This window comes from Helianthus annuus, chromosome 11 (genome assembly GCF_002127325.2).
Source record: "Helianthus annuus cultivar XRQ/B chromosome 11, HanXRQr2.0-SUNRISE, whole genome shotgun sequence".
NCBI classification, from domain to species: domain Eukaryota; kingdom Viridiplantae; phylum Streptophyta; class Magnoliopsida; order Asterales; family Asteraceae; genus Helianthus; species Helianthus annuus.
Genome location: NC_035443.2, coordinates 172,606,393 through 172,678,481, shown reverse-complemented (window position 1 = coordinate 172,678,481; position 72,089 = coordinate 172,606,393). Strand labels below are relative to the sequence as shown.

Here is a 72,089-nt window from a genome sequence, read left to right as displayed (position 1 = left end):
CCAACTAATAAAATAATTATCTACTAGATAGGTACTTTTTGTTTGTACATCAAGTTGAGGTGAATAATGTCATCATTTGAAGTGTTCAATACTTTTACTTATAAATTATAGTTTTTAAGGTAATAAATTAATAGGTGTAAAATAGGATTGATAATTACTTGTATCATAGTTTAATATACGTGAAGAAGCAATGCTCGATTATGCTTGATTCAAATGTTTATTTTCACAGGAAAATGTTGCTACATGAGTTGAGAAGATAATCTTATCACGTCTCGTCTTCTTTGTCTCGATTTAGATATGCAAAATCATGAAGGACTCGAGAGACCCACTCTCTAACAATAATTTTTAACGGGTAACGGGCTATCAATATTGTTTGACATGTTCGCACCAAATCTTGCAATAAACTATTTCTATGAGTCATTGTGAAACCCATTTTAAGTTATCACCAAACTCGTAACCTATCACGGTCTAATAAACAAAGTTGAAAAAGGAATATTATTTAAAGAAAACAACTAAAGTCATAAATAAGATAATCAATATGAAATTAACTTCTAGGTAGATGATGTGGTGTTAAAGAAAGCGGTGAGTGACAAAGTCGAAAGAAAAACAAATGATGGAATAATGACACATTTGATATTCTAATAATATAAATTTAACTTTACCATTTTTACTTATTGTTATTGCTAAAAGAGATTATCAAAGCGAAAGTTAAAAGCGGAATCTAAAAAGGTGGATAAACACGCTAAAGCATGTGCTGATAACCAACATCCATTTGTCCCCTTCGCCTTCGACACCTTTGGCTCCCTAGCTCCAGAAGCTATACGTTTGTTGACTAGGGTCCAAAAGGTTGTCCACAGCAGCTGCTCATCAACAGGGAGGCAGGGGTTTGTCTTTAATAGGCTAGGGTTTGCTATTCAGAAAGGGGTAGCGGCGCAGCTTGTTGCTCGCTTACCTGCTATATTGATGTAACTCGGCCAGTATTTCAATAATTATAAATTTATATTCAATAAAAAAATAAATAAACTATAACCCACACTTTGCAGCGGGACCGTTAAGCCAAACAAAAAGTAAATGTAAAAATAATGAATCACGCACATACGTTACGATGTGTTAACTCATGAAAATTAGACCGAAAAAGTAAAATATAGAAAAAACAACTAAGTCGGCTTAGAACCCCCGAGTTTCGAGAGAGCCGTTAAACCATAAAAAATATACATAAAAACGTTGAACCATACACGCGCATTTCAGCGTGTTAACTCATAAAATCTAGAGCGGATCGTAAAACGACATATTGTAAAAGATGTAAAGCACATGAGACCAAATTTGAAAGTGAAAAAGTGTTGGGTTAAAAAAAGAAAACGTTTGTAACAAATATGTAAAAGATGAAAACTATAAAATTAAAAGTGTAAAAGATGAAAAACTATAACAATTATGTAAAAGATGAAAAAAGATTAAAATTTTAAAAGATAAAAAGTAAAAGGATTAAAAGAAAAGAAAAAAAAGGAATAATATTTGTAGAGAAATTTGTAAATTAATTAGAGTAAATTTATTTAGACAAAAGATCAAATACAAATATCATTATCATACAAAATGTATAAATATGGTCAAGGGTGGGGTTTAGCTATAAAATCCAAATTTCCTAAAAAGTGTAAAAAGTCATAAAAATTATCGTTTCAGCCATAAAACACACCTAAAGCCCACATATAATAGAGTGAAGATTACTAAAAGACCAGTGGCGAAGCTTGAGATTTCCGACAGGGGGTCGAAAACGTGTATACCTAAAAGTTTCTATAGAACCTGAGGGTCGAAAACGTATATACCCAAAAATTTCTATATGAAAGCTACATATTTAAGACCACTTAGCGAAAAGTTCGGGGGTTCGGCCGCCCCTCGGCCCCTTGTAACCTGCGTTACTGTAAAAGACCATATTCAAACCCTAAAAGTCTATAAAAAATTTCAAACACACCATCGTAGAACTATGAATATAAAACACAACATGCTAATTAACATAAAACATAATAACGTTTATCATTCCATAATCCTAGCCTTATCATCCAAAATACAACACAAAACCTACATATATAATGTTTTCGTAATCTTCATTATGTTATTTGTGGGTTTTTGATGTGTTTTACGGTTGGCATTATTGCGTTTTATAATTTTTTACACTTTTTAGAAAGTTTGGACTTTTTAGCCAACTCCTAGCCTAGGGTCCAAAGGTAAAAAAAAAACGCGGTGACTTTTTTGCAATTATTTACCTGTAGAGTAATCGTCAAAATTACCCTACAAATGATCTTGTAGGGTAATTTTGATCTTGTAGGGTAATTTTGATATTGTAGAGTAATTTTATAGAGTATCATAATTACTCTACAAATGAACTTGTTGGGTAATTTTGATATTATAAGGTAATTATGTGTCACACCCCAACCGATGGCGGAATCATTGGGGCATTGCACTGAGCGAAACAGATTGTCCAGAAATTTCCACAACAACTATCATTACTATTCAATTTATATAATACGTCCCATACCGTACCTCAAATAGTAAAACAAATTATTACAGATAACAACTAGTCAAATATTATGTTCCGACAACTCAGATTTAAATATAAATATTGTTTAACTATGTCTAGAGACTCATCCTGCAAGATCTACAGACAACTATGCTCTAGACTCTTATTCTAGCTTCCTCTCCCTAGCAGATAAGCATCTTAAACACCTGTCACATACGTATGACGAGGGGAGATAAGAGCGCTTACGACTTCGACTGACGAGGGGAGTTCAAGAGTACAATCACGGAGTACAGAGTTAACAGCGACATTTCTTCCAGTAGCGACTTCGACTTCGAATGACGAGGGGAGATAAGAGCGCTTACGACTAAGGAGCTTCTCGAATTCAAACGACACAAAGCAGTTATCGGCTCCAGTATCAAACAAACACGATGCATAAATACCATTCACAAGGAACGTACCATTAACCACGTTGTTGTCAGCCTGGGCTTGACGAGCGTTGATGTTGAAGGTTCTGGTGCGTGCTGCTTGTTGCTGCTGCTGAGGCTGTTGCTGCTGCTGCTGGGGCTCTTGCTTCACAACCCTATTCGGGAACATGTTTGCAAAATGGTTAGGATCACCACATGCAAAGCAGACTCGAGCATTGACCGCGGGTGCTTGAGCTGCGTGTTGGCCTTGTGGGGCTGGGAGTATAGCTTGATGAGCAGTGGCAGGAGCTGTGGTGTTACGGGGACCATAGCGACAATTCGCAGTGAAATGACCGTACAGATTGCAATGGGCGCAGAAACGACAGGCGGGACCCACCGGATGATGATACGAGCATGTCGGGCAGAGCGGGTGGGGACCTGTGTACGCACGCTTTGCTGGCGGTGCTTGAATAGTTGGTGCTAGGCGATGATACGACTGCTGCTGAGCCGGTACGGCTTGTAGAGGGGCAGCAGTGGTAGTGACAGCACAGTTCTTGTTGTTGGAGCTGCTGTTGTTGTGCTTCTTCTTTCGGTGTGATGACTTGGATGGTTGAGCAGTGGCGGTGTCGACGGTTGGTGCAGTAGTAGCTTGATGCAAAGACTTGGAGAGCTTATCCCAGAAACCAAATTTCACCCACTTGTCGTTGATCTAGACGGCAAGCAAGTAAGTCTCCTCAATTGATGATGTCTTGGCGGCGTGAACAAAGTCGGCAACACAGTCGGGTAGAGCTCGAATGTACTTCTTGATGGCCATGTCTGGCGTCTTGACTTGGTCGGGGCAGATAATGCTGAGCTGCTTAAAGCGAGCAGTCAAGGCAGCGTTGCCTCCATCCTTCTGCTTGATGTTCCAAAACTCGTCCTCTATCTTTTGGCGTTCATGGGGAGGGCATAATTCGTCCATCATGATGGCTTTCAGCTCTTCCCAAGTCAGCTCATAAGCTGCATCATTCCCGCGTTTGTTTCGTTCGGCCATCCACCAGTCTAGAGCTCGAGACTGGAAGACACCGGTCGCATTTAGGGTACGGAGATTTTCCGGACAGCCGCTTTGGCGCAGAGTGACTTCGACCAAATCAAACCATTGGAACATAGCGGTAGGGCCATCTTCCCCGATAAATTCTTTTGGTCCGCATGCCTTGAACTGTTTGAAGCTTAAAACAGTCTTGGTGGCATCTTTAGGAGCTTCGGTTCTCGACTCCTCAGTCGATTTGCTGACGTTTTCATAAACATCGCTCAAAGCTTTTGCTACTTGTTTGGCGATGATAGCAGCAAGACATCGGTCTCTCTTTTCTTGGCGAGTAAGAGGGGTTCGGTGTCCAGATGACGACATGGTCAGCAACAGACATCGTCGTAGGTCTCAGACACAACAAATCGAATCTCACCTCACACGTCTACTACTTACTAAAGCTCAGGAACACGATAAGGCATGAATCACATAAACACATAGGCACGAAAATCTCATAATCACGTAATCACAGAAGCACATAAGCACGTAGGGCACAGAATCACAGAAGCACATAAGCACATACACATTTAAGCACACATGCAGTCAGAATATAGAAACCTATCCTTCCAAGCTCGCGTATCGTTCGAATATAGCGATCGCGGATAGCATATCGAGTAGCATAGTATAGTCGTATGGCATGTCGAGTATAGTATAAGCGTATATCGTAGCATAATATCGTCTAGATTTGCAGCGACTTGTTATCGTCTTGAGATAGAATAGCAATGCGGGTTGTGTGTGTCGATCGAAGTGATAGCAAAATCGAAAAATTTTCCAAAAATTTAACACATAAGCAGATCAATACACATAAAACACATAAAATCAGTGAATTATCAGAGTTGGCAGTTGCGGGCTCAGAATTGAAACACACAAAATCGAGAAATAGATTGTCTGCGGCTATTAGACATCGACTACTCAAGGCGATTCGACTATTCTCAAAGACTTGTCGTCACATTTTGACTTTCGGGGTCGTGTTTCTGCCTCGATTCTTGGGCATTCCGCACACATTCCCTAGGTCATACTCGTGAGTTCAGGTCGTTGGAGTCCGTCGAGGCTTTGGTGAGATAAATAAAGGTCGGAACAAGTTGTCAAGGTTAGGGTTTCACCCCTGGCTTAGAAACTTCTTCCTTGTTTTTAGTAGAATAGAGGAGATTATTCATCAAAATATGGATTTCACTCCTGATTTGGTATAATTCTCCTTGTTAAACAAGCGTTCGTCATTGAAAAATAATAAAGGAATCATTGATAAGTTGATAGAAACAGTATTGATCAAGCAACTTAGTTGAGAGTTTGCGGCTTTCACACCTAATCTCGACCAAATCGCTTGACTCTATTTGAAAATTCGAGTGCAGTGATAGCGAAGAACAGTAGGATATAGCACATAAGCTTGGTCTGTTGGTTCCTAACTATAGTATAGGTCTCTAAGACATCGATCCGGACTAGGTCGAGTCCAGCCTAATTCCCTATAATTATGGCTCTGATACCAATCTGTCACACCCCAACCGATGGCGGAATCATCGGGGCATGGCACTGAGCGAAACAGATTGTCCAGAAGTTTCCACAACAACTATCATTACTATTCAATTTATATAATACGTCCCATACCGTACCTCAAATAGTAAAACAAATTATTACAGATAACAACTAGTCAAATATTTTGTTCCGACAACTCAGATTTAAATATAAATATTGTTTAACTATGTCTAGAGACTCGTCCTGCAAGATCTACAGACGACTATGCTCTAGACTCTTATTCTAGCTTCCTCGCCCTTGCAGATAAGCATGTTAAACACCTGTCACATACATTAAAATAAAGTCAATACATATAATGTAAAGGTGAGCATACAAGTTTGATAATAGCATATAGAGTTCGAAATAGTTTACGCATAACCAGCACGTACACAGAGGAAAACGAAACATGTTAATTATTGACATGGATCTATCGATACCAATGACTGCGGGTTGACTGTCCGGGACAGTTCGCAATACATGATTACCACCGTAATCCATGCAAGTAATTGTCCTTAACAACCCCTATGTGAACGGGTGCTAAGTCCAAACTATAGTACTATCGTCGTTAAGGCAGGTAGACAGCATTCCACGTGTAAACATAACAATAAGCATTCATTTAGTCACGTAATACATGCAGAACAGTTAGCGTTTAAAGTAATTGAGTAGTGTGTTCGATTGTGATTTAGATAGGTAACGTATATAACATCCAAGAGTGCTAAAGCAAAATGGGTTCGAGTATACTCACAGCGGTTGATGGATTGAAGGGAGCGCTTGAGAGTAAGGTTAGCCTGAATAGTTCGATAGTATAACGATGAGTAACGCATAAAATGGAAACAAGTGTGGAAGATCGGGCGGCCTGGTCGATCGGACGGTAGGTCCGATCGGACAGCTTGTCCGTTCGATTATTAATCCATTCGGACAGCCTGTCTGGTCGGTCGGTAGGTCCGATCGGATGGGTTGTTCGAGTGGATTGTTTCTTCCTTTAAGTAGGATGTGTTTGTGTATGATGGTTTGACCTTTTGAGGTTTTTGTTACAGTATTTGAAAACATTGAAGTATCCTTACCTTTCAGGTCGATTGATCGAACGGACCGTTCGATCGGCCAACTTAACCAATCGGTTAGGTACTTCAGTAAACAAGTTCTTAGCAGGGTGTCACCTGATCGGATGGCATGTTCGATCGGGTGGCAATCCAAATGCATCGAACAAGTTGAAAATCGATTAAGTGTTGAATCATAGTATCTCATGATCCGAAGAGTAATTCAATCAGACAGTAGCCCGATCGAACAACATTTCGTTCAATACTAGGCTTCATGAAATTGCTAAAGTGTGGGGCCATGTGCTAGCCGATCGGCTGGCTTGTCCGATCGGCTGGGCTGTCCGTTCGGACAGTCAGTCCGATCGGTCAGCTTCCTGACCTGGTCATCCTGTTCGTCTAACACTTGGCTGTTCTGAATTGTTTGTCGTTATATCGAGGAAATTTGACAACGAGTCTAACCATAGAACCCTCGTTCTTACTTGTTTCTCCTGATCGGACAGGAATCACCCAAGTCCGGCCGGTGAACGGTTCAGAACGGAGTTTAACGTGTAACCCAAAATCGGTGAACCTCGTGGATAGAATCCGAATCTTGAACCGCACAACCACTAGAATGATCAGTGAGTCGGCACAAGCTTCGTTTCCATCGGTTTGAAGGCATTGAGTGTAAAAGAGTTGAAAGAAAGTTGGAAAATCCATCTTTTAATCCTTTACACCGTGTTGTTGTTTAGATCTATTACAGATCTTTGTTTGTTTATGTGGAAATCAGCTAGATCCAAGTTATTCTTGGTGGATTGAGGCCAAAACATGAAGTTCTTCAAGAACACCATGATAACATCATCCTAGAACACTTGAATCTTGATGATTTCACTGTTAAAAGTTGAGATTCGAAAGATAGAAAAGTGTAGGAGTGTGTATAGATCAAGAAAGTACAAGATTTAGGATGAAATCTTACTGGAATTGAGAGAAATCTGAGAAAAAGGATGAGAGCACGAGCTGGTCGGTCAGAGCTTTCCAAAAGTGGTAAAGATGACAATGACAGGGGTATTTATAGGCTGCCAAAAGAGGAAAGAGCTGGCCGATCGGACAGTCAGTCCGATCGGCTGGGCTGTTCGATCGGCTAAGAGCCTGATCGTTCAGCTGCCTGTTTCGAGCGTTCGGTGCGACGATTTCTGATATTTCGATTTTGATTGAGGACGATACGAATACGATAGAGTTTCCTATTCAAATTACTTTTAATCCCAACCACTATATCTAGCATACAAGCATCTATATCTCGCACTATCTTTTCTCCACCAATTATCATAATTCGATTTCGATTGAGTTCGTTTGAGTTTTGGGTTCGATTCGATTCGATTGATCACCACACACATAACATAAGGTAAACACGCACAAGTAACACATAAGGCACACATACACGTATAATAACACCAAAGTCGCATAATTCGAGTTTCGAGTTCAATGATGATTTGATTAGCTTGATTATTGATTAATTGACTTTATCGCATTGTTACTTCCTACTATTCAGAGTCGCATAGCATTTCGCATTGATGAACATTCGATTACTTGATTATATAACACTTACTCCACATAATACAACTAAAGAAAACACAAATTAGGCTAATTACAGTCAAAGAAGTCAATCTTGACTTTGACTTTTGAAAACATGGGGTGTTACATTTTGATCTTGTATGATAATTTTATAGAGTATCATAATTACTCTACAAATGATCTTGTAAGGTAATTTTGAGCTTGTCGGGTAATTTTGAATTGTATGTTGTTTGATAAACTTGTAGAGTAATTTTGATAATTACCCTAGAAGATCATTTTACAAAATTACTCTACAAAACTAAAATTATTCTACGAGATCATTTGTATAGTAATTTTGATAATTATCCTACGAGTAAATGATTACGAAAATATCGCTGCTTTTTTTTCATGTCTTTCATACAATTTATACGAAAAGACTCTTTATACGTGAACTTAACTCAATTTATCTAAGCTTGTATTTAACCATATATTTAAAATACTCATATATCATTAATTATATATATATATATATATGGAACCCATTAAGTCTAACCAACTCTCAAATCAATCTCCACCATTAGATTTGGCTGAGATTAAATCCCAGCCACATAAACTCACAAAAATAACTGCTATTATAGCAGTTTAGAGCGGTTCTTTACAGGTTCCTTCAGTGGTGGTTACCTCCCCCATTATCTCCACAATTCCCCAGTTCAGGCAGTTTCTCACTGGTGGTTTTTCCCACATTATTATGGATTCACGCGTAACTTCGCCCCACTTCCCTATTTACTCGGCTCCTCTTCTCTCCTCCCGTTCTTCAAGTATTATCAATGCTGCAATCCTGAGTTCAGTTCAGGGTTCAACTCTCTCATCTTCTCTACTACAAAAAACCTTAGCTTCATATCTAAACAGACATTTCTCCCTCTGCATTCCAGGTATCAGTTTTATCCCACATCAATTTGTGACATCGCCCTTTCATTATCTTATTCAACATCGTTTATTCATCATCATCTTCACCGTTTCATCAAGAACTACCATTTCATCAAGAACTACCATTTCTTGCACTCGGAACATCCTTAAGGTATAATTTCATCACATTTTATTTCATTTCCGAATTTGATTATAAAATTTCAATTCCGAATTTGATTATAATCGTTTGTATCTTAGTGGTTTATACTGTTAAATTATTGGTTCCATTTAGGGTTATCTCTACTTGCTTATGGGGGACATTCAACCAGTTCAAGGTATGTAGGTTCATTATTTATATTTTTTTTTGTCAAAATTTAATATTTTTTCATGTAACCCAATGAAATCAAAAGGCAAAATGAAAATAGAACTTCACTAAAACTGTTAAGTGAAGATCACGATTTAAAAAGAAAGCTAAATCTCACACAAATGAGAAAAGGGTACCGTTTAAAACTGTTGTTCATATGCAGTGGCTATCAAGATAGTTAGACTATTTTATCTATAAAATAGTTATAACTTAACCTGATATAGCATATTGTTAATAAAAAATAAAAACTATAAAAGTTGCTTTTAATGATGTTTGTTTGGTTAATTCAGTTGTTTATAAGCATCTAACTATAACAACTGAAGCATAAAAAATCTGTTTTTATAAAAAAAAAGCATAACCAAACCATGAGTTACAAGTGGCTTCAGTTTTTATGGGTTACGGTTTGGCCTCAAACTCAATGATTGAAATTTGGTATTATCTAAAGTGTGATCCAGAAGAACCAGAATCATGTGACTCCGGGTGCAATGGAGGGCTTATGAACAGTGCCTTCGAGTACACTCTCAAAGCCGGTGGGCTTATGAGGGAAGAAGACTATCCATACACAGGAACCGACGATGGGAGCTGCAAGTTTGATAAAAATAAGGTTGTAGCATCCGTCCGTAATTTCAGTGTCGTGTCCCTTGACGAAGACTAGATTGCCGCTAATCTCTTCAAACATGGTCCTCTTGCTGGTACGCATAATTTCCTTTAATATCTACTGATTTCATGTCAGTATCCTGCTAACCAACGGGATCAAGTAAAATATAAATTGTGTTGTTCATCTGCAGTGGCTATCAATGCGGTTTACAAAATCAATAGTGAAGAAAGGGACATCCACGTGCAAGCAACCAGAGATAGATAGCAAGCAAGTGCCTTAAAAACCCACCAAACTAATTATTGATTACATAAATGGTTGATTCAAAGCATGTAACTGAACTTTCATTACTTATTGATCCTTATTTTTTAAAAATTTCTTATCTTTTGGTAAAATAACATGATTAAACGTTAACCATTTTCGTGTTTGGTATCTTGCAGTTTACACTCTTTTAACAAAAGGGAGATAAGTAAACGAGATAAGCAAGAGGAACAAGTTCACCCGACATTTACAAAGAACCTACTCACCTAGTGTTTGTTGTATGATGGGGTACTCATTTTTGGTCTGCTTTATTGGTCTTTTTGTATCGGTTCCACTCAAAAAGGTATATCATCTTATAGGCTTTCTGATTTATTATGTTTTAATCATAATAATTAGTAAAATCTTAAATGGATAATCTGTGGAGTCAGGAGATGCTTTATGTCAGGTTGGGTTATCCGGAGGAGTTTAATGCGGAGGTAGTTGAGTTCCTTATAAAGATGAAGAATCTTTAAATATTTGAGGATCATTGCTATCTTTCTTCCATATTCTCCTGTTAATACATAGGTATGTCATCTCTAACATCTTCCTTTAAGTTTTGTTAATTGGTTGATTTGGGTAAAAGGAAATTTGTATATCCGCAGATCGGACCATTTGAGTCAACTCTAACATACAACGGGTTAAATCAGGAACTTAATAACATCTGCTATTTAAAACGAGGTAAAATGAGTCAGCACCACACATGGTTTTTGTATGTGGCCGCTAGACCAACGACCAACGCCTGAACCAAATTGATATGTTTTTTTTTTCAAAATGGTCTATTTGACCCGTTACATGACCAACCTACAACTGATCATGGTTTTGTTCCATTTTATAAACACAAATATATGAATATAAGAGAGATTATGAAGATTGTACAGTGATGTAAAGTTTGAATTTATCAGGTTGAATCGTTTGATACTCTGCTCTTCCACTTGTCGACTTTATCTGCCCTAATTTACTGCTCGGTGTTCTCTGCCAATTCGTCTGTCGACATTTCTATGTGCAATTCTACAGCTTTTATTGCTCGATTCTTTCCAACGATTTTGGCACCTGAATATTAATGTACGATTTTGTTTCAGCAAATTTGTTAAATTTTGATTACTACCACCCATATAATCATATTGTATCAGTTGATTTGATAGTTCGATTAACAGTAGGTTGTTTTAGCATTTTCGGTATGAATTCTTGTCATGAGATTTTGGAGTTAACTTGCTTTGATTATTCACACTAGCTTGCTTTGAGTTTTATCTAAAGTATATTACATATGAAAGAGGTATTGTTGTTTATGTTGCAGCAGGAAGGCGTCTGTTTCTAGCGTTAACATCGCTCTCGGATACATAAATAGTTGTGCATTCCTTCTCCATGTTGCTTTTGTTGGGTATGATTTGTCTCTGCAACTATGATTTTAGTGTTTATTGATTTCGTTTTTTCACAGATAGTGGATCGGAAGCTAAAGACACTCAAATTTGCTTATTGTTTAGGTTAATTCATAGTATTCTGCACAATAATTTTAATTCATAGTATTGATACAACTATTTATCTAATTCATCCGTGATGGTGAATCTGATGATTTTGATTGCTGTAGTGATGTTTTTAATAACAATCTTTGTGGTATGAATGCATGATACCCTTTGATGTCCCTTTCACGTTTCCACAAGCTTCCAAATCGAACGGTATTATCCCACACTATACTCTATGAAAGTTTGTTGCTTTTTAATCTTTGGTTCATTGGTTTTTATCACGTTTAAACTATAATGGAGGATCATAGTTTTCTTTTTGTTTCTGTCAGTTTTGAAAACGGTAGACTAAACAAGCCAGAGCTACAAGGGCATGCCTCATATTTTTTGATTTTAGATGCTAAATTACTATAATGATGTGCATGGTTTGTCATGGCATCCAATTTTGATCAAGTATTTACCAGATTACGAAACGGAAGCATGTCGGTGGCCTGGGCATAGGGGATTTACAAAGCTTGAATTGGGCTTTGATCACTAAGTGGTTGCGGAGGTTCAGTACAAACCAAGATGCGCTATGGGCAAAAGTCATCTCCTCTATTCACGGGTCAGGTAATAAAGACAATTTGGCTCCTGTTAACAACCAGACTTCGGGGTTCTAGAAGAATATTACTTCATTGCAAAAGCTTCTCGATAGGTGTGGGGGTTAAGCTGAAAGATCTGATGGAAAAAAAGAACGAGGAATGGTACTGGAGAGACGACAAGGATGGCACCTACTCAGTCACTGAAGTGAGAAATCTGGTTGAAATAAAAAGAAATACTAAACCAGAGGATAAATGTTCAGATGGAACAAATGGTTGCCACCTAAAATAAATATTTTCTGCTGGCGGGCCATGATGGGGAAAATCCCTCGGGATTGATTCGGAGAGCCATTAACATCCAAGACGGGCTCTGTAGTAGCCGTGGTTTGGTGGACGAAGGTCCAAACCACATCCTGTTTGAATGCATGTGGGTTGCTGCCATCTGGTGGAATGTTTGTGCCTAGATAAAGCTCCATTTCCCGTTGAAGCGATTGACAAGACAAAAGGCTCTTAAGGCTTGGAAAAGAGTGGTGGCGATTGTGATTTTCTCAACAATGTGGAGAATCTGGAAGTTTAGAAATGAAAAGATTTTTGAGAACAAGCAGTACTCGGTCTTGGACATGGTGGAAAGCATAAAAGAAGACTCCTTCGCCTGGATAAAACATCGGTCGAACTCACGGATCTCGACTGGATTAGATGGAGATACTTCAATATTAGAGACATTATTTTGTAATTCTATGCTTCCACTGTACTTGGGACCTCCGACCTCTAGCTGGCCCCGTTTTTGGATTTTATTAAAGGTGCATGTTTGTTCAATAAAAGAATATTACATTTTTTCCTTTTTGTCCTCCAAGCCTTTAAATTTGAGTGTGGTGTTAAAAACTTAAAATGCAAGTTTTTTTTATTGGTACAATTTTGAGACAAATTTATTCAAGTTAGAAGTACGGGATCATAAGGCCCAAGAAAGAGCTTGAATTATATCTCTTAACACTTGGCTCAGTTATTCATGTACTTATAAGATTAGATCTATAGTTGAGATAGGAATGAGTGCACCTTTGTGTGTGTGTGTGTGTGTATATATATATACACATATCTAACTGTGATCAATGTCTCTATAACCAAAACTATCATACCATGTATTTAGTAATCGAGGATGTATACACTTATCGGTTCTCAGAATGAGGTAGTGCTTCTACAAGACAGTTTAGCTCCTGCCTAAATAGTCATATTTCCGGTCTAAATTTGTTTCAAGTAAGGATGAATTATAGAGTTAATGATTTTCCACACAACCATGCACGTTTCAACCTCATGGTTCAACATCGATTTATGATGCATTTGGTTAGTATTTTAAACATCATTCTATACTCGGTTTATTATACTTCATGTCTAAGCTTTTGGCTTGATCATTGTTGTCTACATTAATGTGTTAAGTGGGAAGAAGATTTAGCTTGGACTATATGTGAGCACTTGGTTGAAGTAATTAAAGCCCCTACTTTATTTGCTACTCATTTTCGAGCTTGAAAATAGTTAAAATTTAAGTGGGATAATGTCACAATAGCAACTAAATTGAAGTACATGCATCTTTATTATCCACGAGTACACATATTTAAAAGCTTAGTGTACAAGAAGATAAGGGCATGGTACAACCTGAAGAGGATGCCCCTTCGTTGGTAATTCCAAATCATCTACAAGTCCACATTGCAGCTTACTCACACTTAGACCATGTGTAGTGGTAATGTGTTATAATGCCCCCACCATGGGGTATTATCCGACACGTGGCGTCCTAGTCAGCGTTGGGGCATTATAGCAAAAGTGGCGTAGTGGGGCATTATGCCAATAACCCCCATTCAATCATTTCACAATTATTTTTTTAACTTAAAATAATCTTTCATCAAACGATCGTGTGCCGCACGTCGGTCTCTTTCAATATAACCTCTTTTATTTTTTTTCTGCTTGGGGGCGACGAGAATGCTTGACATATCTCACCGCTAGTTGACAAGCACTCGTAACCGCCTCTTGCTCAAGCTCCTCATCGGTCGAACCATCGCCATCCGCAAAATACTCGTTGTAGTAAAAATTTACCATGGATGAAGAACTAGGAGAATCCATCAAGTTTTTTTAAAAATGGTTGGGTTTTTTAGAGAGTTTTTTAGATTGTTTTTGTTGAAAATGAATGAGTTTTGGTTGTGTGTATATATATATATAGAGTGAATTTCAAGGATTGTCCTTTATCTTTATAGTGAATTTCAGGCGCTGTCCTTTATGTTTAAAATTGACTAGTTTTGTCCTTTATGTTTTCATATCTATCACGTGCTGTCCTTTTGGCATAACTCAGTTTGATTTTTCAGTTAAATGAGGTCACGTGCAGATCATGTGAGGGTAGTTCTGTCAATTTAATGATCCCTTTTAAAACCCAACTACCTCTCATCTCTCCCCTAATATAAACCCTAAATCTTGCCCCAATTTCATTCTCCATCATGAACCCTAACTACAGAGTTCCCCCAAATTGACATCTGACTTCTCACCCAAAACCCTAATTCTTTTCAAGTGAGCCCCCAATTGAAGATGGTGCTGTGTCGTTGTGGGAAAGAGGCAATCATCGTCACCTCTTGGACCGACAACAACCCAGGTCGCAGATTTTATGCATGTCCAGACCAAGGATCAAACTGTGGATTCATTGGGTGGTATGATCGTACAAAATGTCAAAGATGCATGGACATAATCCCAGGTTTGCTTAGGGCAAGAAACAAACTTGAATCCGATAACAAATTTCTTGCTGACAAGATCGAGGTAACTGAAGCTGCCAATAGATTTCTTGAAGACAAGATCAAGAAGAGCGATAATAATGCTAGAAAATGGAAGAAAATGTTGGTTTGTAGTTGGATAGGATTTATTTTGGTTGTAATGTTCTGTAAGGTTTAGTTGGATAGGATTTATTTTGTTTGTAGTTTGATAGGGTTTATTTTGGCTAAAAATGGTTGTAGTGCTAATATGCACAGTTTTTATGGTGTAATATAAGATATCGATGTGCAGTTATGCAAAAGCATGTTTTAATGAAGATGTATTTGGCCAAAACAGAGTATAAAGTGGTTGTTTGACCCATTCATATTTGGCGAAAACAGCGATATGCACTAAATCTGCACATAATAGTGTGCTGCTTGTTTGACCCATTGATCTTTGGCGAAAACATAACAAAGTAAACCTGCTTGTTTGACCCATTTATAATCCACTGCACTAGTACTTTGATAGCCAAAAAACAAACCATAACAAACTAAACAAACCATAAACAAACACTTATATACATCAAAACATAACCTGACATTTCATAGCCAAAATACAGTAGATTAGTAGTTTGTCAACGACCAAAAGACAAGTTTTTAGACAGTTTCTAGAGTACCATAACTAACATACAGAACCAAGTTTGTCAACGACCAAAAGACAAGTTTTTTTAAACTACATAACAGCTAACAAACAACAAACTAAGCTGTTGCACCCCCTGCATTCTTCTTTCCCTTGCATGTTCTGATATTATGGCCCTTCTCCCCACATTTGGTACACTTCCCTTTCGTGTTCTTCCTTGAAAGCTTGCCAGTAAGAGCCATGTCCTCCATTTCCACCGCTGACCTTTTTCTTGCCTTTTTTGGTCTACCTACTTGGTTGTGGTGTTTGGGTGGGGTAATGGTCACAGGAAACAATGTTTTTACCCATAAAGTTCTTCCATTGAGTGGGTTTACCTTGTGTGAATAAACTAGCCTCCACCTATCCATTGTGTAGACAGGATGTACCCAGCTCTCCAAAGCCCCCACCCTTCCACCATTAGCAGCCCTCACCCATAATGCAGCCACAGCATGTCTGCAGGGCATACCTGTTGCACCAGTAAAACAGATATTGCAGCCATCATTCATAACCAGTATACAGCCATAACTCATAACCAATAAAACAGATAATACAACCATCATTCATACCTGTTATTTCCCACCTCCTGCAGCTACATGTCCTCTTATCTAAGTTCACCACACGTGCACTGTTGGGTTTACCACTAACCTCATAATATTCCCCTCCATTCCACTGCACATGATAATGTGCTGCTTCTTTCTTGATTGTGTTAAACTGCTCAGTGGCCCAAGTGTCAACAAGCCTTCACATTTCTCTATCACATTAAGAACAGTCACAATTCTTCTCATTAAATACTCTCTTATGTACTCTAAGGCAGATATGATGGGCCTGTCCCTTCCTTCTACTATCTTTCCATTATACACCTCACACATATTGTTAAGTAGCATATCAGAAACTGCCCTGCCTGTTATCAAATACATCACATACTACTTAGACATCAAATAAAAACACTTAATATAACTTGTAAGCCAAACACAAACCTGAGAAATATGCTCTACACCAATGTAGTGGTGGGATCTTGGACAACCATAGATGGGCTTTCTTGTTGAATGCCTTTAACTCATTCATTGCAGTTGTAAATTCTGGAATGGTAGTGGCTGTTGCACAGTTCCATAATTTGTCTTTGTACAACTTCCCTTTAAACTGCAACTTCATATTTTCATGAATGTGCCTGAGACAGTATCTGTGCTCAGCACATGGAAACAGCTTTGTGATAGCAGGAAGTGTCACACCCCAACCAATGGCGGAAACATCGGGATGAGACGAAGTGTGAAGATTGCTCGAGACATCATAACACTATTTGTGACAATAATTTAATAATCCAAGTTTCATTTCATAACTTCAACTAGTCAACATTACAAGAAATTCCAAATACAACAAGTTTAACCAATACAACATGATAACATAACAAAATTTGATACAACATATTCAACCCTAACGTCTATATGTGTATCTAGGCATCAACGCTACTTCTTTTATAGCATCATCATCAACCTGTAACATGTTTAAAATACAATTCAATGCAAAAGCAAAGGCGAGTATACAAGTTTGGTACGTACATAGCATAAGATAAAAAGTGTGAACAATTCCTCATGGCAAGCATATGATTCAAGATAAACATTAAATATGGCATGTGTCTAACATATCAAACCAAGAAAACGCAATATGCTCAAGACATAACCTCAAGTTTACGGGCGGGTCGTTAATCCTATAGCGCTACATATGTCAAGGTTTGGCTCGTACGAAGTTAATGATAAGTTCAACACATAAGAATAACCCAAGTTTAAAGTATCAAGTCATCACGTATACAAGCATGTTATAGGAACGTTCATGTGTTTAATAAAGTGTTCATGTGTAAGTTAATAGGTAAACATGTTACACCCCAAAAGTGGTAAAAGTAAAAAGGGGGAAATACGAGTATACTCACATTGGTTGCGTTGCGATTTCTTGAAGTAACACACGAGTAGAGATTGAGAATTCCAAAAGAACGAATAGAATTACCCTAGATATTAAAATTCTACATAAGTGATCTAGTTATTATTTAGGAGTTAAGTAGATCAATTATTTAGATATTTCATCTAAACCTGTAATGTTAAAAAAACGATCATCGCAACTTGTTATTATGTAATTTTATAGTTAAATAATAAAGAAAATGAATTTCTCTAAAGGAAATAAAACTGTTAAAAGAAAGGAAAGAAAAGAAAAAAAGAAAAGAAAAGAATATGAACTTTAAAATGAAACAACGGTTAACAATTTAAAGAAAATAAAATAAAAGGTTTTTATTTTATTTTTGGGATTAACTAAAAGAAGTATTCTAAAACATATAATTTTAGACTAATTTATTTATTTTGTAGAAGAAAAATCTGATTTTTCTAAATGACTAATCATTATAATTAAATGTCAGTGTATCACTTTAAGTAAAATACCGATTCTAATTTTTTGTATAACATAAAAAGTTCAGGGGTGATTATGTAACTATTATCAAAATTAATTGTTCCTTTCATCTTCTTGGTTGAATCATACGCATGCCAACACCATTCAAACCAATTAGTAGCTTTTAGTTTTTAATTAAAAAAAAAGTAAATGCACAATTATGTGAAGCAAGTTAATGCTTCATTATTATTACTATAATAAATAAATGTGCTGTAGGTTATAACCACCTTTGGTATACGGTTACTAAAGAATTTATGATATGCTCTTTTGATTCCTATTGAAATTTTAAATCTGTGTGATCAATAGGATAGTTTAAGTAAGATTAGTGTTCTAAGTTTATAAAAGAATGGGGATATATTTCACACTAGTTAAAATAACACATGAACATAAACTTGGTTATGAAACTTAAAGGTTTTGTCGTTTGAGTGATGAAACACAATGCCAGAATCTATTATATATCGACATGGGTTAATACGAGTAACAAATGGAGTAAGAAATCGTATACCGAACGCGTAGAAGAACCGCCGCGGGTTTCTCCGGTCGTCTTCCCGAGCTCCGGCGAGTTTTGTATTTCGGCGAGCGTGTGGGTGATTAGAGAGCTTGAGGGCGTGTAATTTCGCTTTGACAGAGGGATTCGTATAAAGATTATGAACTTTCTGTTTGAGTTTCGTCGTGGTGTGAGAGTGTCGAGATGGAAACCATGGGGTAGGATTTTAAGGATGTTGATGATGATGGGGTTCTTATTTAGGTGAAGATGATGATGTTTCAAAGAATTTTCAGACATAAAATTTGTCTGTGGGTGTTTGTATGTATAAACAAGAGGAGAGGAGTTGTGAGGGTGTGGTGTGTTGTCTCCATGTATAAATCGAGAGAGATGTAGGGTTTATGTGAGAGATAGAGAATAGGTTGTATTAAGGGGAAAAACATAAGTAGCGGCTGCTATAAAAAGGGAGTTAGGGTTTGTTGCCTTTTAGTTTTAGGAAAGACCATTTTAACCCCTAAAATTTGAAGGGTTTATATAAATTAGCTTAATTAACTTAGTTTAAGTTATATAACATAGTTGACCACCTAACTAGGTTATACGTATTCTAAAAGAACTAATCTTTACAATTAAATTAACCGGGTTAGTTTGTATCCTTTTTTTTAACTTTAAAGTTTAACGAGACTAACTAGGTTATAAAAAAAATAACTTTTAAATAGCAAAATTAATTAATTTAATTAACTAAAATAAGGAATAATTATAACGAATTAAATTAAGGATTAAAGATTTTTCGACGTTGTAACGGATTAAATTTTTTTGAAAGAGGCAAGCTTCTAAAAGTATATTTTTATGTCTCGATTTCTAAATTAGGAAGGTTATGGAAACGCGGAGCGTTACAGTCTCCCCTCCTTTAGGAAATTTCGTCCCGAAATTTATTCAAGAGGAAGATCTTGGAGAAAAGCATTTTAACTAAAAGAATCGAGATATTCAGCATAAGTAAAAGCGTGCACATGTGTGAGTTTACACAGTTTTGAATCAACTTGGAGAGGTATAAATATAAAAATGTGTCGCATTTAAAAGGGAAAATTTTGTATACAAAAATGGTTTTCGAGGTAACGACCAACTACGGGTGTTTGCAGAAGAATAAAGAATAGAGAGGTAGTTTCAAAAGCAAGGACGTAGATTAGGATTCGAACGTTTAAATAGACTTGATTACGAATGGGGTTCATATAAAAGACGGAGAATAATGGGAGTATAACAGTAAATGATTGATTTAATAAACGAATGCGATTATGAGAATAGCGTAAATATCGGATAGACAAAAGTAGCGTGTTAAGAATGAAGTCTCGTCGTGGATAATCGGATATAATGCGTTCGTGAGTTGTTTAAAGGTTGTATTAGGTTTAAGGGTCTGCAAAACACTGAATTTCTCATGGCACGTTTTACGAGAGTTTGGTAACATGGTGAAAACACTTATATATAGGAAGTACCAGCGGCGTATCCACAATGTTTTGACCATGTTACGTCAGTTTCGTTATTCGTGTCATGTTACGTTCCGTGTCTTACCATACGCAGCAGTACACTCTATGGTTCTCATGCGCTCATTACTATAATCCCGTGTGCACCCGCGATTATAACAATCGTCGCATGATCCGCATATCTTGTACTAGTTGCGTATGAATCAAGGTATACATAAATTTTGAAAACAAAAATGCGTGAGTATAGAAAAACGAATGACGTGAGTACAAACAAAAGTACGAGTATAACAGGAATCTTCTAAACGTGAGTATAAATGCGAGTACGAATATAACGTAAATCGTATAAACGGGAGTATAAATGCGAGTACGAGTATAACATAAGTCGTATAAATGAGAGTATAAATGCGAGTACGAGTATAACATAAGTCGTATAAATGAGAGTATAAATGCGAGTACGAGTGTGAATACGAGTATAAATATGAGTATAAACATAAGATGCATGAGTATGGATGTAAATGTGAAAATTAAGTGTAAAACATGAATGTTTAAGTATGAATAAAATACATGCGTATGAGTATAAGTGTAACAAAGTTGTAAAAGTGCAAATGAAAACATAACTCGTATGAATATGAATACGAATGTAGTATAGACATGAATGTAAGGACAACGTAAATGTATAATTGTGAGTGTGTGTATAAACGTAAAACGTATGAATTTTGAATCATGAGTATAACATAAATGTGTAAGTGTGAACATAAGTAAAGGCATAGAATGTATAAGTATGGATGTAGGAAATAATGATTTTATTTACAGTATAAATCGAAATGCACGAGTTTATGCGCGTAAAAGATTAAAAGTTTTGAGTATGAAAGAAAAAAGAGAACGAGTGACACGCGTGAGATTGTTGTGAGATATTTGACTAAAACGTGTACAATGATATGCATATATAGTTGTTTGCGCAAAATGTGGAGTTAAAAAAATAGATTGAGTTGTCACGGAATATAGACTCTAGTTTGTGAATGTAAAGAGAGTATAAAACGTCTATTGCTTATGTGGAAAAGGTACTTTGGAAATGAATGGAATTGCTATTATGGTTTTAAAAGAATTTACATAGTTGAAAATTTGTCGTCCTTATAAAGTTTCCTTGCCCACGTGTTTTGAATTTAATTAGCGTATCAAGCGAGGTTTTGAAAAGTTCTTGGGATTAAAAAGTTTGCATCGTTTTAAGAAATTTTTTTGTATTACTAACTTCGAAGTTTACAGATTCTTGTGAAAAGGTTTATCCTTAGGAAAAGGATCTTGGTATATGATCTTGGAGTTTTGCTGGAAAAATCGTCTTTTAATAAAAATGTGTTATTGATTTTGAAAGAAGTTTTAGTAAACGACTGAATAATATTTGTAATATTTTGTATGAAAAGTTGGTTTGATTCTCAATTGGAAAATTAGAATTCTTTAGTATAGTGATGCGAGATGAGCGTGTTTTAGTAATTACGTGAAATATGAAATTTTGTGGGCAATGATTTTTTTTTTTGACAGCCTAGGTTGATAGGTAGCATTTCGTGAAATTTTGAAAGTCGAGGAATAGCGTTTATGCTATAAGTTAAGAATTTTGTGTGTGTGAGCTATATGAAAATAGATTGTAGGATAGGGAATTCGTTTATATAACAATGCATTTTGAAATAATTAGGGACTTGACTAACGATAAATGATTTAGGTATAAACATGATCGTATTTACATAATAAAATCTTTTAAAAGAAAGCCTTGGTAACAATCACCTAGGTAAGGGAATCACCCCAAATCCGTTGATGATGTCGTTGTAAGATGAGAAAAGAAGTGGAGTTAATCATCAAGTTGAGGAAATCACTCCTATCTCGATGATATGTCTCTGCTCGTTGTTATAAAAGCGTAAATAAAATTACGTGAAATCATGCATGCTAATAATGTATAATCGTATGAAAGGTAAAAGTATGATGTTGCGCAAAAATGAAATCTCGAAAAATCGTTCAAAAGTGACAAAAGATCGAAAATAATAAAACGTAAGCTCGAATAAAACTTGGATGGTTCCAAACGGAACATTGACTAACCAAAATGGTCGAAAGATCTTTTGAAATTGAGAAACATGCTTTGGCCTAATAGGTGGAATACTCTCGCCGATATCTCGGTTAACGGTATTCACCCTTCCAGTTACTACATGTTCCCAGTCCATCGAAAATTCGAGACTTGGCGGGATATTTGAAAATCAAGGAGTGGGACTAGTCGACGAGGTGTGGGTTTCACCCCTAGCTTGACGACTTCGTACCCTAACTTGACGAATTTAAATTTGAAATTTCCATTAAGATGTGGATTTCACTCCTAACTTAATGGTGAATTTCGTGCAAAAATAGAATCAAACGGAATGAAAGTCGTTTACCAAATTGTGGGTTTCACGCCTATTTTGGTAAACTCGTCTCGTTTGTACAATACGAGTGTTTTCGAGTTTAAGAAAAATCGACTAGAATGCTTTAGAAAAGGGGAGTATGTTAAAGGAATACGCAAACAAATATAAACGCCTAAGAATGCACATCAAGAACGGTACATAAAGAATAGGACAATAACACAGGTACCAACACATAGAGATATGCCAAGAATACTCATAAGGAATCGAACAATGGAACAAGTATTAACACATAATAAAACAAGTATAGCATGTCAAGTGTTAACACATAAGTGACAGTTGCGTTTGAAAGATGGAAGAGAATAAATAAAGGCAAATAAGATAGCATGCAAGTAGTTTCAAGCAAAACATGAGAATAAAGCTCTAAAACTATAGACTAGGTTAAAGCATTCCTACTTTTCCTAATTCCCTATAGTTATGGCTCTGATACCAATCTGTCACACCCCAACCAATGGCGGAAACATCGGGATGAGACGAAGTGTGAAGATTGCTCGAGACATCATAACACTATTTGTGACAATAATTTAATAATCCAAGTTTCATTTCATAACTTCAACTAGTCAACATTACAAGAAATTCCAAATACAACAAGTTTAACCAATACAACATGATAACATAACAAAATTTGATACAACATATTCAACCCTAACGTCTATATGTGTATCTAGGCATCAACGCTACTTCTTTTATAGCATCATCATCAACCTGTAACATGTTTAAAATACAATTCAATGCAAAAGCAAAGGCGAGTATACAAGTTTGGTACGTACATAGCATAAGATAAAAAGTGTGAACAATTCCTCATGGCAAGCATATGATTCAAGATAAACATTAAATATGGCATGTGTCTAACATATCAAACCAAGAAAACGCAATATGCTCAAGACATAACCTCAAGTTTACGGGCGGGTCGTTAATCCTATAGCGCTACATATGTCAAGGTTTGGCTCGTACGAAGTTAATGATAAGTTCAACACATAAGAATAACCCAAGTTTAAAGTATCAAGTCATCACGTATACAAGCATGTTATAGGAACGTTCATGTGTTTAATAAAGTGTTCATGTGTAAGTTAATAGGTAAACATGTTACACCCCAAAAGTGGTAAAAGTAAAAAGGGGGAAATACGAGTATACTCACATTGGTTGCGTTGCGATTTCTTGAAGTAACACACGAGTAGAGATTGAGAATTCCAAAAGAACGAATAGAATTACCCTAGATATTAAAATTCTACATAAGTGATCTAGTTATTATTTAGGAGTTAAGTAGATCAATTATTTAGATATTTCATCTAAACCTGTAATGTTAAAAAAACGATCATCGCAACTTGTTATTATGTAATTTTATAGTTAAATAATAAAGAAAATGAATTTCTCTAAAGGAAATAAAACTGTTAAAAGAAAGGAAAGAAAAGAAAAAAAGAAAAGAAAAGAATATGAACTTTAAAATGAAACAACGGTTAACAATTTAAAGAAAATAAAATAAAAGGTTTTTATTTTATTTTTGGGATTAACTAAAAGAAGTATTCTAAAACATATAATTTTAGACTAATTTATTTATTTTGTAGAAGAAAAATCTGATTTTTCTAAATGACTAATCATTATAATTAAATGTCAGTGTATCACTTTAAGTAAAATACCGATTCTAATTTTTTGTATAACATAAAAAGTTCAGGGGTGATTATGTAACTATTATCAAAATTAATTGTTCCTTTCATCTTCTTGGTTGAATCATACGCATGCCAACACCATTCAAACCAATTAGTAGCTTTTAGTTTTTAATTAAAAAAAAAGTAAATGCACAATTATGTGAAGCAAGTTAATGCTTCATTATTATTACTATAATAAATAAATGTGCTGTAGGTTATAACCACCTTTGGTATACGGTTACTAAAGAATTTATGATATGCTCTTTTGATTCCTATTGAAATTTTAAATCTGTGTGATCAATAGGATAGTTTAAGTAAGATTAGTGTTCTAAGTTTATAAAAGAATGGGGATATATTTCACACTAGTTAAAATAACACATGAACATAAACTTGGTTATGAAACTTAAAGGTTTTGTCGTTTGAGTGATGAAACACAATGCCAGAATCTATTATATATCGACATGGGTTAATACGAGTAACAAATGGAGTAAGAAATCGTATACCGAACGCGTAGAAGAACCGCCGCGGGTTTCTCCGGTCGTCTTCCCGAGCTCCGGCGAGTTTTGTATTTCGGCGAGCGTGTGGGTGATTAGAGAGCTTGAGGGCGTGTAATTTCGCTTTGACAGAGGGATTCGTATAAAGATTATGAACTTTCTGTTTGAGTTTCGTCGTGGTGTGAGAGTGTCGAGATGGAAACCATGGGGTAGGATTTTAAGGATGTTGATGATGATGGGGTTCTTATTTAGGTGAAGATGATGATGTTTCAAAGAATTTTCAGACATAAAATTTGTCTGTGGGTGTTTGTATGTATAAACAAGAGGAGAGGAGTTGTGAGGGTGTGGTGTGTTGTCTCCATGTATAAATCGAGAGAGATGTAGGGTTTATGTGAGAGATAGAGAATAGGTTGTATTAAGGGGAAAAACATAAGTAGCGGCTGCTATAAAAAGGGAGTTAGGGTTTGTTGCCTTTTAGTTTTAGGAAAGACCATTTTAACCCCTAAAATTTGAAGGGTTTATATAAATTAGCTTAATTAACTTAGTTTAAGTTATATAACATAGTTGACCACCTAACTAGGTTATACGTATTCTAAAAGAACTAATCTTTACAATTAAATTAACCGGGTTAGTTTGTATCCTTTTTTTTAACTTTAAAGTTTAACGAGACTAACTAGGTTATAAAAAAAATAACTTTTAAATAGCAAAATTAATTAATTTAATTAACTAAAATAAGGAATAATTATAACGAATTAAATTAAGGATTAAAGATTTTTCGACGTTGTAACGGATTAAATTTTTTTGAAAGAGGCAAGCTTCTAAAAGTATATTTTTATGTCTCGATTTCTAAATTAGGAAGGTTATGGAAACGCGGAGCGTTACAAGGAAGAATCCCCTGGCCAAGACAAATGAATGAATAATCTCATAACAAACACATATGAATAACAAATGAATAACAAGTTTGAAAAATGATACCTTTTGCCTGTCACTGATAAAGGTAAAGTTTGAGTTTCTTTGAAGACCAAGGTCATGAGCTAAGGCTTTCAGACTCCACAATTGCATAACAAACAGGGTATAGTCCATTGTTGCAGTCAACACCAACTAAATCCACATCTAAATCCACAAACCTGTTGTAATCAGACATGTCAACCTCATGCTCAGTCATATTATTGCCTTCATCAACAATATAATCACTATCAGATTCTTCAGTTTCATGGTTCTCATTATTCCCATCAGGTTCATCCTCAGTCTCATCAAACCAGCCACCCTCATCTAAAGACTCATTCTCATCTAATCCCACATTCTCATCCACAACCTTATGCCTAATACCACTACTCTGGCCCTCATCTAATCCAACATTCTCATCCAAAACCTTATGCCTAATACCACTACTTTGGCCCTCATCTAATCCCACATCATCTAATCCTACATTCTCATCCACAACCTTATGCCTAATACCACTACTGTGGCCCTCATCAAAGTTTAGCTTTAAAGGAACAATAGAAAATGGACCAGGTTCATCAATCTCCTCTATAGTGATAGGTTTACTTGTAGACTTTTGTGGAGAAAATACCTCCTTAATGTTTTTCAACCCATGTGATATATAAACATTGATTATCTTGTGCTCTTCGACAAATGTAGCCAAGTTCAAGCAATCTTGGTCAGAGCTCAAGTGTTCAAGACCACTGTCTAAATTTTTTTTAGGATTTTCAAACATGTACAACATTGGTTCTGAACCATTATAGCCTAATTCATCCAGCATAAGATCAAGCTCATGAACAGAGAACTTATCAATGTCAATCAAGTCAACATAATCAATCTTACCTCCAACATACACACGGCCTGGAGAACATGTTAATCGACCACCATGATGAATTCGTAAGCTGAATAGATGAGGAAAGCCATCTGCACATTTTCAAAATCATCAGTGTTAATAAAAAAATTAGGGCTTAGGGTTTACAGTATGATCGAATGAATTTAGGGCTTACCATAAAACTCAACAACTTCAAAATCTCTGAACTGCGATTCTCGAATGTACCACCCTTCTTGATCAAACATCTTTGTGTGGCAAAACCCTAATGATCGAAACCCTAAGGATCGCCTCAATTATGCAGAGAATGATGAAGGATGAAATAGGGGAAGACAATAAGTTTAGGGATTATATTGGGGGAGAGTCTGCACGTGGTAGGTGGGTAAGCATTAAATTGACAGAACTACCCTCACATGATCTGCACGTGACCTCATTTAACTGAAAAATCAAACTGAGTTATGCCAAAAGGACAGCACGTGATAGATATGAAAACATAAAGGACAAAAATAGTCAATTTTAAACATAAAGGACAGCGCCTGAAATTCACTATAAAGATAAAGGACAAAATTTGAAATTCACTCTATATATATATATATATATATATATATATAAAAGGTTAAAAAAAAATTAAATCAACTAGCCGTTAAAGAAACTAGCCGTTGATTGGTTGTTTATAATTGAATAAGTGTTTTAATTGTAACGTCGGGGGAATTTTTTTTCGAATAAAACACCCTATAACGCCGGGTGTAGTAGGTTACGGGGCGTTATAGGGCGTTATTTTTGAAAATTTAAAATAAAAAACGCCCCAGTACGGGCGGTCTTATGATTCAGAAGTTTGGTACAAATAGAAATACTGGGTCCTCGAGACCATCTGTTGACCATTATCAAACCACGTATAATCTCTTTACAAATCGCTTCTCAATATTTACCTATGTATTAACTTAATTATCAGTTTTACTTTCCTTTTATATAACTTTTCCTTTTTTTTGTGGTTTAAAAAGAATAAAAGGAAAAGTTAGATTGTTGTGACTTTTTTAAAATGGAGAAAAGAATAAAAAGCGAACCAATCCCAAACACCTGAATATAGATTATCTTTGTTTGTTACGCTGTTAGCGTGACCCGTCCACCCAACGAGTATTAAACTAGTTCTCTTTGGCTAGAAAACTCCAAGCCGTTTACGAGCCGAAGCCAGGAAGCCGTATAACAACCGCAAAAATCCCTTTTTCCCACCGTGTGGTCCCCACCATGCCAGCCTGTGAACCTTCATACTTCCTATTCCTACCTCATAAAACGACACCACCGCTTGCCGTTTCTCTCTCCTACCACCTGCTTTAATCTCTTCTCATTTCATCCCACTCAAACCCTAACAAAAACAAACACAGACCACCATTCACACTCACCAAAACCTTCACACAACCAACCAAACACACACTCACAACTCATTACAAACTCTTTATCAAACAATCTCTCCAATGTTACCCACCATGGATTCTAAGATCTATGGTGCAGTCAACATTTTCATGTTGTTCATTGCATTCATGAATGTCAACGCATTGCAGTCAACTCAAATAAGCTCCAACTCAGTTCTCGTTGCTCTTCTGGATTCCCACTACACAGAGCTATCAGAGCTAGTCGAAAAAGCCCTTCTTCTACAAACACTTGAACAAGCAGTCACTCATCATAACATCACCATTTTCGCACCAAATAATGAAGCTCTTGAACGCCAAATGGACCCTGAGTTCAAACGGTTCTTACTCGAGCCGAGGAATCTGAAATCTCTCCAGAATTTGATTCTTTACCATATTATCCCGGGTCGGGTCGGGTCACATAACTGGCCTGGAGATGGAGATGCAGTTGTTCATCATTCTACACTTTGTGTTGGTGAATCCGACAACCGGTTACCGATAATGAAAATGAAATCGGGTGAGAAAGTTGTCGGTGGAGTAGCGAAAGTTGTGAGGCCGGATGACGTCATCCGGCCTGACGGTTTGATCCATGGGATCGAACGGTTGTTGGTGCCACAATCGGTGCAAGAAGATTTCAACCGGAGGAGGAATCTGGGGTCCATCTCCGCGGTTTTACCCGAAGGAGCCCCGGTAGTGGACCCCAGAACCCACCGGTTGAGAAAACCGGCTGGTCCTGCACCAGCCGGTTCTCCACCGGCTCTCCCGGTTTATGACGCCTTGGCACCGGGGCCGAGTCTGGCGCCGGCCCCGGCGCCAGGACCTGGTGGCTCTCACCGTCACTTTGACGGCGAGAGCCAGGTGAAAGACTTCATCCACACGCTTCTTCATTACGGTGGGTATAATGAGTTGGCGGACATTTTGGTGAACTTAACGTCGTTAGCGACGGAGATGGGGAAGTTAGTTTCCGAAGGATACGTGTTAACGGTGTTGGCGCCTAACGATGAAGCGATGGCTAAATTAACTACTGATCAGTTGAGCGACCCGGGAGCGCCTGAACAAATAATGTACTACCATTTAATACCGGAGTATCAAACCGAAGAAAGTATGTATAATTCGGTTCGACGGTTCGGGAAAGTGCAGTATGATACGCTGCGATTGCCGCATAAGATGGTGGCGGAGGAGGCAGATGGGTCGGTTAAGTTCGGTCAACAAGAGGAATCAGCGTATTTGATTGACCCGGATATATACACCGACGGGCGGATATCGGTCCAAGGGATTGATGGAGTTTTGTTTCCGACGATGCTACCATCGTCGGAAACGACAAAAGTGTCACCGCCAGTGACACCAAAAGTTGTTACAAAACAAAGAAGAGGTATGTTTTTTTGGAAAAAAAGTTTTATGAAAAGTCAAAATTGGACCCTATGCAATAGTGACTTGTACTTTTAGCATTATGACATTAAACAAAACCAGCCCCACACCAGCTGTGAGTCTGACTAGTGGAACCAATTTTTTTTAGCACTTCACTTGTACCTTGTGCAACAGGACTTGTACCTTGTGCATTAGAACTTGTACATGATGTACCAAGGCTTGTATTTTATAACTTATTTCATTTCCCATTGGAATATATTAAATATGAGTTGAATTTGTTTTTATTTTTTAAATGCAGGGAAATTAATGGAAGTTGGATGTTCAATAGCTGGAGCACTTGGACATAGTTGTTGAATTTTTTTTAATTCTTTTTTTTTAAAGAAAGTTGCGGAAAAAAAGGAAATACAGATACACAAGAGGTTTGTCTTTATTTCTTTTTATATTTAAAAAGATTTGGTTAATAATATTATTTATTTATTTGTCATGGAATCAAGAATTAATAAAAAAATATTGTTTTTTTGTTGCAGTTGTTATTAGGAAGATCTTGTCATACCACAGATGGAAGTGAACGGTGGAGATTCCATTTCCTTGTAAAGATGAACAAAGCTTGCCTTTTTTTATAATTATTTTATTAATATCGTTTATATAAATACTGTAATTATTGCCAATGATGTATATGATTTTTTGATGTATTTATTTATTTATTTATTTGTTTTTCAATAAATATACCATCTTTTCCTCCTTAATTGTCTTTCAATCTATGTGACGAAAGAGTAAAAAGTGATAATTGTAATAATTAATTAATAGTGACAGTAGTGGTTGTGGATGGTGATTGCAATTAAAAGTTGGCTTTTTGTACATGGAAATCAACACACCTTCACATGTAAGATAAGGTAATGGACTTTATGCACTCATGCTACATGTGTCTAAAATTAATTAATACTTTGTATTTATCATTGGGTTAAATATTTGTATTTTAGTTACTTTATTTCCATTGATCGTCTTTAAAGGCTATATATTGGTTTAACTAAAAAGAGTGTAACAATTTTGTGTGACTTAAATAGTGGGTTTTAACTACTATTTTTTAACAAGTGCATTTGCGTTTTTTTTTTTAAATAATGTGTGTGCACGTAAATGAGGATAGTGGACCCTATTCAAAGTCGTCCCCGAAACTCTAAAAAAATTTTAGGTCTCAGGTGACAAAAAGAATTGGGCTCAAAATTATGGTTAAGGGTAAATGAACTAAAAAAAAATAAAATCTTAGTGGTAGAGCAAATACTTGAACTTACATTTACATTATCTTAAGATGTTTTTTTTTCCACTACACCACTAATACCTTTTATGCATAATAAATGGATGAATATATTAAGATGTTTTTTTCCACTACACCACTAATACCTTTTATGCATAATAAATGGATGAATATACTAAATATATAATTTAATAAATATATAAAAGCTTATAAAGACTTTTCAGGCTCTTTGAAAATTTGAGCTTTGGACGTCAGCACAGGTTGGCCGGCCCAAGAGCCGGCACTGACCCTACCCATCTTTTGTGGTAACATGCGTTAAGGGGCTACGCCTTCTCCGTTGGCGGGCTTCTTTAACCACCATATTTTGATGTTTGATGCTAGTATTGAGTGAGGTGGCACGTAGCGTCAACCCTTAACCAACCTAATTGAGTTGGTAGATCTTGGGTTTGTGTTTGGTTAATTGGCTTTGCATTTTACTTGCATGACAAGAGAAAGTTCAATAATCATAGGCTCATATCTATCTATCTATTATACTAAATGAATTCTCTTAGGCCACATGGACTATTCTTAGCCAATCAATTAACTGATGTGGACACCCTCTTTGGCCAGATAATTGTTCAAGAGCGCCAAACCCTTTTCCTCTGTTTTCCTTTTCACGCGGCTTCTTAGACACGCTTTCCATCATATCATTCAAAAAACCCTAATTATATTCTCTTGCCATTTCATACATCTGCGATTTTATTAGAAATACCTGATCTATAGCATGGCGATTCTCATCAAAGTGATTGTTGGAAACCCTAAATTGTAACCAGTGGAATTGAATTCAGGTATGTTTATTGTTTTGTACATCGATTATTCAAGCTTTTAATCTTACAATCCTATGAAACTTGTGATGTTTGTTATCATCGAGTTTCCGTTTTCTTCCCCATTCATCATCCTCTGTAAACCCCAGAGGAATCTACACCAGTTATTCGAGGATTACTGATTTAGTCTTGATGGAATGATGGATCTTTCAAATGTTGTTTGTGATTTTCATCCCAGGTCTTCAATTCTTTGATTTCGATATTCACAGGTATGATTTATTTCTATTTTTATTGGAATTGCAATTTTATAGTTGTGGATTTTAAGACAGGTGTTTGTTTTTTTAATTTCATCCCAGGTCTGAAATGTTGACATGTACAATCAACTATCAGGTTATGTAGTTGATAGATTTTGACATAGTTTGACCGATTTATTCTCTCAAGTGTATCGTTGAGGTATCATTGCGTATTTCCAAAACACATTCCTGATCCATACGTTAACCTAGGGTTTTTCTAATCAATATCAAACACTAATACCCAAATTGTCTTGATATTTTTACTGTTGAGGTGAATATTAGGGTTTATTGCTTGCTTATCATCTCATATTCCTTTTCGTTTAGTAGTTTTGTAATTGAATGTTGAAGTAAAGTTTGTTGCGAATATTACGCATGTATTAGTTGTTTCTGATTGTTAATTGATTTAGAAAATGTTTTGTGTTAAATGAAGACGAGAACAAGGTCTTTAGTGTAGTATTCAAAACTCCTCCGTAAGTTTCTTTTCAGAATCTAGAAATTGTTGTCTATTTGTTTATGCGCATATGCATTGTTAATTGAAGCAGCTGAATATTTAATAATGTAGTAGACCGTTATGTGTAATTAGTTCCAATCTTAGATTATAAAAAATTTTATTAAGTATATACACGGCAGCCAAAGATTGCACCACGTTATACTAATTGTCACTTGACTCACTTTATCCGACTGCAGGAAAGATTTGACTGGAATTCCTCATATATAGGAACACAGTGTCCTATTTGGTTCAAGAAAGTACCCTTTAAAAGAACCATTTGTTGAACTACTGAAGGGGAGTTTGCATACTTTTCTTAATGCATTCACATATCCTGATAAGACATGCTATCATGTTGCATCTACAAACACAAAGGTTAAAATAATGTGTGGTTATTGGAATTAGGCACAATTTATGTTCTATCATATCTGGTTTCATAAAGTATTTTTTTATTGTGTAGGATTTTTATAATTTGGTAGAAGTATACAGGGGCGGACCTACATAGGTCTTTACGGGTTCCCAGGAACCCATTGCGTTTTGAAATTTTAATAGAAATTATATGTAAAAAACCAAAGTGAACCCATAAGAAAATTAAAGGTGAACCCATTAACACTAAAGAAGCATGTTCCAGCGGATAAAATTCAGGTTTCTGTCCAAAGCGTTTCAGGTTCGAGTCCTTACTCTCTGTGTTTTTCTGTATCTTTAGTGTTATTTTTTTGTGTATCTTTACTCTTATTTTTTTAAAGTGCAAACCCCTGCTCTTTTTTAAAGTTCAAATCGTTTAAACCCATTTTAGGGCTCCAGACACAATCAGAAACGCAACCAGTAGTGAAGTAGTGAACCCTGAATCAATTTTGCACCTTCTTCTTTTCCTCCTGAGAAGAAAGGATCTGATGACCATCAATGGGCTCAGAGGCATCTCAACTAAGTACTAAGGTATTTCACATTTCAATAAGTTTCTTTGTGAAAATGTGCTTTTTTGTTACGAATATAACTTACGTTTCTTTTTGTTCTTATATTTCAGTTAACGACCATGACAGCCACCAGCGCTCACGGTTCTGTAGACTTTATTCTGTTGTCATAGATCACACTTATACCGTCAATAATCTAAGTGAATTTGAACATTTTGTCATAATTTTTTAGCAACTGAGACGCGTTTTCATATTGTTCAGATTTATTAAATTAGAGGATATATGTTTACTATATTTCTCCCAAGTCTAATTATTATTGTGTAATAATAGGTCTCCACTTTAGTAATAGAAACTTAGCTCAATTTGTGGTCTGTTTTAAGCACATCATATGCCCACCACCCTTAGGTAAACCTTGCTACATGATATTGATAGACTAATAGTTATACATATATTGACTTTACAGGAACAATTCAAGGTTTAGGAAATGAATGCAATTTGAAGTATAAATATGTCTCTTAATCAAACACAAAAGAAGCCCTAATTAGTTCATTATGATACAAATTATTTCGTGAAAGGAAACAATAATACTGACTACCCCATTTGCAAGTCGGAATGCCATAAATTTCATCGTCGGTACAAGCATCACAGAGAATGGAGGAGTGTAATCACGATTTAAGGTAACTTTCGAATTACTCCGACCTTCCCTTTTTTATTGAATACTTGTGTTATACGAATATCAATTTTGAATTTGTGATTTAGTTTTATTGAAACTTGAGAATGGTTATTGAAAAAAATTCATCAACGTTTGGTATGTTCCCCTAACCCGACTCAAAAACTCTAACTTTTGGTTGGGAAAAAATTGACCTTCGAAAAAAGTGAACCCATATGAAAAAAATTCTGGATCTGCCACTGGATGTATATCTGGATGCTGTTTTCTTTCCCCAAATGTGTGGAGGACATTCAGACTTTTCAACAAGAGGGTTGGCATTATGAGTTGAACAACCCTGAAGAAGAAATAACTTATAAAGGTCAATATGATTTTCGCCAAGTAATCCTTACTGATCTTGAGTTTTTAGTTTTTATTATAAATATATATTCTATTGTTATTTATATGATTACATGCTCGCATAGACTTCTCCTATTAATCAAATTCCTTTATTAAATGAGCTCAAATTAAAGGTTTAGTTGGCCTGAACACATATAAACTCGGCTCGATATTAACTTGCTAAACCGAAGATTTTCGTTTTTAACTTTCATCAATTTCATAAATACGTCTTATTTCAAACTGACTTCGAAATATAGTTCTATACAAATGGTTGAGCTGCGATCATTCTATTGTTTTATTTGAAAAGTTTTATTTCTACAGCAAGCAATTGACGGATTCATGTATATGACTTAACTTTGCACATGATAAAGATTTACTTGGCATGTAGCTTTTAAAGAAACTTTTTGAACCAACTAACAAATTGGGCGGGTTGGGCAGGTGTGGGTCACCTGTTAAAGTGACTTTGGGTCAGAATGAGTTCAGGTCAATATGGTTTAGGATTAAAATGAGTTTGGGTTAAGACGGGCTCAGAGCAAAATGAGTTCGGTTCATTTAAAAAACTTATTAATTAAGATCGGGTAAACGTGAGTTTGGAGCAAAATTAATTTGGGTCAAACAGGTAGTTTAAAAGAAAAACTTTCAAACTTTTGGAATCTCTTGAAAAAAGTAAAGACTAGAAAATAGTGCGAGTTGGGTAACGGTGAAACAGGTGGTTTGAGATACGGGTTAAAAAGGTGAGTCAACTTAGTTAACCTCTTACACCATTACCATTTATTATAGTTTTATAGTTGTTTAGTACATGGTAACTGAGTTTGTGCTTATGCAGTCTAGAAACCACAAGGCATGTTTCAGTGATTATAATAACTCTCTCTACAAAGGAACTGAATACATCATCTATTGGGTGAGCTGGTTTATTACATTTGCTATGTTTTTGTTTAGTTAAACGTATGATCTTCCGGTAGGTGTTAATTCGACCACTTACATGTGAATGGGTCTAATTTGGTTAGGTTTTACATCAGATGGGTCAAATAAAGGGTTAGTGAAAAGGGACAAACGAGTTTAATGTTGGCTCAAAGCCAGTATTTATTTCAAATAGGTCGAACAAAATAAATCTGAAAGGCAGCCATTGTAACGGGTCGAATGGGTTGAAAGTGGCTGAAAGTATGTTTATAATGCAAACGCCCTTTTTCATTGTTTAATTCAAAGATATAGATGATCATTGTAATTATATTGTTTCTGAAATCATACATATTGAAATAATTGTTTTGCAGATATCAGCCCACATTATCAGCTAATCAGATGAAAGTGGCAACTGAGTTTGAGTATCATGGAGGTATGTCTTTCTAGGCATTTGTTTATCAAGCATTAATGATGAAGAGTGCACGTGTAGCTAAGGAAGTCGATCACAAGGTATTGCTTCTTTGTTCTGTGTGTAGTGATTTGTGTACACTTCGGATTTGGTTTGGGTAAAAAGGAAACTGGGTTGATTTGGGTAAAGATGAAATTTCATTTGGGTGTTTTTGGGTCCGCTAAATTAAACAATGGCTCAATTTGGGTCTTCTAAAACGGATCAATGCGGGTTATTCTTATAAAACCCGCTAACTTAAAACGGGTTCAAATGGGTTTGCACTACCCATGACCCATTTTGACACGACTCATTCACGATTCCATTTTGGCCAGAACCTGTTTTGACCCAAAACAATTTGGAAACCTTTTAAAACGGACTGTTTTGACCTGTTGGCTGACCTGACCTGACCCGACCTGACCTGTTGGTTGAGTTGAGCTATACTTGCTTCACCCCTGCAAAAGAACAATTAATCCATGCTATTTAATATTTATCATGCAACTTTTCGCCAAGTAATCCTTACCGATCTTGAGTTTTTAGCTTTTATTATAAATATATATTCTATTGTTATTTATATGATAACATGCTCGCATAGACTTCTACTATTAATCAAATTCCTTTATTAAATGACCTCAAATTTAAGTTTGAGTTGGCTTGAACACATATAAACTCGGCTCGATATTAACTTGCTAAACCCAAGATTTTCGTTTTTAACTTTCATCAATTTCATAAATACGTCTTATTTCAAACTGACTTCAAAATATAGTTCTATACAAATGGTTGAGCTGAGATAGTTCTATTGTTTTATTTGAAAAGTTTTATTAAATTATAAGACATGTAAAATTAAATCATCCTATCTTATTTAGTAATAATATTCAAAATATAGCTCTATACTACTGGCCCGAAAGAAAGCAATAAAGGCTTTGGTGGTCACGATCTCGAACAACGAGAGGTTGTGGTAAAATTCCCACCCTATCACAAACCCGATCCCGATGAGTCTACTGTTTCGTAGGAGATGACGAGTGAGGATGGTGGTATGTGGAAGTAAGCAACAACAGCAGCTGCTGTAGCACCAGAGCCGATGAACCAAATTTCCCCCGGTACGCTAATATCCATTCACCATTTTGTTCAACCTTAGCCCAGTTTCTATAATTCTACATAAGTTATTTAATAGATTTTGTTTTGTTTTGAAATATGTACAGCCGCCTCAATAGAACGTGATATCCAAACCCGATGCATCCAAATTTGATGCGAAGGTATTTGATTTTTCAAGAATTTGTTTTTGTTTTATTACACTGAAGGTTACTTATAAGTTATAATTGTTTGTGGCCAGGGGCAGGGAAAAGAGACAACACTGTAAGTCTGTAAGAATTTAGTTTCCAAATTGTAGTATATGTCTTAACTCTTTTGATTTGCATGATAACCCTCACAGTGTATATACTTTGCATTCTCTCTAATTATTGTTGTAGTTATAATCTATTAATCTGATACTTTTATTGTAGTTTAATTTCGGGTGATTGTTTTCGACAAAAGATTTCGAATCTATTTTTTCGTCTTTTTATTTTATTTTTTAAATTTTTATAGTTGAACAACAAAAACGTGATACTACATGTCATATAAAGAATTCCGGAAGAAATTATGACGTTGGGGACAAAAAATGACATGCGAACATCACAATCAAGTTAGCCAACCAAGTCAGCAGGCTTTTTTCCGTATACGATGATTTTGGTAGTTTGCTCAACTCCAGAACTTTTAGTAATAATCACCCTTTATGTATATTATGCTAGACATGCGACATTAGTGACTCAAAAGGAATTACCTATTTCGTAATCTACTTATCTATTTATACTATCATCTTTGTAATAGCGATCTATTGGGATGGATGAGAAGTCTGCCACATCTCACCCTTCCCAGCTCTACTTTATTAGTAAGACATTACTAAGAATGTTGTTTGTTTTTATTTTGCTATTTGATCGCGCTATGCTGTTTTTTTTAAGCCAACAAAAACTGAAAGCTCAATAGGGCAGTTGATCTCATGCCTGGGTTGTTGAGCATGAAGAATCCAATAAAATGAATGCTAGAAACATTAGCATGGTTATCGCCCCAACATGACTCAGGTAAATCTTTTTAAATATTCATATTAATGTCCACAATCCTTATCACCTTACTAAAACCAAGGTAATATTTTTGTGGAGTTAATGCAGAGAGCCAAATGTTAATAAGTCAACTCCATATAATTCTTCAGGTAGAAAAATGGGCGGGTTGGGTCACTGGTTAGACGGGTATATTTTTCATACCAAATGGCTGCCAGTAGGGATGAGCGTGGTACTGGTACCGGTACCGAAAAATGTTCGGTATTGTACCGACACAGGACCGGTGTGGTTCTGGTATTTGAAGGCAAAATTCGGTATTTTTCCGGTGCCGAACTGAAGGTACCGGTACCAACAAGGCCAAAAACTGGGTACCGAATACAAATCCGAAAAATTCGGTACATGTAATTTGGTACCCAGTACCAAATGCTCATCCCTAGCTGCCAGTCCAGCACTTTTTTGTCCATTTTTCTAATTTGTTACTTAGTTTGTACACATATCTTCATAATAATCTGTATAATTTTGTCTTTAGTGTTAGTCTATAAGCTTGCAGATATGTGGTTGTGCATATAAAAAATATTCAAGGACATAATGGGTTATGCATTTGAGGAATAATCATGCGACTGGTAATTTGAGGTATGTAGTTATGGTTTAGCCTGCTTTTAGGGAGTCAAGTGGAATTTAAGAGAGTATACTGGCTTTAACATGATTAAGCTGCAGTAGTGATTTTCTATGTTCATGTTATAAGAATTGGGGTTATTGTACATATTAACATCAGTCTGCTCTATATGATCTTATTTCAAGTAGTTTTAGTTTCATGACATACTCATAAGCAAAACAAGTAAAGGCAATTAGTATTATTGTTATTATTATTCTAGAAGGCAACAATATGCTCTTTCTTGGAATAATAAATTTTTTAACTACACTGCAAGTTTGATCTTATAAAAAGATTCTACTAACCATATTACCAAAGCATTGTTTAGATCATATTAGGCTGAATTCACAACAAGATGGATCTATAGAAACTAATACCAGCTGTTTGGACACAACCATCAGCAGTGTTCTTTTATACAACCCGTATAACACACGTGAACTTAATTTATGATTATTTCCATGATATAAGAGATTTTTTCATTACAAGATATTATTTAGACTTATATATTATATAGGATGCATCACTCACATAGTATAAAACTTTTTAGGTTAGGCATACCCAATAAAGATTTGAAACATCCACTGGTCGTATGTTTCGCAATGACAATCAACAAAAGTCAAAGGCAGTCACTTTCTAGAGTTGGTTGGTATTTGAAACAACCCGTCTTCTTTCATAGTCAATTGTGTGTTACGGGTAGGCAATCCTATGGATATTGTAGCAGGTTGAAAATTCTTGGTCTATTCTAATTTTAGATTGAAAAATAATGACCATTTGTTCATCTCTTCAATACATTTTGCAAGACTTATATTAATTTTTTTTGCCCTCATGTAAGTTTGACTTTTTTTTTGTCTATGTTGAATTCTAGCCTAATCCAGATTCCACTAGAAACTTTGTTATTTCTCATGGTTGCACTGAAGTGGCAGCCCAAGCCTATAGTTTGGTTGACTTTGAGCATAAAAGGGTTAGTAATATCTTCTCTTAATTTTGTTGACTTGATGGTTCTAGAGAAAAGTTGTGGCTGTTTTAAAGGTAAGAGAATGGGTGTATAGGGCGGGTCAATAACGCGTCATAACACTAACAAGTTATGGTGGAATACCAGGATGAATGGTGTTCTTTACGTGCTTCAAAGTATGTTAAAACCCTTAAATCATATCTCCCTTTATATATTATGCACATGTTACCCTTTCTGTGGCTACCATTTGACCTAATCACTCATTAGTGGTATACAAAGTCAACTTCACCTATATTTCACCTTATTGATTAATATTCTTTTTTTACTACATTAGTTGAATGGTTTGAATAACATGGCGTTTGGTTATTGATATCTTGAACATTATATTTCACCCAACACTTGCAGTGGATATCACCAATCAACTCTAAGCTTTTGACATGTTTCATTTAAATTTCTTTATTTTGACATGTTTCATATTTTTTAGAATTATTTTGACCTGTTTAACCTAATTCATTTTAATTTCTGTACCTTGACCCACTTAATATTAACTATAATTTACCATTTGTAAAATTAAATATAAAAGCAGTGTTTGAATTATACTTCAAATATTTAACCATTTCACTAATGATTTAATTTTTTTTTGTTGGATCAGTTCTTTGGTGAGCGTAAATGAAAGCTTTCGAAGATGTCTGATGTAAAAAAATTGCATTTTGTTCCTGATGCTCATGAACCTATGATGATATTCAAGTGATATTGGATTTCAATATACTTTAAGTGCAAATCTATATATGTGTGTCAGGTTATTTGTTTGGAGAGGAAAGATCCCAACACCAATAGCTCTAGGGAACATGGGGTAACTTTAAACATGATAGCATGTGCATTTTGTGAGGTGGCAGCTGAAACAAGAGACCACTTATTGGTTCGATTTTGCACTGCAGATTCAGTGTGGCAGGAGCCATCTATATGGCTAAAAGCTCCAAGGAGTTTATGGAACGCGAGGAACCGTAAAGTCTTTTCATGAAAGGAACACTTTGATTTATATAGTGGTGGAAGAGATGAAGGAAGAATTGTTTGAATGAGTAAAACACATATGGCGAAAGGCACACGGGTGACATGAAATGAATTGCCAAGATTTGATTTCGCAAAGATTTGATTACTTTGTATGTAGTATGTTTGTTTGCTATAGGGTGTTGCTTTACGATCTGTAATTAGGACTGATATAGCATCTTGCTGTTTTGTCTATTTTGGTTATGAATTAAAAATCTCTAGCATCATGGTATGGTGGCTTCAAGATCAATGTTATTTGTTGCATGCTCAGAAACATGCTATTTTGGGATTGGTTAGAGGGTTTATGTTCATTATGGTTGGTTTATTGTTGGGAAGATTTTGGTGTCGATGGAAGAGCAATTTATATGCCAGGACTAGAGACTTAATAAGGCAGGGGTATTTTGGGCATATTTTGGAAGTTAAGATAAACCATCAGTTGTTTCCTAAGATTTGGTTAGGAATGAATGTTAGCTGCAAATTCTGGTAAATAAAAGCCAATATAATCCCAGGATTGAGTGGATTACTATAAAATTTTAGTGGGAAATAATTCTAAAATGTAAAAGGTATATTTATATTTTACTGCTGGTCAAAATTTAAAATGTGAAATCATGTGAACTAAAATTCATGATACTTATATTTTTAAACGATTATCAAAGGCAAATGGTTATATACTATTGTCATATATTTTTGACACTGTTGTCATCTTTAAAAAGTAATGTTCGGTACTTTTTAAAGATGATGAGGTATAAATTATAGTACTACTTTTGGTAAAATTGATTTGTTTTAATGCAACATTTATTTTATTTAAAAGTTTATCTCAAACACTATTAAATAATATTATGTATTGTGAGACCACCCCGTGTAACACACGGGTACTTAACGAATTTTAAAATGTTGTATTGGTTTTGACATGACCCGTTTCAACATGTAGAATTTTAAAATGTTGCAAGAATTGTATTGTTTTTGACCTGACCCGTTTCAACATGTAGAATTTTATAATGTTGCTTCTAAAGAAATGTATAAAGAAGTCTTTAACGAATTGTGGTGTATATAGGGACGTTAACCATACGAATAAAACAACTAATATGGTTTATAAGGAGATTTTCAACGAATTGTGATCGTTGTATATTCATATATTTCAATTTGTCATTCTACTCTAATATTTTTTTTTTGTGTTTTAACGTGTAAAAAGTCATAAAATTATGTCAACGGTGATAATGAAGATATTTTCTTTTACCAACGGTGATATGCGGATTAGATATTTTCTTTTGCTTTTCAAAGGAGGCAATTTCCACTGGCCGTATGTTTTACTGACGATCAATAAAAGTCAAGGCCAGTCTCTTTCAAGAGTTGGTTTGTACCTCAAACAACTGGTCTTCTCTCATGGTTAATTGTATGTTGCCTATCAAGGGTGAAAACAAGAAACGAGGTCAAAATACTCATACTTGACAACAACGGAAAAGCTACAGATAAAACAACTAATGTGGTGTATAAAGAGATTTTCAACGAATTGTGATATCTGCATATTGATTGTTAATAAAAAGATTTTACATGATCCGTTTCAAGACGTGTATATATTCATAACATTTTATGTAAACGACGATGATGAAGCGATATTATCTTTAATCAACCCGTGTAATACACGGGTCCTTAGGCTAGTATAATTATGTATAGATGTACTTTATAAGACTAGAAGGTATGGGGGCCGGCTTGGCCCGGCTTGGCCCGGCGCCGGACCCCCACACCGCCCCCTGGCCCGGCAAACATCACAACCGGCGAGCACAAGACGGGTGTGCCGCCCCAAATTTCAAACCATATAGCCGTTGAACGGCTAGTTTTTTAATAAAAAAAAAAATTCATTTTTTCCTATAAATTCAACCACTTTCAATATTATTTCCCCACTTTCAACCCAAAACACTCTCACTTTTATACCAATTTCTCCCTACTTTTATAAAAAAAAATATCCTTTTACCCACAATGGCTTCTAATCCTTGGTGGCCCTCGTCTTCGGATGACGAAGAGGAGATGTTTTTCGCAAACGCTGTTCTACGGGCGGGACAGATTTTAATCGAAGAGGAAGAGGAAGACGAAGAGGAAGAGGAAGAAATTGGTGAAAATGTTATTACCACACGAATACGCATTAACAGAGACCGCCAAGGTTTTCATTACAAAATTTCATTGTCCTTATTTTTTTTATCTCGTACTTATATATTTTATACGACAGGAGCGCACGAGAAATTGGTGAACGATTATTTTTCGGATGAGCCACTTTACAACGCCGACATTTTTAGACGCAGGTTCCGAATGAGTCGCCGCTTATTCACAAGGATTGCCAATGATTTGGCGGGGCTAGACCCGTTTTTCACGCAACGTCCGGATGCTCGAAATTATGAAGGGTTTACAACGTTACAAAAGTGTACTGCGGCCATTCGACAACTGGCGTACGGGACAGTGGCCGACGCTTTGGACGAGTACTTACAGATGTCGGCAAGAACTACGCGGGAATGTTTGTATCGGTTTTGCCATAATGTGGTGAAACTGTATAGCAAAAAATATTTGCGGAAACCAAACGCGTATGATGTTCAACAGTTGTACCAAGCGCATGAAGCAAGGCACGGGTTTCCGGGAATGCTTGGTAGCATTGATTGTATGCATTGGGGGTGGCATAATTGCCCGACTGCGTGGCGCGGCCAATATACGCGAGGTGATCACGGCTATCCAACTGTGATACTTGAAGCTGTGGCATCACAAGATTTGTGGATATGGCATTCTTTCTTTGGTCTCCCTGGTTCACTCAACGACCTTAACGTGTTATACCAATCGGCCATCTTTACCGATGTCGTTAATGGAACGGGACCGGACACAAGTTTTACAGTTTCTGGGGTTGAGTATAGACGTGGGTATTATCTTGCTGACGGGATATATCCGTCTTGGTCTACAATTGTGAAGACTATTCCGTATCCCGAGGACGAAAAACGGAAAAAATTTGCCAAGCGTCAAGAAGCTGCAAGAAAAGACATCGAACGCGCTTTTGGTGTCTTACGAAAAAAATGGGCCATCGTTGCACAACGGGCACGTGCGTTCACCCCAAAAAGGCTGCGTCTTTGTATGTACGCTTGCATTTTGCTCCATAACATGATTATTGAAGACGAAGGTCGGGCGATTTGTGAGTATGATGAGAATGCATCTTGGGGGAACACTGTCCCGGTTGATCCCCCACAACAGGATTTAAACTCGTTCTCGCTAACAAACGACTTCACGCATGCAAACCTTCAACAAGATTTGGTAGAACATATTTGGAACAACGTTAACATTGTGGAGGGTGACGGAGCCGAAGACGAAGACGAGTAGTGTGTTTGTTTTAAATTTTTAAATCTAGTCTTTTTTTTCCAAATTTTAGGTAGCGTAATTTTTTATTTTTTAGGTTATGTAATTTTTATTTTTTTTATGTAATGGATTTTATTATCTTCCTTTATGTAGTATTTTTATTTAAATGTTGAATACTATTTATAAAAAATAAAAGTTAAAGAAATAAAAATTAAACAATTAAAATGACTTAAACAATAAAAAATATGTGGTGGGGCCCCATCCTCCATCCCCCTCCATCTTCATTTTGGCTCATCCCATGCTAGCCGCCTACGTGGCGCCTATGTGGAGGCTCATCCCCGTAGGGATGAGCCAAACCATACCTTCCAGCCTAAGCTATCATCACAAACTTAGATGTGTTAAAACTCCAAGGTAAGACAAGTGGTGTCATTTTTTTATATCATTGATTCATTGTATACATAATGTAAAATCTACAATTCATCGCTAAGCAAGGGTAAGACAAGTTGAGGATTATTTTGCTCTTGTAACTAGAGATTCAATTCTAGCCTAGTTCTAAGATTGGTCTATGTTAATTCATTCCATTTCTTATATTTCATCAAAACAATCACCTTAATATCCAAACTACTATTTACAAGTTGAAATGGGACGAAAAAAAAAAAAAAAACTTAGTAGTCACTACTACAATCCCGTTTGATTCAAACCAATACAGTATTTTTGTTTCACTATAAAAATCACATAAAATAGGGTTATGTGACAACTATGTGAATCAACCGTACATAGTTGTGCGTCCTTTTGGTTAAATCATTTGATGCAAACAAAAGACATAACCATGAAAAACATCACATGGTCGTGTGTTTCTCTCTTCTTTAACATAGTAAGACACATCTATGTCATTATAGGCACATTGTCGTGTGCATCCTATACACAATTTGTTTTCCAATTCAATTCTTATGTCCCCCATTCTATTTCATTTATCAAGGCATTATGTATGTATTGTGATTTTTTTTACATATTTTAGATTGTGCATAATTAAATGACACCAACTATCAAACTACTTGCACATAAAGTCCTAATCTAATCCACACAAATGTGAGTTATTCTACATTCTTTTAGGCCTCTTTAAAATTCACAATTCTTGCAATTGACTTTGATTTTTCATTCAAATCAATTTTCATAGTGATTTTTAATCAATTTCAATCAATGATTGATATTAATACACAAAACCAAATACAAGCTCACTCTTAGCCAAAATTGGTAAAAAATAACCAATCTCACATACTTATATCCTTGATTAGGCTATATAATCAATATCAAACATGACTAACATGCTCTACCTATCATATCATATGAGATGTTTCTAAGCTACTAAAAAACACTTACATGTTCTTTCTTGAAGTTAGATTTGGTTTAAACACCAACTTAAATAGAAGTTCCTCTCTTATTATTGTAAATTAAAATAATTTTCAATATAATACAATAAAATTTTGAGATGTCTAGATTAAATCTTTTTTTAATAATTTTATCAAAATAGACAACAATAAAGCTTTAATTAAAAAAAAAACTCTTTTCGTTTGTCCAAGTAACTATCGAAGATCTTCTCACAATTGAATATAAACTACTGGTATTCCTTTGCGCTACACGACGGCCATTCGGCTGGTATTGGTTCGGTTCGAATTGTTAAGGTACCAATACTTGGTATATCAATCGAAAAAGAAAACCCCAAAATATAAATTTGTAATGTGCCCAAAAAGATATCGACACATGTTCTACATCGACTAAAAACCATATAGTGAATACTGGTACGCGTTTGGATAATACCGATGTTATCAGAGGAAAAGAAATTCTCTATCGCGAATACTACTTTGTTTAGAAATAAATAATATATAACTGCGTATGCAATTTAGAAAAAAAAAATAGCGAGGTAAAAACTTAAATATAAATATGCATTAATCAAACAAAATTATAAATAACATGAGGTTAGTGTGAAAGGAAAAAACAAATATGTTTATGGTAAAGAAGCTATTTGTTTATGGCTAAATTATAAAAGTTTTATGGTGAAGTTGTGAAAAGTAAGAAGGTTTACGTGACTAAGAAGTTGTGTTATAATATATAAATATAAAACTATGTTGAAATCTCGTGTATTGCACAAGTTGAATACATGTAAAGTTATATAGGTACTAATAGTAAACTTTATAATTGCTTCGTGCGCTTGTTTGTAAATACTTTAGATAATCAAACATCTAATGTGATACTAACCACATGCTCTTTGTAGATACGATACTCGACTTGCCTTAGCTACCTAGATTAATTGGAGTTTGATTGATCGGGTCGACACTGTCATTAGTGAATTCAGGTGAGGTCAATGGTTATGCCAATTTGATCGGGTGTAAGAGGGCGTCCTTCCTTGCCAATATCTTGGTCTAACTATTGGAGCTAATATGAATCGAATTAATCATTGGAAGACTATTCTTGATACTTTTGATAAAAGACTATCAGTGTGGAAAACATTAACTCTATCATATGGTGGCGTCTAAATTTATTTAAGTCGGTAATAAAAACGTTTCTAACTTATTTCTTTTCTTTTTTTTTTTCAATGATCCTTGCAAAATAATTGATCAAGGTTTTTCTTGGTGGGAATGAAAATAAACAAAAAAAAATGAGTTGAGTTAGTTGGAAAATAATCACATCTTCCAAAAGATGGAGGTCTTGGTTTAACTCTATTGAAGGAGGAATGTAGTAATTTGATTAGAAGTGTGAGTTTGAAGAATGAGCCGGACAGGTGGATTTGGGTACCAGATTCAGATAAAGGCCCAGGTGGATTTGGGTACCAGATTCAGATAAAGGCTTCTTGATAGCTTTCATGAAAAAATTATTGTCAGATTTAGTCATTACATCAGCTCTGTTCGTGACTCAATGGAATAATTGGGTTCCAAAAAATATCAACATTTTTATGTGGAGAGCAGAGAAAGAAAGGATCCTGACCGTACACGCGTTGATTCAAAGACACCTTACAATGGAGAATGGCTTATGCAGTTTATGTGGAGAAAGTGAGGAAACACTAGACCACTTATTGACGTCGTATCAGTTTTCTTCTAGGGTCTGGCATTGCTTGAGTACTGGTGTCCCATACCGTATATATATGCTTTTGATGTTCGAGATTTGTGTGTAGTTCATAGGAATCTCCAAATGGAAGCTCGCAAAAAGAAGGTGATTCATGGGATTGTTCTTACGGCTAGTTGGTGTACTTGGAAGGAAAGAAATAAAGCAATGTTTGAAGGCAAATGTGGCTAACGTAATGGAAGACATAAAATCTTTAGCTTATCCTTGGATAAAAAATAGGTCTCCAATTAACAATATTTTGTGAAAAGATTGGTGTGCTTTTAATTTGTAATCTCGATTATTGTAATTTTTCTAGCTTCTTTCTAGTCTTTGTTTAATAAAAGTTGCAGTTCAAAAAAAATGTAAGACTTGAATCCTCACCACTTTAATGAGAATAAACATTTCATAACACTAGTCCAAGAGACCATCTGCGGCATTTTCAAAAAATATACCCATATTATCCTTTTTTTTTAGAATCTTTTTTTAATTTATATCAATTTAAAAATAATTGGCAATGTAGTGTGTTAGAGTGTTAATGTGTCGGTGGACAAGAAGATTCATTTTTTTGAAAGGTAAATTTCATTAAACAAAAGGCCAACCCAAACCGGGCCGACACAAAGAGAACAACCACAAAACTACATATTTACAAAGGAACACCATTCCCCCCACATCATCTCTTTATGCTTAGATCTATTAACATACCAAAAAAATCCCAAAGCCTTAATCTCTCCAATAATACTTTCTATTTTAGCCGGAGTGTTAGAAAAAACCGCTTTGTTCCTAGCTCGCCAAAGGCTCCAGCAAGCAATGATTAATATACCGTGTATTGCTTCCTTTTTTCCGAAGCCCTTAAATTTATGTGAATAAGGAAAAGGTCTCTACAAGACAACGTAAAAATATCCGGAATCTTGCACCGAGAACTGATGTTGTTCCAAATTATCGAAGCTGTGCAACATGCAATAAAGATATGATCTGCAGATTCTTCATAAGAATTGCAGAATTGGCGATAAGAGTCTTCAACTTGTAAATTCCTTCTTTTAAGCGCTGCCAATGTAGGAAGCCTATCCATCTCTAATCTCCAAGCGTTGATGTTACATTTGGAAGGAACCCATCTACTCCATTCCAAAGCAAAGCAAAATCGAATTCATGCAACCGTTCGGATCTAATAAGGTGTTTCATAGTTTTGACTGAAAAAATTCCCATCCGCAGATCCGAGCCAATTCCACCTGTCACAACCTGCTGAAATCTGAACCACACTAATCAGTGAATTAAGCTGATCAAGATTGTCACACCCCAACCGATGGCGGAATCATCGGGGCGCGGCACTGAGCGAAACAGATTATTCAGAAGTTTCCATAACAACTATTTATATAATCCAGTTAAAGATACGTCCCATACCGTATCCTGTAGGATCGAATACCGACCTGTTTGAGTCGTTCAGAGAAGTTCGAATCCGAATTAAGAGGCGGAAACTAATAATTCGGTGCACTTGAAGCTGAATTCACTTTAATCTTGCTGTTGTATTGCTATTGAACTCGATTACAAACTTTTACAGCACTTCGGCAGCACTTCGTGGCTTACCGGAACAACTCACCTCTAACTATGTGACTCTCTTTGGAACCACTCTTATGACCTATTTATATACATCTGGAACCGCTTATACGTCACGTCCGTATGAGTGGTTCAACAACTTGACGTAAAAGGGGTCCAAGATCATGACATAAAAGGGGTCCTAGAAGTGTACATAAAAGCGGTCCTAGACTAGATATGACACAAAAGCGGTCCTAGATCATGTAAACATAAACAATCCTATACAAATCACTATTTCTAGGATTCCGTGTCATTTCCATTCTGTTCAGCTTCAAGACTCGATGGAAGACGTAGTCAGCAGACGTAGGTGCACTAACAAACTCCCCCTCGGATGTTGACGGAGTCTTCATCAATATCTTCATTCCAGTCTGCAATCTACAATCTTCATCAGTCGACAATTTGCCTCTGAAATATTTGTCGTTCCAAGAATCCTGGTTCTCTATCTCCATCATCAACAAACTCTTCTCTCTTGAATGTTGACTCGGTGTCTTCAGACTCCCCCTCTCACACAGCTGGGATCGTAGTCTGAAAGTCAATCTTTCACTGGTTCTGAGATCTTTAACAGGCTCCCATCAGGTTCTAGATCGAAACCTGGCTCTTTAACACCTGCACAATCTCTACCCAACCATAAGTTTCTATAAAGATAAACTTTTCAACAATTTTAGAAACTATATAGAACCAATCAGCAATAATGATTTAGCATTCAAGAACATTACTGGTTTTTATCAAAAACAACTTCATCATTTAACCCTCAAACACTCCTCAAACCAGTTCTTCAAGTTTAGCACTTTGAATTTCGAAAATCAGCATCTCAACATCAATTGTCGAAAATCTTTTTGACTTTTTTCAAAATTTATGCTAAAACATACTGAAAATCTTTTTGGATTTTCTGAATGAAAGTAAATGCGAAAAAGAAATATTTACAAACAATATTTTTGTGAGTTTGTGCAAGAGGATCATATCAGTTCTGAATCATATCACAAACACCGTTAAGCTTGATTACATATTAAGTTCTAAACAATTTACCTAGATTGTCAGTATGTTTGTCCACTTAAATTTCCAACACAAATTTCAATCGATTCGAGATACGATATTAATGTTTTAAATACTTAAACTTAATTGTGTATCACTCCACTTGAATATACTCCCGTATCCAGATCCCAAATATTCAGTCTTACAGGTGAGTATACCACAGATGATATCTGTAAAGGGGTCATGTGCGAGGGCCGTGAGAGCTTAGGTCGATACTTCCGTATACGCAGAGAGATGACGGCTTCGACTTTTGGTGGGTCCCCTTTAGAGGATCTTTTGTTACAACAGCAAAGATTACCAATTTTATTGTTTAATCAGTTTGCTGAGGGCGGCGCTTATATTTCAAAGCTTTTTGCAGAAAGTATTATTCGGGGACTAGGTCAGTATTTCCATACAACAGAAGTCCCGGAATAATACCCCAGATATCACTGAGCATAAAGACCTAGTATCTCAGAATACGGGACCTTTCAAACAAGATTTCGGGGGTTACCCATATATCCAAGAATAGTTACCCACGAATCAAGCAAGTTTGATTTAGGTTTATATCTCGTTTCAATTTACTAAATGTGCGAAAATATACTGACACATCCGCAGTAAGATTGTTTATCACATTTAAACTTTACATTTCTTTAGCATGTCGTGATAGTCCACTGATGTACTATCATTTCCTCTTTTATGCAACAAAAAAAACTCATTTTTGATTTTATCATGTTTTTGGCTTTTTCAAATTTTCTGATGTTTTTGGATTTTCTAAAAATTCTTACTCCCCCTAAAATTCAAATACATCTAAAGAAAATTGAAAACAAACTATACAGAACATGACAACTGATATCGAAACACCTCAATTCTCCATCCGTTTGGCTTAAACAATCAGAACTCCCCCTCACAACAAACTATTTTCCCATAATGATTTCAAAACACTTAAGTTTGTTTTAATCAGAATGGTTTTTCCGGAAAATAAGTTTAGTTGTTTTTATCTTTTGTAAAATGGGGTTCAAATCATCACTTTGCTTACCAAATTCTTGAATGATAATTAAATCAAGTCCAATTCAATGACCTTGATTTAACCACTTGTAATATCTACACCAATTACTACCATACAACCATTTGTAAGTTTAGCAATTCAAGCTCTTCAAACCTGTTTTTCAACCAATTACCATCTTTAGGTTGAATTCTCAAGATGCCGATTCCTACTCCTCGCTTACAAACCTGGGAGTTCCGGCAAGTCCTGTAACTTCACAAACAGATTTAGAAAGATGCCGATTCATGATCCGCAATACCATCTTGGGATCTCCGGCAAGTCAGGTTTTCATTCTTGAAAAAATATATCCACCCAAGCCTGACCTTCCTTGGGTGTAACCTCATCGTTTTCATTGTTTCTTTCAACTGACCTGTAAACCCATCCTTTGGAAGCATAAAAATCCTGAATGCTTTGGGCCTTACCACTGACCATTTTTCCAAAGATGCGTTTTACATTTCCGTTGAAAGTTTTTTCAACATCAATTTTCTTCTTGTCAGAATAAAACTGATTTGAAATGTCAACTTTTCCGATTTTAGATTTGTAATTTTTAGAACTTAGTGGCGGAAAATTCACATCGTCCACTTTCGAAACTTTCTTTCAATCTTTTTCTCAACACGTGGCTCCTCTGATTTTATGGAATCAGATTCATCACCAGACTTGTTACCTGAACCTTTTACAACCCATTTCTGATTTGTAGAGTTGTCTATTCTTTTGGAAGCACTCTTTGAACATTCTCCTTTCTCATAAGTCGAATTCTCAAAGCCTGTGAACTTCCGGGTTGACAGTTCAGTCTTCTCAACAACTTTTTCTTTCATTTTTCTTGAGACTTCTTGTTTTGGTCGAAATGTCTTTGGACAATCTTTCGCAACATGACCCACAGCTTTACACTGATAACAAGATCTCTTTTCAACCTTTTTCGGGTCTTCTTTCTTCATGCCCTCTTGCTTCTTAGCAAGGAATTCTTGATTTGTCTGATTTCTGAAAGATTTCTCCTTTTCAGCTTCTGTTGTTTTTCCTGCAACAAACATTGTTTTTGGTTTATAAAACTTTTCATTTTTATAGTTTTTCTGTGGAGCAAAACTAAGACCTTTCTTTTTGTAATTACGATCATGGTTTGGTTTCTTTTGGAAACTATAACCACAATTGTAACCCATTTTCTTGTTGATTCTTTGTTGATCTCTTGAAGTGTATTGTTTAGGTTTTCCATTAAGATTAAAATCTTTTATTTCAGAAGTATTAATTTCTGTGATTTTGAAAACCTTTTGAATCATTTCAATTCTGACACTTCTTATTGGAAAACTTTCATCTGAATATAATTTGTCAGAACCTTTCAAAGTATATTCCACTTTGACCGATTCATCATTCAAATTCGATTTCGAAAGTAAAAACTCTTTATCATAAACCCGTTTGTCCTTTTTGACTGTTTGCTTTGACGCACTGGACTCAGACTTTGACTCGGGTTTTGACTTCGATTTTGATTCCTCATTGTCATCTGTGTCTAACACCTGATCAACCATACTTTTTATCAACTTTGACTCATGATCAGTGTCTGATGACGTATATGTGACATCAATACTTTCTAGTAAGTTATCCGACGACCCAGACTCCCATTTCAAATTGATTGCTTGATTGACTCTTTCTGAATTTGGATTTCGAGGTGAATATCCATTTTCGACTGGGGGCGGACATCTGTTGTAAGATACACTCGGTTTCTTACCAGAAGTCTTCAATTTTTCTTCATCTTTTGTCACGGATTTTTCTTCTTCAAATATCTTCACTTCTTCAAAAGTCTTCAAATCTTTCACCACTGGATAAATCCTGTCAACAACAAAAGTAGAACATGAGTAACTATCTAGTAATTTCTTAACTTTCTCAGTTTCTATCTTTTGTGTTGCCAACTCAAGCTCGAGATCTGCACATTTCTTTATGTTATAGTTCGCTGTATCAAGCTGTCTCAGATATGCTATCTTCAAAGTATTCATAGCTTCAGCTTGTTCACCACCAGAATCTGTGTATTTGTTGATCTCTCTGTTCATAGTATCATATGATTCTTTCAGCTTGTGAATATTGTGCAACAACTCATTGTTCTGCTTAATTAGCGAATCACAGTTCATGCACTTTTCTTGGACCATGACCGGTTCAGCATCCACTTTAATGTCAAATTCAGGAACTTCTTTCACTGTCCTGCCTGAATTTAAAAAATGAGCTCTTCTCAATTTTTCAGCTTTTGCTTCTTCCTTCAATCTCTCTTCTTCTTCAGCCTCTTCTTGAATCTTTCTTCGTCTCTCTTCAGCAGCTTCCATGACTTTTCTGCATCTTTCTGCACATTTTAGATCATAAGCATTAGCAAAGTAAGCATGAGAAGTATTTTTGGCCATAAAGTCTTGATCTGTACAGAAATCATCCCAAATAAATCCTTCAGCCAACTTCTCGTCATTTTGTTCAGCTACACACACTTTGCTTTCTTTTGGAAGATACTTTTCCAAGGTAAAATTATCATATTTTCCCTGACTAACAACACATGCCTTTTTATCAACCACATCTCTTCCATGAGCTGTTTGTGCCTGATGCTGCTGTGCTGGTTGTGTGATTTGATGATAAATGGCCTTCTTGTGATAATCATTGTTTCCGAAAGGATTCTGGGCACCGGTAGCTTCACGGTTTTTGCATTCCCTCTTGAAATGCCCCTTCTCCCTGCAACGAAAACATGTAACTTTAGATTTATCAAAACCTAAAGTTGAAACATTTGCATCACGAAAATCATCACGGCCGGTAATTTGTTTGAACTTTTCAGCACGTCTCATCACACTCGCCATACACCATTTTATATCCATCAATTCCATTTCTTCAGCATCAATCTGATCGTAATTGATGTGCGTGAAGTGTGTTATATTTTTAGATATATATTTAAGCCCTTTTTACACTTTTAGCCAAGTTTTAAATTTATAAAACACGATATTTACTAACACTAAACACACATATGGGCAAGTGCACCCATCGTGGACGTAGTATAGTGTTGGTAAGATACCGAGGTCGTCCAAGGACACAAGAGCTTTTAATACCGGTTTATCCTCAACGTCTAATCAAATCAAAAAGTTAGAAAAATGTTTTAAACTAAGAAAAATGAAAACTAACTAAATGCTGAAAAATAAAATAAAATAAAAACAGATAGACAAGATGAATCACTTGGATCCGACACGTGTATTAGTATAACCTTTGATTATTTTCGCACTTTTGCACTTGTTTAAGAGATTATCTTAGTTATTGTAGTAGGCCCCTCTTTTGAAGGCGACGTTACCCTCAACCCAGTAGTTTGAGTCAGCAAGGATACAATCCTAAAGGGTCGGATTATTGAAAGATAATGAATTAAGTTATTAATGCAAATTGTGGTAGGCCCCGCTTTTGGCGGTGACGTTACCCTCGGCTAAGTAGTCTGAGTCAGCAGGGATACAGTCCTAAATAGCCGGGTTATAGTATTAATAGTAGTTAACTTATGAGGGGGTCAAAGAGTTTGGATCCCCGCCATCCAATACCTATGGGCATTGAAGGAGATCCTACTAAATTTGACCCAGGTCCCAAGCAGGACCTCTAAACGCTGAACAAGGGCAAGACCCTTACCAAACCGTTCCCTTAACCCCCGACCAGGTAGCCAACATACCTCCATATAGACCGTGGAGATATGAATGGTGAAAATCTTTTATTTTATATAGACAGTAAAATAATGCCAAGACACCACGGACAAACGATAAGGAAAGATCACCTTCAACATAAGTAACTAGTTATTAAAGTCATTAATACAAAACCAAATAAAAAGTGCAAAAGATTAAAAATAAAAAGTATTATACTAAACACTTGTCTTCACCAAGTGATGTAAGAGACTTAGGCAAACATGGCCTTGATTGTCAAGAACTCTTACGATCAATCTTGGATCCCGAGACGACTCACACACTCTACGATGGACAATGGATGATGGTGGTGGATGATGGTGTTATGGTGGTGGTGGGTGGTGGATGAGGTGTGAGAGAGGTGGTGTGCCAAGGGATGAGGGAGAATGAAACCAAGCTCCTCTATTTATAGGCTGGACAGAACGCTGGACACGGCCCCGTGTCCGCTGGACACGGCCCCGTGCCCGTCTGACACTCTCTCTCTTCATTAATTGTAATTGCGAATTACAATTAATGCGCCTGCTGTACTTTCAACACGCCCCCGTGCCCGCTGGGCACGGCCCCGTGGTGAGCAATGGAAGCTTCTACTGGTTTGTCTTTTCTGCTGCTTCCTGGGCACGCCCCCGTGTTCGCTGGACACGGGGCGTGTTCAGACTCTGTTTTCTTCTCTTTGTTTTGGGAGGTGCCGTTGAGGGTCCGGGCAGTCCACTTTTGTTCCTTTTCTTGTATTTATGGCAGAATTAGTGGTCTTTTTGCTTCTTTTGTGATTTTGAGCTCATTTCATCCTGAAAATACAAAAGGAAGACAAAAACACTCTTTTTCCAACATTAGTACTTAAAAAGGGTTAGTTTTATGCCTTAATTGATGTGTTTTATATGTTGCATTTTACACACATCAGTAATCCTCTTTCGTAAGCATTGGATTTCCGATCTTTCCTGCAACAAAACAACTATAAGATTCTAAAATCATCCCTAACAAAGACATTTGATTCTTAGCAATATCTTCAGTGTAGTCTTGATCATTTTCAAGGCTCAACACTATATTACACTGAAGTTTTCTACCACTCTTTGTTACAGAGATGTTAGGATCAAAAGTTGAAAATCTTGTGCTGCTGCTTGATCCCTGGGGTGTCATCTTCTCAGCAGAATCTTTGACACTGTAAGCAGTTTCAATCTTAGGAGAGAACTTTGTTGAATCAGTAGCACCATGCTTGTAGTACAGACTGATATCCTGCTCTCCATCGTAGTTCTTCATCCTAGCGATCTTTCTCTGCTCCATCTCTTGAGCTTCCAAATGCTTTATGAAGTCCCCGAGTTTCATCTTTTTGTATTCCACTTTGTTAGACTTCAGCATCATCAAGAATGTTCCCCAGATTTCATATGGAAGTGCATCTGCAAGTTTTTCAATTAATTCATCAGTATCTTTCTTAACACCTAACTTTGTCATATTTCTCACCAAATTACAGTATCGATCAATAATTTGTTTGGTGGTTTCATTTTTTAATCCCCTAAACAAGTCAAATTCTTTCTTCATGAGAGACATTTTGTTCTTTAACATGTCATCACTTCCTGTAAACTTTGCTTCCAATTCTGTCCAAATCGAATATGCAGTTCCATCGTGTTGAAGCAAAATCAAGATATCTTCTTTTATCGCTTGCTGAAGTAGACTGACCATTAATTTCTCATCTCGATACTTCTTTTTCTCATCTGTACTCATCTCTCGAAGTGTTAGTTGCACACCATTTTTAACTGGTTTAACATATGGTTCCTCGGTGTGTTCCCATGCATCAAGATGATAAGCTTCAACCCAATTTCCGAATCGTTCTGACCACACGTTGTAATCATCAATATCCATGAGTTTTGGTGGCTTCTGAGACGTTCCGGTTTCATTTTCTATCAAAGCACTTTGAGTAATCGATGTTGGGTTAGCAAAAGCGTTATAAAATTCCATATCCATTGTTCACTAATTGTTCACAAATTATCAGCAATTTTCAAATATTAGCAATCTTTCAAGCGATCCAAGATCAATTTAGTGGGGCGGTACAAAGGGCCAATGTGTAATCAAGTAGGATGGTTAAGAAGGCTGGGATTGGGTCTTAGTGGGGCAGTGTAAAACAACAATTTTTTTATATGGTTGGGCGGTGTCAACAAGGTAAACAAGGCAGACAATATGGGCGGCACAAGAGTTGTTGATTGGGCCGACAACTTTGTGTAGGGCGGTAGCTGGGATTGGACCTCAAGTATAAAGGTGGGCGGTGAATTAATGTGAGGAGAGGCCGTCAAATAAGTGGGTTGGTTTAATTGGGTGAATGGGCGGCAACTTGTTGATGTCAACTAGGTAAAAGGGCGGTGCACATGATGGGCTGACAAAACATGTTGGCTGTTATTGGGCCTTTTGGACGGTTCATTAATGTGAATATTATATCATGATAACATTTGGACGGCATGCAATCACTTTGAGCGGTTCATGTTGTTTTTTGAGCGGTCCTAACGTGTTCAATAAGCGAGCCACACTTGACTTATAAGCGATTCAGAAGTTGATCACATAAGCGGTTCATGAATATCCAATGAGCGGTTCACATATTAAACAAATAAGCGGTTCACCAGTGTCAAATAAGCGGTTCATGCAAGGTCCAATAAGCGGTCTAAACCAGTTCAGAAAAGCGATTCAACACAATTGTTCGTATGAGCGACCTAAGCAACTAATTTGGAGCGGTTCACATCTGTTCGAATAAGCGGTTCAGACTTTTTGACGAAAAACGAACCGAAAAATCGCGATATCTCCAAGACGGCTTGGAGTTTCGAGCTGAAACTTGGTAGGGTTTTAGATCATGTATACGCGCACCACATATCTAAAAATCAGCCAAAACGGACCGTGAAATCTTGGTCTGACGTAAGAAAGAATGTGTAGAAGAAGAAAAAGTGACGAAATCCAGCAAATTTCAATGAAACTCCTCCTCCTGAAGCTCTGATACCACTTGTAGGATCGAATACCGACCTGTTTGAGTCGTTCAGAGAAGTTCGAATCCGAATTAAGAGGCGGAAACTAATAATTCGGTGCACTTGAAGCTGAATTCACTTTAATCTTGCTGTTGTATTGCTATTGAACTCGATTACAAAGTTTTACAGCACTTCGGCAGCACTTCGTGGCTTACCGGAACAATTCACCTCTAACTATGTGACTCTCTTTGGAACCACTCTTATGACCTATTTATATACATCTGGAACCGCTTATACGTCACGTCCGTATGAGTGGTTCAACAACTTGACGTAAAAGGGGTCCAAGATCATGACATAAAAGGGGTCCTAGAAGTGTACATAAAAGCGGTCCTAGACTAGATATGACACAAAAGCGGTCCTAGATCATGTAAACATAAACAATCCTATACAAATCACTATTTCTAGGATTCCGTGTCATTTCCATTCTGTTCAGCTTCAAGACTCGATGGAAGACGTAGTCAGCAGACTTAGGTGCACTAACATATCCCGAATAAACAAACATGTCATTACAGATAATCATCCAAACAAGAAATTCCGTTCCGACAACTCAGATTCAAATATTATTACAGCAATTATTTATCTGCTTCTAGACCCCTATTCTGTTGACTTTCTGGCTGTAACGCCAGAGGACAAGATCTACAGACAACTATGCCCCAGACGCTTGTTCTCGGCAGACAACTATTTGTTGGGGGCTTTTAGAAACTTATTCTAGCCTCGCTTTCCTAGCAAATAAGCATCCTAATTACCTGTCACATACGTTAAAATAAAGTCAATACATAAAATGTAAAGGTGAGCATACAAGTTTGATAATAGCATATAGAGTTCGAATAGTTTACGCATAACCAGCACGTACACAGAGGAAAAACGAAGCATGTTAATTATCGACATGGACCTATCGATACCAATGACTGCGGGTTGACCGTCCGAGACGGTTCGCAATACATGATTACCACCGTAATCCATGCAAGTAATTGTCCTTAACAACCCCCGTGTGAACGGGTGCTGAGTCCAAACTATAGTACTACGTCGTTAAGGCAGGTAGACAGTATTCCACGTGTAAACACAATCAACAAGCATTCATTAAGTCACGTAATACATGCACATTGGTTAGCGTTCAAATAGTTTGAGTAATGTGATCGTTTATGTTTTGATATAAGCAACGTATGTAACACCCAAATGTGCTAAAAGCAAAAAGGGATCGAGTATACTCACAGTGATTGATTATGGATTGAAGGGAGCGCTGAGAGTAGGATTAGCCTGAATAGTTTGTTAGCACAACAATGAGTAACGTGGAAAGATAGACAAGCGTGAATGGATCGAATAGGCTGGTCGATCGAACGGCAGGTTCGATCGAACGGGCTGTTCGGTCGGCTGGTATGTCCGTTTGGACAGTCCTGTTCGATCGGCCGGTAGGCTCGATCGGCTGGGCCATTCGAGTGGATTGTTTCTTCCTCTGGTGTGTTTGTGTTTGAGGATTTGAACTTTTGAAGTTTTCGTTGTAGTATATGAGAACACAAAAATGTCCTTACCTTTCAGGTCGATCGACCCCGTTCGATCGGCCGGCTTAACCGATCGGCTGGGAACTTGTGAAGTGGCTTCTCAACAGGATGTCGCTCGATCGAACGGACTGTTCGATCGGCTGGCATTCTTTACTACGAACGAGTTTTGAAATCAATCAAGTGTTGAAGCATAGTATCTCATGATCCGAAGAGTAATGTTTACCAATCGAGTAGTATACTCGATCAAACATTACTTCGTCAATAATATACTTCGCAAAGTTTGAAAAGTGAGACGCCATGTGCTAGCCGATCAGCTGGCCCGGTCGATCGGCTGGCATGTCCGATCGTCTGGGCTGTTCGAACAGCCTAGCCGTTCGGCCAGCAAGTCTGACCTGGTCGGCCTTTCGTCTAACTCTTGGCTGTTTAATTACTTGTCGTCATATCGAGGTAGTTTTGATAACGAGTTGAACTATGATATCCTCCGTTCCTACTCGTTTCTTCGACTCGGACAGGAATCACCCAAGTCCGGCCGGTGGACGGTTCGGAACGTCGGTTTAGAGTTTAACCCATCGTCGGTGAACCTAGTATATATAATCCGAATCTTGAACCTCTTAACTGTTAGAATGATTAGTTAGCCGGTTCAAGCTCCATTTCTACCGGTTTTAAGGTTTTGAGTGTAAAAGGTTGAAGAAAGTTGGAAATTATTCATCAAATGTTAAGATTTGTAAGAATCTTAGTTTGTTTATGTGGAAATCGATCAGATCTAAGCTATTCACGGTTGAATGAGGCCAAAGTTTGGTGTTCCTCAAGAACACCATGATGACATCACTCAAGAACACTTAGATCTTGGTGATTTCACGGTTGGAAATCGAGTTTTGAAAGATAGAAAGGTGTAGAATCATGTAGTGATAAAAAACGTACAACAATTAGAGTGAAAACTTACCGGAGTTGAGAGAAATCTGAGAAAAGGTGAAGAAGAAGGCTGGTTCGGTCAGAGCTTTCCAAAAATGGAAAGTGTGACAATGACAGCCCTATTTATAGGCTCCAAAGGAGGAAAGTGGCTGCCGATAGGCTAGGAGCTCCGATCGAATAGGCTGCTCGATCGGCTAGGAAGATGCTAGCCGATCGGCTGGCCTGTTCGATCCAGATGCCTCCTGTTCGATCCGCGACCCACTTTGAGTATTTCGCGACGTTTTTCGATGTTTCAATTTCGATGGACGATGATACGAATATGATAAAGTTCCTAGTCAAATTACTTTCAGTCCCAATCACTATATCTACATACAAGCATCTACATTTCACGTTTCGATTGAGTTCGATTGCTTTTCGAGTTTCGATTCGATTTTCGATTGATTCGCTTGAATACCACACCAAACATATAAATAAACACGCACAAGTAACACGTACGGCACACACACAGCTAATATAATACCAGGGTTCACATAATTCGAGTCTCGAGTTTGATTGATGAATCGATTAGCTTGATTATTGATTGATTAACTTTATTGCATTGTTACTTCCTACTATTCACAGTCGTAAATCGGTCGTATTGATTGAACATTCGATCATTTCATTAGACAACACTTACTCCACATAATACAAAAAGTAAAGAGAAACATTAACAGTCAAAGTTGACTTGGACTTTGACTTTGACTTTGACATTCGAAAACACGGGGTGTTACAGCCTCCCCTTGTTTAGGGAATTTCGTCCCGAAATTAGGTCGAAGGCTACACAACGCCGTGATTTACCAATTTGATGCTTCAGATCTATTTATTTAAACAACTGCGGGTACTTGGCCTTCATGTCGCTTTCGAGTTCCCAAGTGAACTCCGCGCCTCGTTTGCCTTCCCATCGGACTTTCACGATCGGGATGCGAGAGCGCCTGAGTTGCTTGGTTTGGCGATCCATGATTTCGACTGGCTTTTCCACGAAGTGTAACGTTTCGTTGACCTGAAGATCGTCGAGTGGTACGATTAGATCATGATCAGCAAGGCATTTTCGGAGGTTAGAGACATGGAAAGTCGGGTGGACGTTACTGAGTTCCTCCGGTAGTTTGAGTCTGTGGGCGACTTTTCTGATTCTTTCCAGAATCTTAAAAGGTCCAACAGATCGAGGCGCTAGTTTCCCCTTCTTGCCGAATCGGACTACACCCTTCCAAGGTGATACCTTTAGAAGTACGTAGTCACCAACTTCAAATTCGAGGGGCTTACGTCTTTTATCGGCGTAACTTTTCTGTCTGTTCCGAGCTTTCACCAAGTTGTCTCGAATCTGGTGGATTGTGTCAGTCATTTCTTGTAGAATCTCGGGACCGGTTAGTTGCGAGGGACCGATCTCGTGCCATACAATAGGCGATCGACATCTTCTACCAAACAAAGCCTCGAAAGGTGCCACTTGGATGCTGGCATGATAGCTGTTATTGTACGAGAATTCCACCAATGGCAGGTGTTTGTTCCAACTTCCACCAAAATCTATGACACACGCTCGGAGCATGTCTTCAAGAGTATGGATCGTTCTTTCAGTCTGTCCGTCGGTTTGAGGATGGAATGCAGTACTTAGATTAAGCGACGTACCAAGGGCCGCTTGAAATGTTTCCCACAATCGTGAAGTGAACCGAGCGTCACAGTCTGAAATGATGTCACGAGGCGTACCATGATTACGAATGATCTCGTCGGTGTATATTTGGGCTAGTCGTCCCACCTTGTAGTCTTCTCGTATTGGCAAAAAGTGGGCTGATTTCGTTAGACGATCGACTATGACCCAAATACTGTCGTGACCTGATGGCGTGAGTGGGAGTTTTGTTATGAAATCCATAGCTATACTCTCCCACTTCCATATAGGTATCGGCGGTTGTTCGAGTAAGCCAGAAGGTCTTTGATGTTCAGCCTTGACTCTTGCACAAGTTAAGCAACTTCCAACGTATAGGGCGATATCTCGTTTCATGCCCGGCCACCAGTACTTTGTGACAACCCTCACTAAATCAGGTATCCGTACGACTTAATTAATAATTAATTACTGCTTAATTACTGTGCTTACCTGAAATTGTGGATAAACTGCTACTTGAATTAATGATACATGTACATACCTTCATCATACTTTATTTACTGTCACTACATTATTTACATGCTGAACTTTAATGACAAACATGATGCACAAAAGCACAGTAGCACAATGAACGGATAACCTATTGAACATGCTGATATAGCCAGCATCAGGCAGTCACTGCCTCTAAGGCCTGTATGAGCCAGAGATAGTTACTACACTAATAGTGAGTGTAGAGATACAAGGGTTGTAGAACTGCGTCTCTAGGAATAAGTTACAGTGACAGGATGTGCCTAAAACGTACTCTAAGTACAAAATTCAGCACTCTAACTAAAAATTCAGCATTTGGTTAACTAATAAAGTGCCAAAACATGAGAAAAATATTATTAGACACTTTCCAAAGTGTCGGGAATAAGTTGTGTCACTAAAATTAATATAAACGACACTTTAAAGCTTTGTTAAGCGCTTTAACGGATTACTATCCAACCGAACATCCGGACTTTACCCGGAACATAAAAATATTGCCATTTACCTTGTTTATCTTTTTTTTTTTTTTTTTTTTTGAGCTAGTTAGGGTCCCTGAATACCCTAACACCCGCTATAACGCATAACACACTAGTAACCGGGTTAATCCCTAACTTAACTAACCTAACTATGTCCTAACTAAATGGTTGAAATGGAACCGGTTTACCCCCCCCCCCCCCCCCCAAACCAAACCGTCCCCAAGGGGGACACCTCTTGTCCTTCACTTGATTATAATAATCAAACATGTCTAATATCTATTAGACACATAATCCTTTGGATAATAATCATAAGCTTTGCCTATAAGAACAAGAGTTGATCCATCATATTCATCACCACTTAAACTCACAAAACACTCTCTCTCCCTCTCTAATAGCTCTCAGCCGAACATCCCCTTTATCATCCATCCATCTTTCGATTTTGATCATCTCACTTCAAGAGCATACAAGTGCTAAGGATCACATACGAGGAGGCTTGGTGCATTCGGAAGGCGAAGGACCTCATCTCATTGCTTTTATCCACTCATTCTTCGACTAGAATCTTCCCTAGCCTCGAGCTAGTAGTAAGTTGCTTGAAACACCCTCTAGATCTATTTTAAAGTGGTTAAAACGATATATGACGATTAAATATCGTAAACATACAAGATGATATGTAAAAGTCTACTAAAAATGTTAAAGATGTTGGTTAATAGCACAAGGGTTGTGTAAATCTTGTAAGATTTGTTTTGTGTAGTTATTTGAGGCCGATCTATGTTGTGGTAGCTCGGATCATCGTCTAACCCGGATTGGTCATGATCATGGATCATGACATAGAGTTTGTTTTAGTGTAACAAGGGTTAGGTGATGAAGCTCTACCACACACGAAACTTGAACTTGTGTAAAAACGATTCTACTTGTGAAATAGTGTTTAAAACTAGTAGATCTACGGATCTACAGGCGGTATTTTCAAAGGACCAAGTGTCAAAGAAATCTTATTTTCTAAAACCGGGTCTTACATGAACAAGAATGATTTTTAAACACACAAGTGTGTAAACACTTGGGTAACACTAAGTTTCGACAAAGAACTAGTTTTGTCAAATTTTACAAGAAGTTGTAAAGATGGAATTTCTTTAAAAGCGAGGTTTTTACGAAACCGGATTGATTTATGTAAAGATCCACTAAAAGTAATGAGATTTACTACATATTTTTGGAAAAACTACAAGTTCATGTGATTCTTGCGATTTACATATTTATTGACTAGTTGATGCTTTGGACATTGTTTCTGGTTGAATAAGAAAAATTGTTGGTTTGATTTATAAAAGAAAATGATACGCTTGAAAGCGTGGCCACCTCCAGTTACAGGGGAAACTCTGGTGAAATTTTTCTAAAAACCTAACACTTAGAATTATTTTCACTACAAGTGTTAGAAATACATTTTAGACTTGTTTTCGAATTATAAATTTCGCAACGACTTTATTTACAAAATATCGGAGGTGGGATTTCACAAAATAAAACTTGATAAATATATATTTAGTATATATATTTTTCATAACGTCACTTGTTATGTGTTTATGATTATTTTGTGAACTATACAAATATTATTTTTAGGGTAAAAATAATATTACCGAATGTTAACGAATCCAAAATAACACAAACGCCTCTACGATAAATATTTAAGTTACAACGGTATAGTTAATACCACCCGACCTTTAAAACGTAACTTACGCATTTTAAAATATTTATGAACGCGTATTTTGCAAAGTATTATTTTTGGAAAATCATGTGAAATAAAATATAATATTTTTGAGAAAAATATTTATATTTTGGAGTTAGAAATAAAATATATATTAAGTGAGACTTAATAATATATTTCGAAGTTATACGAATGCACATGTATTAAATCCCCCATCCTTGGGAAGGAAAAGAATTACCAAGTATTTACAAAATGTAAACACGAAATAGTTGTCTAACTATTTCCCAAAAACTTAAACCATGAAGCTAAGGCACGGTCGTCCGTCTAAGAGAGTTAGTACGTGTAGGTCGTCGCACAGCTGCTTGATCAAGATATATACTTGGTAGAGACGCACCACTGTGAGTTCATGTCCCCCTTTTCTCTTAACTATTTTCAGTTTTCTAAACTGCGGGGGTGAAATACATGTTACTATATTTATGAGTACTTTATACATGGTATGGTTAGCGTAAGGAGGTTTATTACTTAGATCATGTGAGTGGGTAGGCGGAAACTTGAGGCCATTAATCCTCAGGGTAGGACCGAGGGACAGGAGCGGTAGATCTATATGGGTGTAGCGAGCCCAGCCCCAGGCCCAACAGTACAGACCTCGGGGTGACTTTGTGCCCAACGCATAAATCCGCTAGGTTTGAGTCTTCCTACTTGCACTTCACACATATCAATGGCCTTGCAAACCATTGGTGATCTCTTTTTCCTTATTTGCTACATACCAGGATTTTATACATACAAGGGTTTTATTTACTCACTTACACATGAACTCGCTCAACATTATTGTTGATTTTTCAACTTACATGTATTTCAGGGAATTTAAGGATCTGGCGCGGTATGACATGTTTTCCCGCTACACTAGTTTCGAGGTCATCCGAGTTTAAGGGATTTGACTTTTTCCTGGACGAGTCACAGTTCTTAAACCGTGTTTATTTTATGTTGGTGTTGTGTCGTTTGAACACTGTTTATGTTGTTAGGATGTAATTTCCGTTAAGACAATGTTGTGGTTCTTTACTTTTCAAACTTAATTTAATGGATAATCTTGCATGGTTTTTATTTCATATAGCTTGTTATGATTAAGCTATGGTATTAAGAAGTCACACCAAAATTAACCACACTTCCGCAAAGCCAGGGTGTGACAGCTTGGTATCAGAGCTCTGATCATAGCGAATTAGGATTCCTTCTCGAGTCTAGACTATGATCACTAGGGCTCTCACGAAAACATTTTTACTACATACCACTTAAGTCCAGATCCAAAACGTTTTTATAAACAAATGTTGAGCACATTTTATTTATTATTTATAGGCTCAGTCTAGGAGGCTGAGGCTCGGTCTGGGAGGCCGAGGCTCGGTCTAAGAGACCGAGGTAGTTGTCTAGTGGGACTAGGGAGTCAGTCTGAGAGGCTGGGAAAAATTTGGCTAGTAGGACTAGGAAGAGCAGTCTGAGAGGCTGGGAAAAATTTGGCTAGTGGGACTAGGAAGAGCAGTCTGAGAGGCTGGGAAAAATTTGGCTAGTGGGACTAGGAATATCAGTCTGGGAGGCTGGGGGGCTAGTGGGACTAGGAGAATTATTTGATTGCTTAATTGGTGACTAATGTGTTTATCTGATTGTATGACTGATTATTTGTGCATATTTGTGTTTATGTTACAGACACATGGACTCGTCCGGCACTGGTGATTCAGACACCACGGGCCCTAGACCCATAGTATCAGACGACCTAGAGTCTTCAGAGCGCGAGGTTCACACATCCGACGTTACTAGCACAGACGAGGATGACTTTCAGCCCTTTGCGTTACCTGATGGTGCTGATGAGCTCGCTGATGGCCCTTTGGCCGGGGACCTACCGCTCGTAGAGATCCTTGCTCCCATACCTCTGGCCGTTTATCCTGCTTACGAAATGCTTCTCGACGCCGACGCTGATGGCGACGTCGATCTGTTTGATGATGAGCCCCTAGAGGATGAGGTTCAGGGCGAGGCCCTTCTAGCTGCTGGTGATCTTTTGTTACTCGCAGATGCTCCAGCTGGGGAGTCACCTGCACACTCACCGGTCCCAGACTCCTTCGAGTCTGTGGCCTCCGCACCGTCACACACTCAGAGTGCGCAGCACTTTTCTCACGGTTCAGATCCGGATAGGGCATCCTCTGTTGCCCCTGCCCCGAGCTTTGCTTTCGACCACGATGTTGAGGAGGATTCCGATCCTGTCTTTCCCCCAGGATTCGACCCAGATCAGGACATAGAGTTTATACCACTGGATCAGCCTATGGAGGACCCGGTTGACCCAGTTGACCCAGTTGATCCCATTGACCCTGTGTTTGATTTTGAGATGGCATTCGATGACCCCGAGCCTGCCATGGCCCTTGAGCCGGTAGCCGCTTAGACCCAGTGTTTGAGCATGACCCAGTTCATGCTGGCGCACCCGTTATTGATCCTGTGATTGCTGACCCACCCATTGATGATCACCCAGTTGATGCTCCACTATTAGAGGGTGACCACGTTGTTGCTGCTGACCCTGTTGATGTCCCTTTCGTCGCTGATGTACCCGTTGACCCTGTTGTTGCTCCCCTACCTGATCCTGTTCCCCTGGAGCCCGAGCATGCACTATTCGCGACCCACATTGATCCCAGGTATGCGCACACCCAGAATGGGTGGATTGACGCTGATGATGAGCTCCCACCTGTTCCCCCTCATACCACCGATGTACGTCACATTGATACCTCTTTTTCGTTCCCTCAGTTTACACCTCCAGCTCGACCTGGAGAGGGTTCTTCGGCTCATCCTTTTGGACACGTACCGACACCTATCCGAGTGGTACCACAGTTTTCACCTGTTGTACCCCCTGTTCCTCCATTTCCTGTATCACCTTTCGATCCAGCCAGTGAGCCATTTCTCTGGACGTCACCGCCTGTTATGCCACCGACCGACCCCTACCATCCTTTCCACATGGGGTATTCTACTGAGGATGTTCTGATGTCATTTGTTGTCCTGCACGAGGCACTCACACGGCGCATTCAGGAGCTTGAGAGAGCTCAGCCACCGCCGTGCCATTGTCAGGGTCAGACCCACCCTGCTCCTTCGCAGCACCCTCGACTGTTGTTACCAGACTATGCTGCACGCCTTTTGGCACTAGAGCAGCAGGTTGCTTCTTGGTTGCGTACCCAGAGAGCCATGGAGGAGGACTGGCTCCATTTGCATCGCTTGTTCTACACCCATTTTCCCCCTCCTCCACCGCCATCAGTGTAGAGCTCTTCAGTACCGTTCGGGTAGACGTTGGTGAGAAGACGGGGATTGCTTTGACCGCACAACATTTCTGGAGACTACATTCTGATTCTGACTTTTGTTGACATGTATATGGATGTATTGACACTGATTTGATATTCTTTTGGACTGGGGTGATATAGCCCTTAGTCGATGATGTATGACACTATTATGTACCTGTACACTTTACTATGTGGTCTCGATATATGGCAATCGCAGTATTCTTATCATATATGATGTTTGATTGATTATTTATGCCTTATGACATGGGATGTTGTGTGATTGATGTATTTATAACATGGGATGTTGTGTGATTGATGTATTTATAACATGGGATGTTATGTGATTAGTCTATTTGTAACATGAGATGTTATGTACTATTACTATCATTATATACGTACGCTTTATTATGGCCTGACCAACGTGAACACATCTTTTAGAAGATGCCGAGACATCAAACGCCGATGCCTACCAATGAGGCAGAACTCCAGCAAATCATCGCTGCTGCCATCGCGCAATACGCCGCCTCTCAAGGAGGGACTAGTGGAAGTAACTCTGGCAATACTGGCAACAACAATCCACCTCATGGTAATACTAAGTCATTAAGACATACCATGACCTAATTGGATATCTCTAGCAAAGATGCTAATGCCATTCATATGTTGTAACGTATGTGCAGGGTGTACCTACAAGCAGTTTCTAGACTGCAAGCCTGTCAACTTTGATGGCACTGGAGGTGTTGTCGCCTTTGTTCGTTGGACTGAGAAAACTGAATCTGTTCTTCGCATGAGCAAATGTGCACCAGACCAGCAAGTCACCTACATTTCTGGGCTATTTTTGGATGGAGCCCTGTCTTGGTGGAATTTGCAAGTACAGACTCTTGGAGAAGCTGCTGCCTACGCACTAACCTGGACTGAACTGAAAGAACTTATGCGCAAAAAGTACTGCTCTTGTGCTGAAATCCAAAGTTTGGAAACCGAGTTCTGGCATTTGAAGATGGAAGGTCCAAAGATCGCAGAGTATGTTCAGAGGTTTCATGACTTATCGCATGTGGTACCTTATATGGTCACTCCAGAGTTCAAGCGAATTGAGCGCTTCATTTGGGGATTAGCTCCTCAAATCATAAGCATGGTGACCTCCTCCAAGCCTGCAACAATTACTGAGGCAATTGATCTGAGCGTGGCTCTCACTGAGGAGGCTATCCGCCTAGACAAGTTTTCTGACACTGAGCCAAAGAAGAAGGAGACTCACGTAGAGTCATCAGGAGGTAACAAACGGAAGTTCTCGAACTTCAAGCAAGGCACTAGTGGGGTTGTTAAGAAAGGAGAGGCAAGCGCGCCAGCTCAGGTTACAGCTGGTAGTGGAAAGAAAGGAAAGGGATATATGGGCACCCAGCCCAAGTGTAACACCTGCCAGCGTCACCATTCTGGCCGGTGTGGTTTGAAAGTATGTGAATCGTGTGGGAAACTTGGCCACTTAAAGGATTCTTGTTGGGCCACTGTTGGCCAGGGAGGCCAAGGAGGATTTGGAAACAGAAACAATAACCGGGGTGGAAATGGGAATCGCCCACAAGGAAACAATGGAGGAAATGGGAATCGAGGTAACAATGCGAATCAAGCGGGCACTGTGAATCGTAACCAGAGGAATAATCAAGCTGGAAACGGTGGTGGAAACGGGCAAAGACCTGGATGCTTTAACTGTGGTGATGTTGGGCACTACAAGAGAAACTGCCCAGAATTGAACCAAGCCCGGGGAAGAGTGTTCAATATTGAAGCAAGGGAAGCGCGCCAGGACCCCAATGTCGTTACTGGTACGTTCCCTGTAAACCAACGCCATGCATCCGTTTTATTTGATACTGGTGCCGATTATAGCTTCGTATCGTTAGAGTTTAAGAATATGCTTGGGTTAGCCGCTAGTAAATTAGATATTCCGTACTCAATCGAATTGGCCAATGGAAAGTTAGTAGAAGCCAATGAAGTTGTCAGAGGCTGTGTGATCGAGTTAGGAGAGCATGAGTTTGCTCTGGATCTACTACCAGTCCAGTTGGGAAGCTTCGACGTGGTGGTAGGAATGGATTGGTTATCAGGCAACAAGGCTGAGATAGTTTGTCACGAAAAGGTTGTTCGTATCCCAACCGAAGATGGTGAAACAATTGTGGTTCATGGAGAGAAGCGTGATACGCCTTTGAGAATTATCAGCTGCCTGAAAGCGCGAAAGTGTTTGCAGAAGGGATGTGCTGCCTTTCTGGCACACATTGTAGATAAGAAAGCTGCAGAACCAAAGATGAAGACATCCCTGTCGTGAGGGAATATCCAGAAGTCTTCCCGGAGGACTTTCCTGGATTGCCGCCTCTGAGGCAAGTGGAGTTTCACATCGATTTAGTTCCAGGCGCCGCACCTGTGGCTAAGGCACCTTATAGACTTGCCCCGTCTGAGATGCAAGAACTGTCAACACAACTTCAAGAATTGTTAGACAATGGATTTATCCGACCAAGCTTCTCGCCTTGGGGAGCTCCAGTTTTGTTTGTCAAGAAGAAAGACGGTAGTTTTCGAATGTGTATCGACTACCGGGAGTTGAATAAGCTGACGATCAAGAATAGATACCCTTTGCCAAGAATCGACGATCTATTCGACCAACTCCAAGGTTCAAGCTTTTATTCAAAGATCGATTTGCGATCTGGATACCATCAGTTAAGGATACAAGAGGAGAGTATCCCGAAGACAGCCTTCAGAACTCGTTATGGACACTACGAGTTTCTAGTTATGCCGTTTGGGTTGACAAACGCACCTGCAGTGTTCATGGATTTGATGAATAGAGTTTGCAAGCCGTACTTGGATAAGTTCGTGATTGTATTTATCGACGACATTTTGATTTATTCAAAGACAAAGGCTGAGCACGAACAGCATCTAAGAGCTATTTTGGAGTTGCTGAAGCAAGAACAGCTGTATGCCAAATTCTCTAAGTGCGAGTTTTGGCTACGTGAAGTCCAATTCCTTGGACACGTGGTGAATGGAGATGGAATCCACGTGGATCCAACCAAGATCGAAGCAATCAAGAATTGGGAAACGCCAAAGACGCCAACCGAGATTCGACAATTCTTGGGTTTGGCTGGTTACTATCGAAGGTTTATTGAGGATTTTTCGAAGATCGCTCAACCATTGACGCTCCTCACGCAGAAAGATAAGAAGTTTGATTGGGGAATCAAACAGGAAGAAGCGTTCCAGCTATTGAAAGATAAGCTCTGCAAGAGGTCATGACACTATTTGGGTAATAGTGGACCGATTAACGAAGTCAGCGCACTTCTTACCTATCAGAGAGAAGGATAATACGAGCAAGTTGGCTGACATTTACATGAGAGAAATTGTTACACGCCATGGAGTACCTTTCTCGATCATCTCTGATAGAGACAGAAGGTTCCTATCAAGGATTTGGCAATCCTTCCAAGAATCTTTTGGCTCGCAATTGAATTTGAGCACTGCTTTTCACCCACAGACCGACGGACAAAGCGAGCGGACGATACAAACTTTGGAAGACATGCTGAGAGCGTGTGTTATGGATTTGGGAGGTAGCTGGGATAAGCATTTGCCACTAGTTGAATTTTCATACAACAACAGCTACCACACCAGTATTGGTGCGGCGCCATTCGAAGCTTTATATGGGCGCAAGTGCAGATCACCGCTTTGTTGGTCTGACGCAGGTGATAGACAATTGGTTGGTCCTGATATGGTCCAGGAAACCACGGATAAGATCGCACAGATCCGAGATCGCATCAAGGCGGCTCGTGATCGTCAAAAGTGTTATGCGGATCGAAAAAGGAAACCTCTAGAGTTTGAGGTAGGTGATATGGTATTGTTAAAGGTATCACCCTGGAAGGGTGTGGCACGCTTCGGGAAGCGTGGAAAGTTGAACCCACGGTATATTGGTCCGTTCAGAATTTTGGAAAGAATTGGGCTAGTAGCATACAAGTTGGATCTACCTACCGAACTGAATGGCGTTCACGACACATTTCATGTATCAAATTTGAAGAAAAGTCCAACTCAAGATACCGTAGTCATCCCCACCGACGAGATTCATGTTGACGACACGCTCCATTTTGTCGAAGAACCTGTTGAGGTTACGGATTGGAAAGTGAACAAAACCCGCCGGAGCAGTGTCAAGCTCGTCAAAGTCAGATGGAATGCCAGACATGGTCCTGAATACACCTGGGAGCATGAGGACCGGATGAAAGAGAAATACCCCCACTTATTTCCCAAGAACCCTGCAACTAGAAGCAGAACTTAAAATTTCGGGACGAAATTTTTCTAACGGGGGGAGAATGTGACAACCCTCACTAAATCAGGTATCCGTACGACTTAATTAATAATTAATTACTGCATAATTACTGTGCTTACCTGAAATTGTGGATAAACTGCTACTTGAATTACTGATACATGTACATACCTGCATCATACTTTATTTACTGTCACTACATTATTTACATGCTGAACTTTAGTGACAAACATGATGCACAAAAGCACAGTAGCACAATGAACGGATAACCTATTGAACATGCTGATATAGCCAGCATCAGGCAGTCACTGCCTCTAAGGCCTATATGAGCCAGAGATAGTTACTACACTAATAGTGAGTGTAGAGATACAAGGGTTGTAGAACTGCGTCTCTAGGAATAAGTTACAGTGACAGGATGTGCCTAAAACGTACTCTAAGTACAAAATTCAGCACTCTAACTAAAAATTCAGCATTTGGTTAACTAATAAAGTGCCAAAACATGAGAAAAATATTACTAGACACTTTCCAAAGTGTCGGGAATAAGTTGTGTCACTAAAATCAATATAAACGACACTTTAAAGCTTTGTTAAGCGCTTAAACGGATTACTATCCAACCGAACAACCGGACTTTACCCGGAACATAAAAATATTGCTATTTACCTTGTTTATCTTTTTTTGAGCCAGTTAGGGTCCCTGAATACCCTAACACCCGCTATAACGCATAACACACTAGTAACCGGGTTAATCCCTAACTTAACTTAACTAACCTAACTATGTCCTAACTAAATGGTTGAAATGGAACCGGTTTACCCCCCCCCCCCCCACCAAACCAAACCGTCCCCAAGGGGGACACCTCTTGTCCTTCACTTGATTATAATAATCAAACATGTCTAATATCTATTAGACACATAATCCTTTGGATAATAATCATAAGCTTTGCCTATAAGAACAAGAGTTGATCCATCATATTCATCAC

The 72,089-nt window shown here is 37.6% G+C and overlaps 2 protein-coding genes and 2 long non-coding RNA genes across 36 annotated transcripts; 3 read left to right on the top strand and 1 right to left on the bottom strand.

The window, feature by feature from the left end:
- Window positions 1-15,575: 15,575 nt before the first annotated feature.
- On the bottom strand, window positions 15,576-16,927 carry LOC110887330. Its single transcript, XR_002563234.2, has 3 exons — window positions 16,629-16,927; window positions 16,218-16,552; window positions 15,576-16,117 (listed from the first exon to the last, which is right to left on the bottom strand). It is a non-coding gene; the product is annotated as an uncharacterized LOC110887330 (long non-coding RNA).
- A 10,826-nt stretch (window positions 16,928-27,753) lies between these two features.
- Window positions 27,754-29,945, top strand: LOC110891088 (fasciclin-like arabinogalactan protein 17). The gene is made up of 3 exons (XM_022138747.2): window positions 27,754-29,203; window positions 29,498-29,618; window positions 29,727-29,945. Exons 1-2 carry the CDS (start codon window positions 27,898-27,900, stop codon window positions 29,551-29,553), a joined length of 1,362 nt encoding a protein of 453 aa, XP_021994439.1. The 5' UTR covers window positions 27,754-27,897; the 3' UTR covers window positions 29,554-29,618; window positions 29,727-29,945.
- Window positions 29,946-31,063: 1,118 nt separating this feature from the next.
- Window positions 31,064-40,368, top strand: LOC118484147. Of its 33 annotated transcripts, XR_004872931.1 has the most exons (11): window positions 31,065-32,409; window positions 32,495-32,701; window positions 32,831-32,970; window positions 33,059-34,891; window positions 35,262-35,400; window positions 36,222-36,435; window positions 36,538-36,591; window positions 36,669-39,041; window positions 39,685-39,726; window positions 39,832-39,885; window positions 39,971-40,368. It is a non-coding gene; the product is annotated as an uncharacterized LOC118484147 (long non-coding RNA). The 33 variants fall into 33 exon arrangements; XR_004872929.1 differs by having other exon boundaries at window positions 31,064-32,409; window positions 36,348-36,435; window positions 36,669-37,452; window positions 37,540-39,885; XR_004872928.1 differs by having other exon boundaries at window positions 31,064-32,409; window positions 36,669-39,726.
- A 1,864-nt stretch (window positions 40,369-42,232) lies between these two features.
- LOC110887329 (putative nuclease HARBI1) lies at window positions 42,233-43,480 on the top strand. Its single transcript, XM_035980083.1, has one exon. It carries the CDS (start codon window positions 42,384-42,386, stop codon window positions 43,428-43,430), a length of 1,047 nt encoding a protein of 348 aa, XP_035835976.1. The 5' UTR covers window positions 42,233-42,383; the 3' UTR covers window positions 43,431-43,480.
- Window positions 43,481-72,089: the final 28,609 nt, after the last annotated feature.

Bases quoted from the DNA above. Each gene is read 5' to 3' on its own strand.
- LOC110891088 (XM_022138747.2), top strand. From the start codon at position 27,898: ATGTTACCCACCATGGATTCTAAGATCTATGGTGCAGTCAACATTTTC. The intron at 29,204-29,497 runs GTATGTTTTTTT...TTTTAAATGCAG, and splicing joins TGTTACAAAACAAAGAAGAG to GGAAATTAATGGAAGTTGGA.
- LOC110887329 (XM_035980083.1), top strand. From the start codon at position 42,384: ATGAGTCGCCGCTTATTCACAAGGATTGCCAATGATTTGGCGGGGCTA.